The sequence below is a fragment of the Cajanus cajan genome, chromosome 1 (assembly GCF_000230855.2).
Source record: "Cajanus cajan strain Asha chromosome 1, NIPB_CcT2T_4, whole genome shotgun sequence".
Lineage (NCBI taxonomy): Eukaryota > Viridiplantae > Streptophyta > Magnoliopsida > Fabales > Fabaceae > Cajanus > Cajanus cajan.
In genome coordinates this window covers 77554300-77624565 of record NC_138517.1, presented here as the reverse complement: position 1 = coordinate 77624565, position 70266 = coordinate 77554300, and the positions used below count along the sequence as shown (strand labels likewise).

General features: G+C 33.5%; 7 protein-coding genes, 8 non-coding genes and 1 pseudogene across 17 annotated transcripts in view; 13 read left to right on the top strand and 3 right to left on the bottom strand.

The window, feature by feature from the left end:
• Window positions 1-952, top strand: part of LOC145955767 (uncharacterized) — a 3679-nt gene extending 2727 nt beyond the window's left edge. Inside the window, exons 2-3 of the mRNA XM_083070925.1 lie at window positions 1-896; window positions 947-952. The exon at window positions 1-896 is cut by the window's left edge and continues 737 nt beyond it. Of these exons, the coding sequence (XP_082927051.1) occupies window positions 1-896; window positions 947-952 (902 nt within the window). The remainder of the gene's footprint in view (window positions 897-946) is intronic.
• A 5798-nt stretch (window positions 953-6750) lies between these two features.
• On the bottom strand, window positions 6751-9501 carry ATOEP16-2 (Mitochondrial import inner membrane translocase subunit Tim17/Tim22/Tim23 family protein). The gene is made up of 7 exons (XM_083063251.1): window positions 9291-9501; window positions 9074-9125; window positions 8737-8814; window positions 8394-8425; window positions 8161-8194; window positions 7702-7769; window positions 6751-7053 (listed from the first exon to the last, which is right to left on the bottom strand). The coding sequence occupies exons 1-7, from the start codon at window positions 9426-9428 to the stop codon at window positions 6910-6912; spliced, it is 546 nt and encodes a 181-aa protein (XP_082919377.1). The 5' UTR covers window positions 9429-9501; the 3' UTR covers window positions 6751-6909.
• Window positions 9502-17330: 7829 nt separating this feature from the next.
• LOC109793044 (large ribosomal subunit protein eL29z) lies at window positions 17331-18056 on the top strand. Its single transcript, XM_020352515.3, has 3 exons — window positions 17331-17463; window positions 17541-17644; window positions 17782-18056. Exons 2-3 carry the CDS (start codon window positions 17543-17545, stop codon window positions 17863-17865), a joined length of 186 nt encoding a protein of 61 aa, XP_020208104.1. The 5' UTR covers window positions 17331-17463; window positions 17541-17542; the 3' UTR covers window positions 17866-18056.
• A 1402-nt stretch (window positions 18057-19458) lies between these two features.
• LOC109793046 (dihydrolipoyl dehydrogenase 2, chloroplastic) lies at window positions 19459-25223 on the bottom strand. Of its 2 annotated transcripts, none has more exons than XM_020352517.3 (15): window positions 24782-25223; window positions 24183-24329; window positions 23944-24078; window positions 23667-23775; window positions 23162-23286; window positions 22760-22885; window positions 22594-22674; window positions 21714-21776; window positions 21551-21625; window positions 21391-21469; window positions 21209-21309; window positions 20900-21013; window positions 20219-20332; window positions 19966-20037; window positions 19459-19861 (listed from the first exon to the last, which is right to left on the bottom strand). In XM_020352517.3, the coding sequence occupies exons 1-15, from the start codon at window positions 25064-25066 to the stop codon at window positions 19811-19813; spliced, it is 1677 nt and encodes a 558-aa protein (XP_020208106.1). In that variant the 5' UTR covers window positions 25067-25223; the 3' UTR covers window positions 19459-19810. The 2 variants fall into 2 exon arrangements, with proteins under 2 accessions (XP_020208106.1, XP_020208107.1); XM_020352518.3 differs by having other exon boundaries at window positions 19459-19858.
• Window positions 25224-33556: 8333 nt separating this feature from the next.
• LOC109793045 (small COPII coat GTPase SAR1A) lies at window positions 33557-38813 on the top strand. Its single transcript, XM_083063238.1, has 3 exons — window positions 33557-33721; window positions 33802-33933; window positions 38220-38813. Exons 1-3 carry the CDS (start codon window positions 33593-33595, stop codon window positions 38538-38540), a joined length of 582 nt encoding a protein of 193 aa, XP_082919364.1. The 5' UTR covers window positions 33557-33592; the 3' UTR covers window positions 38541-38813.
• LOC145954037 (small nucleolar RNA snoR83) lies at window positions 34543-34666 on the top strand. The gene has a single exon (XR_014431247.1). It is a non-coding gene; the product is annotated as a small nucleolar RNA snoR83 (small nucleolar RNA).
• On the top strand, window positions 34967-35090 carry LOC145954036 (small nucleolar RNA snoR83). Its single transcript, XR_014431246.1, has one exon. It is a non-coding gene; the product is annotated as a small nucleolar RNA snoR83 (small nucleolar RNA).
• On the top strand, window positions 35391-35516 carry LOC145954034 (small nucleolar RNA snoR83). The gene has a single exon (XR_014431244.1). It is a non-coding gene; the product is annotated as a small nucleolar RNA snoR83 (small nucleolar RNA).
• On the top strand, window positions 35816-35940 carry LOC145954033 (small nucleolar RNA snoR83). Its single transcript, XR_014431243.1, has one exon. It is a non-coding gene; the product is annotated as a small nucleolar RNA snoR83 (small nucleolar RNA).
• LOC145954031 (small nucleolar RNA snoR83) lies at window positions 36241-36366 on the top strand. Its single transcript, XR_014431241.1, has one exon. It is a non-coding gene; the product is annotated as a small nucleolar RNA snoR83 (small nucleolar RNA).
• Window positions 36664-36788, top strand: LOC145954032 (small nucleolar RNA snoR83). Its single transcript, XR_014431242.1, has one exon. It is a non-coding gene; the product is annotated as a small nucleolar RNA snoR83 (small nucleolar RNA).
• Window positions 37088-37212, top strand: LOC145954035 (small nucleolar RNA snoR83). Its single transcript, XR_014431245.1, has one exon. It is a non-coding gene; the product is annotated as a small nucleolar RNA snoR83 (small nucleolar RNA).
• LOC145954038 (small nucleolar RNA snoR83) lies at window positions 37512-37635 on the top strand. Its single transcript, XR_014431248.1, has one exon. It is a non-coding gene; the product is annotated as a small nucleolar RNA snoR83 (small nucleolar RNA).
• Window positions 38814-40236: 1423 nt separating the features above from the next.
• Window positions 40237-42214, top strand: LOC109814974 (pentatricopeptide repeat-containing protein At2g36730 pseudogene; annotated as a pseudogene).
• A 1629-nt stretch (window positions 42215-43843) lies between these two features.
• Window positions 43844-47706, top strand: LOC109814975 (small COPII coat GTPase SAR1A). The gene is made up of 3 exons (XM_020379521.3): window positions 43844-45011; window positions 46063-46194; window positions 47096-47706. Exons 1-3 carry the CDS (start codon window positions 44820-44822, stop codon window positions 47414-47416), a joined length of 645 nt encoding a protein of 214 aa, XP_020235110.2. The 5' UTR covers window positions 43844-44819; the 3' UTR covers window positions 47417-47706.
• A 498-nt stretch (window positions 47707-48204) lies between these two features.
• LOC109814972 (calmodulin-binding transcription activator 5) lies at window positions 48205-58637 on the bottom strand. 2 transcript variants are annotated; one of them, XM_083063218.1, is made up of 14 exons: window positions 58478-58637; window positions 58249-58391; window positions 56682-56807; window positions 56079-56194; window positions 54377-54465; window positions 54158-54203; window positions 53331-53454; window positions 52802-52918; window positions 52660-52718; window positions 51231-51614; window positions 50189-50886; window positions 49404-49950; window positions 48702-49001; window positions 48205-48619 (listed from the first exon to the last, which is right to left on the bottom strand). In XM_083063218.1, the coding sequence occupies exons 2-14, from the start codon at window positions 58310-58312 to the stop codon at window positions 48560-48562; spliced, it is 2730 nt and encodes a 909-aa protein (XP_082919344.1). In that variant the 5' UTR covers window positions 58313-58391; window positions 58478-58637; the 3' UTR covers window positions 48205-48559. The 2 variants fall into 2 exon arrangements, with proteins under 2 accessions (XP_082919344.1, XP_082919354.1); XM_083063228.1 differs by lacking the exons at window positions 56079-56194; window positions 56682-56807; window positions 58249-58391; window positions 58478-58637 and having other exon boundaries at window positions 53331-53473.
• Between the last annotated feature and the right edge of the window lie 11629 nt (window positions 58638-70266).

Genomic DNA, 70266 nt, shown 5'->3' with positions numbered 1-70266 from the left:
GTCAAGACTTTGTGCAAAAGAACCAAGCTAGCCAACTTTCTGGAAGTGGGAGTGTGAACATTGTTCCACACAAAAACTGCTATAACTGTGGAAAACCAGGGCATAGGGCATTTGATTGTCGATTACCAAAAGCAATAATATGCTACAAATGTCAACAGAAAGGACACAAGGCTAGTGAATGTCCTCAGAATAAGAAAGAAACAACAGAGAATGGAGGCAACGCTAGCAAACCTCGAACCACAGGAAGAGTATTTGCCTTGAGTGGTGTCGAAGCTACTCAATCCGAAGACTTAATTCAGGGTATGTGTTTCATTAATGGAACTCCTTTAACCGTTTTATATGATTCTGGTGCGACTCACTCTTTTATATCACATGCATGTGTGTCTAAGTTAAAATTACCTGTCTCTTCCTTATCTTTTGAGTTAATTGTCGAAACACCCACTAATGGCTCTGTAATTACTTCTAATGTCTGTCCAAAATGTCCTCTGATTATTGAAGGTAGAGATTTCCTGGTTGACTTAATTTGTTTACCTCTAAGTCAACTAGATGTTATTCTGGGTATGGACTGGTTATCTTCCAATCATGTCCTTTTGAACTGTGCTTGTAAATCTATTGTTTTTGGTGAACCTGTTGAAAAAGTGAGTAAGGATTATTTGACTGCCAACCAAGTTAAGGTATCTATGCAAGAGGATGCCCAAGTATACATGTTGTTAGCTTCTTTAAATTCTGAGAAAAATGTTCTGATAAATGAACTGCCTGTTGTGTGTGACTTTTCGGATGTCTTTTCTGAAGTGTTTAGTTTACCACCTAGAAGAGAGGTAGAATTTTCCATAGATTTAGTTCCAGGAGCAGGACCTATTTCTATTGCACCTTATAGGATGTCACCCATAGAATTAGTGGAATTGAAAAAGCAAATAGAAGACTTGTTGGAGAAGGGGTTTGTGAGACCTAGTGTATCACCTTGGGGAGCACCCGTACTCTTAGTCAAAAAGAAGGATGGTAGCATGAGATTGTGTGTGGATTATCGCCAGTTGAACAAAGTGACCATTAAGAACAAATATCCATTGCCTAGGATAGATGATCTTATGGATCAGTTGGTAGGTGCTTGTGTGTTTAGTAAGATTGATCTTAGATCAGGGTACCACCAGATTAGAGTTAAGAAAGATGATGTACCTAAGACAGCCTTTAGAACTCGCTATGGACACTATGAGTATCTAGTAATGCCTTTTGGTGTGACAAACGCTCCTGCAATTTTTATGGACTACATGAATCGAATTCTTCATCCGTACTTGGATAAATTTGTAGTTGTCTTCATAGATGACATACTAGTTTATTCCAAGACTAAAGAGGAGCATGAGGAACACTTAAGGGTAGTACTACAAACTCTCAGGGAGAATCAACTTTATGCAAAGTTGCCCAAGTGTGACTTTTGGTTGGAGGAGGTGAGTTTCTTAGGACATGTAATTTCGAGTAAGGGTATAGCAGTAGATCCATCTAAGGTTGAGGCTGTGTTGAATTGGGAGACACCTAAGTCAGTTAGTGAGATTAGGAGTTTCCTTGGTTTAGCTGGATACTATAGGAGATTCATAGAGGGATTCTCTAAGCTAGCATTACCTTTGACAAATTTGACTAGGAAAGGGGTTGTGTTTGTTTGGGATAGTAAATGTGAAGATAGTTTTCGAACCCTTAAGGAAAAATTGACCAGTGCACCTGTTTTAGTATTGCCTGATCTTAGTAAGACTTTTGTGGTTTACTGTGACGCTTCTAAGATGGGTTTGGGTGGAGTGTTAATGCAAGAAGGAAAGGTTGTATCTTATGCATCCAGACAATTGAAGGTACATGAGAGGAATTACCTCACCCATGATCTTGAATTAGCAGCTGTAGTATTCACACTTAAGATTTGGAGACATTATTTGTATGGTTCTAAATTTGAAGTGTTTAGTGATCATAAGAGTCTTAAGTATTTATTTGATCAAAAAGAATTAAATATGAGACAAAGGAGATGGTTGGAGTTCCTTAAGGACTATGATTTTGATCTTAATTATCATCCAGGAAAAGCTAATGTGGTAGCTGATGCCTTGAGTAGGAAATCTTTGCATTTGTCTTCTCTTATGATTAGGGAGATGGATCTTTTGACCCAATTTAGAGACTTAAGTTTGACTTGTGAAGTGACTCATAATAGTGTGAGATTAGGTATGACTCGGGTGACTAGTGAGTTGTTGAGGGAAATTGGAGAAGCTCAGTTAGTGGATTCATTTCTAGAGGCTAGACGTAAGGCTATAGGACAAGGGATTGGAGGAGAATTTACCTTGGGTGTAGATGGAGTGGTAAGATTTAAAGACCGAGTATGTGTGCCTAGTGACCCTACACTTAAACGACTGATACTAGAGGAAGGTCATAAGAGCAAGCTTAGTTTTCATCCAGGAGCAACGAAGATGTATCAAGATCTCAGGAAGATATTCTGGTGGCCTAGGATGAAGAAAGACATAGCTGAATTTGTGAGTGCCTGCTTAGTATGTCAGAAGGCTAAGATAGAACATCAAAAACCTTCAGGACTGCTTCAGCCTTTGAGTATACCCGAGTGGAAGTGGGATAGCATTTCCATGGATTTTGTAGTTGCTTTGCCTAGGACTAGGCGAGGACATGATTCCATTTGGGTTATAGTTGATAGGTTGACCAAGAGTGCACATTTCCTACCTATTAACATTAGGTTTTCTCTGGAGAGATTGGCTAGATTGTATATTGATGAAATCGTGAGATTACATGGGATACCATCTAGCATAATTTCAGACAGAGACCCTAGATTCACCTCTAGATTTTGGGAGAGCCTACAACAAGCTTTGGGAACCCAACTGAGACTTAGTTCAGCTTACCACCCTCAAACTGATGGTCAAACTGAGAGGACTATTCAGTCTTTGGAGGACTTGCTTAGAGCTTGTGTGTTGGATCAAGGGGGTAGTTGGGATAGCCTTTTACCTTTGATAGAGTTTACCTATAATAATAGTTACCACTCTAGCATAGGTATGGCACCCTATGAAGCCTTGTATGGTAGGAGGTGTAGGACTCCTTTGTGTTGGAGTGAGCCTGGAGACAATGTCATCTTAGGACCTGAAATTGTGCAGCAAACCACTGAAAAAGTTAAATTGATACAGGATAGGATGAGGATAGCTCAGAGTAGACAGAAAAGTTATGCTGACAGGAGAAGAAAAGATTTAGAATTTCAAGAAGGTGATCATGTATTCTTGAAAGTCACTCCGTGGACTGGGGTTGGTAGGGCATTAAAATCCAGAAAACTTACTCCTCGATTTATTGGTCCTTTTCAAATTCTTAAAAGAGTCGGTAATGTTGCCTACCAAATTGCTTTGCCTCCTAATCTGTCAAATCTTCATGATGTTTTTCATATTTCACAACTTCGAAAATACATCCATGATCCTTCGCATGTGATTGAGTCGGATCATATTGAGGTTAAGGAGAACTTGACGGTGGAAGCTACCCCGGTGAGAGTCGAGGATCGAATGGTAAAGCAACTTAGGGGTAAAGAAATTCCTTTGGTAAAGGTTATTTGGGGAGGAGCTATACCAGAAAGCGCTACTTGGGAATTAGAGGAGAAGATGAAAGCTTCATATCCATTTTTATTTGCATCAGGTAATTTCGGGGACGAAATTTCTAAAAGGAGGGAAGTAGTGTAACATTCCAAAATTTTATTTTTTTTATGTATTGGAATTAATAGAAGAGTTACCATATTTTTATACGTATTTTACTATTTACATATACGTATTTTACTATTTACGTATATGTATTTTACTATTTACGTATATGTATTTTACTATTCATGTATACGTATGTATGAATAGTATTCTACTATGCATGCATAGTGAATGGCTGCGCGGGGCGGCTACGAGGGGCTGCGGAATTCAGAATTCTAAAAATTTAATTAATTCTAATATTTTAATGAATAGTGCATAGTAACTTTAATATTATAATAATGAAATAATATTATTTTAATGAATAGTGCATAGTGCATAGTAATTTCAAAATTTCTATAAATAGGGGCCTAGGGTTTTGAAAATTCATAATTCTAGAGAGAAGGAAATTCTAGAGAGATAGAAAGGGAGAAAGAAAGAGAGGAGATTCTGCCCTAGTTCCGGTTCCGATTTAAGAGGAGGAGGTTCTGCCCAAGTTACTATTTATCCAGGTACGGGAGAAAAGAGGGTTATTTATATGTAGAGTACATGAGGGTATTGGGTAGAATTTCTCAGAAGCATGTTTAATTTATCTGAATGGAAGGCTGAGCCTCCTATTAATTTATAATTTAAACGTTTTTGATAAAAGACTAAAATGTACATCTTTGTTATATTTTTATTACATGATTTGGAAAATATAAATGGATTCCTAACTAGGAGGCACTGCCACCTTTACTGGAATTAATTTATATTTCTTTATTATTATCTGCATATATATAATTTATAATTTAGAATAATTATTCTATTGAAGATATAAATTGATTCCTAACCAGGAGGCACTGCCACCTTTACTGGAGTTAATTTATATTTTCTCTATTATCATCTGTATATATATTATAACTAAGCGACCCATGAACGGTTGGACCATTGAAATATTAAACATTGAATTATTGACCCTTGGAATATTGAACTTTTGGATTATTGGACTAATGAACTGCATTAATGGACAATTTAGATTATAATTAAGGGAATATAATGTGATGTATTAAGTATGTAATAAGTCGAGTGTTGAATCAATAAATATATGACATGTATCATTAATAATCTTGCTATATTTTGTTGGAATTATTAAGAATGATTGAGGGGTATGAAAACTCTATTTTGTTGTCTTAATTGTTATGCATATGAAATTGCATATGTGATAGAAATTGAATTATGAGTTGAAATGTTGTATGGTTGTGATATAGATGTGATTGTGATGTTTCACATCAATGACTAGGATGGCACGGTCCTGTATAAGTGGTGCTACAGGGAAGGCGTGACCTAGCATGGTGTGTGATGAGTAAGACAGTTAACACCACCACTTATGTCATTTATGGCTGCCCTGACATAGGGTTAATTGCAAGAGATTGTATTGATTGTAATGTGATTGTGGATACTCACACTAAAGGATTAAGGATGATACGAACCCTGGGTGGTGGATACTTTAGGGATGAGCGTATTCCTCGTAAGATCAGGGATGATACGAACCTTGGGTAGGTGATGCTTCAGGGACGAGCGTACCCCTGGTATGGTGTGAGTTGAGTGAGGCAATTAACCCGTATCACTTGTGTCAGATATGGCGAGATCTGGGCATAATGTTAACTGTGATATTGACGTGTTTGATGGATTATGAAAATGTTGAATAATTGATATTTAAACTCTATATATGCTTGTAGATATTATACTGTGATGTGTTTGTATGTACTTTGCATATAGATATTTTCTTTTCTCACCGTATAAATTGTGGATATTTTAGGTGGAGAGGATCCAGCTGCAAGTGGCATATAAGATGCTAACATTTTATTTTGGGAAATGCTCTGATATTGTGACATCGGGGCAGAGGATTTTTAGGACGAAATATTTATATGCATTTGGTATTGTAATATTATTTTGAAAACAATTTGTAAAACTCTTAAGTTTTATGTTTTATATTTATATTATTGTGATGTGAACCCTGTTACCATAATTGAAATATTTATTACAATATAAGTTGGGGTAGTAAGGGTGTCACACAATGTTAATTACATTTATAGTTATTAATTTGTTACAATGCAATGTTAATTACATTTATAATTAGTTATTTATTTTAATAAATAATGTAATGATACTAATATTGTTGAAGATATATATTATAAATATATTGTTAGAAATTGGTAATCCAATCGCATTTTCATTATTTTCATTTCCTAAAATTAGAAAATAAAAAAATTAAATCAAACATGTTTTCTAAATTTCAAATTTTGAAAATAAAAATTATTTTAAAAAATAGAAAACAGAAAACATTTTCTAAAACCAACAAACACCTAAACAAGTCCGTTCGATTAAACTTATTAGAAAATATCCAAAAGGGTACTTTCTTAAAATTATATATATATATATATATATATATATATATATATATATATATATATATATATATGTGTGTGTATGTATATAACCACTTATTTTATTAAAAAATCACTTTTATAAAAAAGATATCAATGACCATAATTACTAAATAAATAGTTAAATTTCTTAAACAGGGAAGTTCAATTCTCTAGCCAATATGTATGGGGGAAGACTTTATAAAGAGAGACCTTAATGATATCCTTAATTATATATATATATATATATATATATATATATATATATATATATATATATATATATATATTGAGAGTCACAGAGGATTCAACAATCATGATGGAAGAGAAAAGGAGCGTGTACGATCAAGAACCAATGATAATAAGAGAAAATAGTTAAGGCACGTGAGGATTTAAAACCATTATTAAGTAAATTTAATCTAAAATAGATGGATGAAATTTAGTGTAAAAGTTTAAATCGACACGTCGTATTTGATCCTGCCCTGTCTAGATATCCTATTAAACAATACTTAGGACATCTATATCCTTATTATAGTAGTACTTTAGTAGTTACATTCGTGGACAAAAAACCATGACTTGTCTAGTTTGATTAGTTTGATTATTCTTGGAGATGAAGAGTTATTAAGGAGAAAAAAAGTTGCCATAGAAAAGAAAGGTAGAAATTAAAATCCTGACAAGAAATTTATCACTGATAACTAAAAATTCGAAAGGAAGTGCTGGCAAGTCCATCTTAGATATTTATAACTGACATAATTGAGAAGAAAAAAAAAAAAAAAAAAAGAGTAACTATTCTCAAAAAGAAATCCAAACAGAGGAAGCATTTAGAAAATCCCAGTGAGAAGATTTGCAGCAGTGGAGATAGCAGCTCCAGTGATGGCACATTGCACGATCTGTTCATGAGTGGAGTCATCCAATGTAAGTGCAAGGGTCGCCCCAGTGATTGCTCCCGCAACCGCACTGTTTTTCTGCATCAAACATATACACATGGATTATCATGCTATGGTTGTTGTTAACATAATAGATGGTGGTGTTATTATGTTGTGAAAACCAGATAGATGATATAGGGCACTATGCAGAGCACAACAAAAATCCCTTAAAAAGAGGGAGTCCATTTTATTTTATTGTTCACAGAAAATGAGGAGAGAATGAATTTTATAGAGGTAAAAAAGGTCCAAAAGAAGGGATCAAAATATCCTAGTATTGTTGTTTCGATCCATCTATTTAAAAGTGCAGCATGAGACAGATGTGTTGTCCTGCCGCATAAGTTCAAATATTTAAGGCAAGCCTGAAAGGTATAAAGGTTTTTTTTATTAAAAAAACCAAGATATTCCTACCCAAAAACTAAGGACTAATCCCTTAAGTTACTAAAATCTATTTAAAGAATAAACTCTGCTTTTCTCCATACAAAGAGTTAAACTCTTTCTGACAAATGTTTTTTTCATACGCAGAGTTAAACTCTTTCTAGAGAATTTTTTTCTATATACAAAGTGTCCGAACCCTAACCACATGTTTAAGGTACAAAATAATCATGCCACATTTGTTGGGGGAAGGTATTAAGGTTGAGATATTAAATTTAATCCCATTAGATAAACAGAGGAAAAACAAAATAATACCCAGTCATGAGCTCCGCGAGCTTCCTTCAATCCATATGTGAGACCTGAATATATTCCTGCTGCCACTCCTGCATTCAAAAGAATCTTTTAAGATTCCTACATCCACATAGGGAAATTTGCCTTTGAAATTGTGCAATAATGGAATTTCATTGGAAAAAACCTAAACCCATTTATCAAATATTACCTCCGGTCCTTTTAATAAAAATCATTTGTATTAAAAAAAAGTTATAGTGTATTTTACATTATAACTTCTTTTTTTTTTTTTATAAAATGGACAAAAAGTAGTAGAATAAAGACAGACATGAGCAAGAGGAAAGTAGAAATATTGATACCCAAATGGGCCCTGAAACGTGGCAAATCGAAGTTATTACACAACTAAAAACAATCTCAAGAAAAATGACATTTTTAAATAACAGAAGCAAATGTTGTCCTAGCTAGGTAGAGGGAATGTTTCATTACCCCATTGCAAGGCCTCTTTGCCGGTGTTCTTCACCTGAGGATGAGACAAGAAAAAAGAAAACAATTAACAGTTAAAGGATATATAGTATGATTACAACGACTCGCCTATCTTATCTCAAGATTGATATTGCTGGTTCACTTGAGCACCATCAATGCCAGATATAACGAACGGAAGGCATTAAAGGATTCTTCTAGCAGGAAAGGTATATGTAACATTATAATTATAAACTCACCATGGCCTCGAGAGATTTGTTACTGGACTCTCCTAAATGCACAAAAACAAAAAGAATGAAATATCAATACTCTGCCAACTTGAAGCTTTCCACCCCCAGAAATAAATTCAGTACAACAACGAAGAGATTGGCATAAAACACAATTTCTTTTTTATTTTTTTTATTTTTTTGTTTTTGGGTGTTACTATATTTGCAAATCCAATGTATCCTTTAAATATTCATAATCAAAAGGACCCACACCTCATTTGAGGAAGAAACAAGAGCAAAATCAGGATATAGTAATGCAATACAGTTATTAGAATTAAGATGCAATGATACAAAATCAATTGAGCATGGCATGTACCTCTAAGACCCGGCAAATGATTTTTCTTGGCACTTGAAAGGTCTGGTGGCAAAGCTCCACTCTTATCAGCCCCGGTACCTATGAATACATATGTGTTATTAGTATCAAGCACAACAATGCGCCATCATTACATAATTCTCTCTCCTTTTCAAATTCCACTCATTTAATAAACTTTTACAGAAAATAAATTAAGATTGATTTATTATGATCAAGACACCAGAAAAACATACATAACATTTCCGATCAAATCTTAATTAAATCCAATTCATGCATATTATTAAGTTATTTATATAATAATGATCATTTAATTAGAACAGGAAGTGGAGGAATATTGCACCTTCAACAGCTGTGAAATAAGCCTCACGGGACACAGCTTGAACCGCTCCTATCTGGAAGAGATGAATAGTGATGGAAAGACACGATCCAACAAGCCATAACACAGAGAGAGAATTAAAATAAAATAAAATAAAAAATAGAAATGAAAGGTTCCAGATGCGCATGCAGCATGCAGCATGCAGCATGCAAAGGAGAAAAATTAAGGTAGTGTGAGATACCCCAGCAGCTTTGACAAAACTCTCAACGACGCGGTTGAGAAGAGGGTGTCCAAGGTCGAAGAGTCCCTTCTTGTCGAAGTTACAAAGCTCATCAAGAAGAGAGCGAGTCTCCAAGTTACTGCTGGTGTTAAGGTTCATCTTAGTTGATACCACTGATTCTGATTATTCACTTGAGGAATAAGATGATAATAGCAACTGGAGAGGTGAGAGAGTAGGAAGAGATATAAGAAAGCAAAGAGGATGGATTAGAGAACACGTGTAAGGGACAGCCACACGTGGCTTTTGGAACAACCACAATGCGACGTTCGTGGCAACCCATTTGCAACAATAACAAATTTCACTCTTCACTCATTCTGCCTACTAATCAGGGGTTTAACCCTTCGACCCAGTCCTCGTCTAAGGATTTTAATTACCAAATCAACTCCCTAAATTCATTCTACTATACCTAAGGTTTAATTCTGTGACTTCATCTCCAATGTTTAATTTTTCCATATATTGGATTCTTGACAAGCACATGCATGCACCAAATTCAGAGTCTAAGCTAGATACAAAGATCATGTTCGAATGGGCGTAATTTAGGATCCTTTACAAATTCATAAAGTATTTTAAAAATACTCAATAACATAGTAAATATTATAATCTTAAGCTCAAATTGATCTAAAACGGACAAGATTGCATGCAATATTTGATTATGTTTCAGACGTATACGTAACTATTGTTGGGGGCAAGTTCAGCGCTTAAGGGGGCTAACCTTCTAAGTTTACGACCAAGAATTCCAAAGTGGTAGTAAATTCATATTGAATTAAATTTTTACATCATATGGTTGTTATAAATAATTTATTAAGATTTTTATTTTATTTTAGATAAATTTATTATTACATTTACAACTTAAAAAATTAATGTAATTGTTATAATTAAATATTAATTCAATTAAACATAATAATTAATATTTTAATATATAAAATTTACACAATAATTTAATGCATATAAAAAATTAAATATTAAAAACAAAAAATAACATACTCATAAGAAATATATAACAATGATGGATGATTATGTAATATTACTTATTTAAAAATCTTTACTTATTTTTAAGTGAATTTTCTATGTCATATCATTATACTCCAATAAAAAAAAATACTAATTAACAGAATTGTTTATTAGTAAGATAAATCACAATAATTCTTCATTAGAGAAATTAAATGAAAATCGTAAATTTATTTGCTACAATCAATAATTTAATGCGAGTTGAAATTAAGAAATGCCACCAACATGGAGGCAATTAAAATGCTCACGTAGGTAGTGAAGCATTCATGCTCACATTGCATCAACTGTTGGTAGATTAAGGCAAAATGACGTTTCAACGGCATACATATAAGCACGATAGCTTGCAAATATAATCAAAAAGTTCAAGAACAGCAGAATTGAGCAGATTGTAGCGATTGCCATCAGCAACAAAGGCATCTACAATTGGTTTGAGAAGGTTACTTCTAACAAAATGATTTATCAGATGCTCATCCTGCAGGGCAACACTCCAGACTGTTACATGTACTGCATGAGACACAATTCCTCATATATTCACAGGGAACGTGATATAAAGAGATTAAAAATAATAGAATCAAACAGTTATAGCTTAAAACAATAATTAGTTACACAGAAAAAGACTCAACGACCATGTAATAGGTTTCGAGTTTACAAAAGAATATAGAGACAACAGACTACATTAAACACTACCAACATAAACAACTCAAAACTGTAATAACAAAGTGATCTAAGTTGCCCAAAAGTTACATTCTGGCTAACTAATACCTTCATCCATCCCTCTTAAAAATGAAAGGTCAGAGAAGAACTTTACTAAAAAGAAAAAATTACAGCCATCTTTTAATAGATATCAGGAAAGGTGCTCCATAACTGACGAGATTCATACTAAAAGGTCCTCATACCTAGTTAGTTACCTTCTCAATAAAATTTAGTGCATTGAGATCCAAAATGGCAAAATGTACATCTTACTAAGTTATAATAGGATTTTGCAAGAAAGAAATTGCAGCAGACCAGAGAACTTAAAACAAAAATGTGGTTCATATAGTCGTTGGCAGAAGGAAATAACAGACATAATAAAATGAGTTACAGGTTTCATACACGAAACATTGCCAATATTCCATTCATAAGGTGATGAAATGAAAAAATAAAATAAACTTTATATTTATTAACTTCGGACCATCTTCAAGCTTAAATCACTAGCAAAACCAGTCAATAATGCCTTACCCTAAAAAAGAAACAAATCAGTAAAGACACCTCTTTAAATATATATACTCAGGACCAAGGTTGTATAAGGGTGTAAGACCCACAAGTGCCCTAAAATTGCAAGCACATGGGTGAATATGTTAAGATTGGGTTGATACATAAGAGAGTTGGGGAACAGGGGCAGGTCTTCACTATGGCAGTTGCCAAATACAAACAGACAGTATCTGCACAAATGTTTAAACATACATGACGTGAGAGAATGGTACGAACAAACCGAACAGCACCAACAACTACGTATTTTTCTCTTCTCTGTGTAAGTAACAAAATTTTATCAATCACTTTATTGAGAAGAAAGCTGCACCTGCAAAGAGTAAAGAGAGACACATGTTCACTATCACATTTAATGATCAGCAACATAAAGTCATTCTAATTACTGCCTAGCAAGCAGAAAATACTTTATCCTGTATGGGTGGTGTAGGACACAAAAGCATAGCAATTCAGATATGTTTGATAGTATCTCTGGCTTTGCACCACTCTGATACTTGACTACTTGGCCACAGTCTATTGTTTTGCTGCTCACATTTGCAACATTTTCTGAAGGACATGATGAAGTTATCACTTCAATAAGTTGACCCAGATGTTTCTCATAGAAAATGTCAATAATAGTATCCTTCTGTCAAGTGAAACTGAAAAGTTACTAGAATAAACTACAGTAATAACCATCTAACAAGGCAAGAATGAGATACATTATGCATTAACAGAAAAAAAATTTCAAAAAAAGTTCGGCAGATATTGTCAAACACAGCTCAATTTTTAAAATTAACACCTGCACTAACAAACTCGAACGCAGCGACTCCAAATGATAAGAGAAGGAACTCCAATCCTACAACGAATTTCAACAAACTAGCTTGTCCAACAACTCACTGGATATGTATCTATAAAACGCTACATTCGAAATATGAACCAGCATGTGCAACCATAGATTGACACCAAATGTAAAGCTATCACAGGCAAACATGGTAAAAACCAAGTTTTATCATGACCTACATCACCCAACAAAGGCTTTCAAGTTTCAACTGCTTCATCACTTTTCAAAAAACTATCAGAAACAAGTCAAAACAAACTTGTTTAATTAGGTTAATGGAAATGCTTGTCCTTTTCCATGAGCAAAGAAAAATTCTTGCAATTCCACTGTTATAATAGATTTCCATTTTCCAATCAATTACAAATGATGTAGCACAAGGTCCCATTCCATTGTCATTCATTACAAATTCTACAAATAAGAACTGTTTCAAAATCTACAAAGCTGTATTGTTCCTTTGCATTAGAGGCATCAGCTATGGGCAGAACAATATGCTTACAACCTGATGCATCGACATGTTCCAACGTGTCTAATCTCTACAAGTGTAATCACTATGTCAACCACCTAGTCCACAAATAAGAGATGTCATCCATAACAGCTGTGGTTTTGAGAACAGAAACAAGAGCCCTTCTATTTGAATCCACAAGCTACTTCTCCTTGGAGTTCCTCTCAAGCTATTATAAGTAATGAATCACCAACGCATGTGAGACCAGCACCAAAGATATGCCACAACACTGGGTCATGAATCATTGTAGTGAGCACACCATTAGAGAAGACCAAACATGGTTAGTACATCCAGCCATTCTTCATTCAAGGGAGGGAAATCATCATCTTCACCACATCAACAGCAGAGTTGTACCCAACTAAATTGATGGTTATTATCTCCTCCCCATAGTTTGGCTCCTATCCCTTCCTGATACGCTTTCTAGCTCCCTATATCACCATGATAAACAATAGTGCTCAGTGTCATCACTGAATTGTCCCCTCCAACCTCACCTAGGTTATACCGCAGTGTATATTGCAGTATTATCTAAAGGTTAGGTTACCCTTGGTTTGTTTTTCTACTTTTCAGTCACAGTGGCTCCTTCCCCGTAGGTCATGTTAAAGATGTCTGACAAGACCCTTGGGTCCAATAATTCCAGGGATAAGGAAATATTACCAGTTCAGCTGGTAAACTATGAGACTATTAAAAGTACGTTCTAGGAGGGGAAAAGATGGGACATGTGGCAAAGGATCCACCAGTTAGTTATGATGATTGGGCAAGTTTAAAAATCTATACATGTATCTTCACTTAATAACTAAGTTTTTTGGATAGTTGATTCATGACATAGCATTACACATTTACACATTATTCATTCCAATACGGGCCCAAAGAAGCCAGTTATTTCTAATAAAGTGTATGTGACCAAGGTGCAATGCACCTGATCATAACCAAAAGGGAGAAAGGAGCAACTAACTACTCAGCACTAGTGCACAGGAATGGGTGGCGATGAGAGGGAAAACTTGATAAGAAAATAGTGGTACAGGTGGAGAGGGAGGGGAGGAGGCAAGTTAGGCTAACCAAGTGAATTTGGATCAAGTGCCTAAGGAGAGTTTATCGTATTGTTTTCTTCCTCATTTATACCGTAAAGAGTGGTATATAAGTATCTGGTTAATCCATACTTTCATTCATAGTTATCAGAATCTTATGATTCATAATTCCAATCTAACGATTTGATACAATTTGACAACCTAATAAGTATCTTATGATGAATCTAAAATGACTTTGTATCCTACGATCCATGAATGTATCTATACAATTTCGTATCCTTGATACATATTATATTATACGATTCAACAATTCATTTTTTTTCTTTTTTTTACCTTTCACCAATTCTCATAAAAAATTGAAAATTCATATAAGCTTAAATTATTAAATGAAAAGTAATTGAAAGAACATTTCTTGACTCAATTTGTCACTCGCTCATTCAATGTATAAACTCTATTTAGCTATTTACTTGCTTATTTTCATTCTTCTAAAATAAGTGTTTCACAAAGACTTCTGCTTAAGTTACTTTATCTATTTCTAGTACAATTTTTTTACATTGAGCATTATATATCATTTATATGAAGTAATTTTTCTGTCTCTGAATCTTGCGATTCGATACAAATTTTTGTTATGGTTCACGATTTCTGTACTACTGAAATAGTGTGGCAGCAGCAGCCACTGATAGCTGAGTTTAAGCATGAACTACTCCGATTATTTTTTTTGGGTGGCTTTACTTATGAATTTGTGCAACAGCAAAAGGCCACTGTTATATGCATTTATGCAGCAACAACACTAGTTTTTTTGGAGGCTCTGCTGCTGAAGTGTGTAGACAGCCACTTCTTTTGGCCTTGCCACTTCCGCCATCATGGCAAAGGTGGTGGTAGCAGTGATGGTGGTGATGTGGTCCTTGAACCTAACAACCAACTACAATAAAAAAATTTACATTTTCTAACATTCAATCATTTTGTAGAAATACCCTTAACTTGAAGCACCACTTAAAAAATAAATATGCATAGAGTAAAATAAAAGTTGAGTTATGATTTGCTATGAAACCATATTTATTCCTAAATCCTACTCCAGCTACCCTGTTGATATACATTTTCTAAGGGTATTATTTGTATACACAGAGAGTAACTATTAATATTTGATTTTATTGTTTAACCCAATAGTGTAGGGACTTCACAAGACTTGAGAAAGCTAAATTTACATGTCCAACACCGAAATTTTACATGCTTAACATTTACATGTTTATTCGGGTTATTGTCTTACATATCTCTATTACTCTCTTCGGGTTATTGTCTTACATATCTCTATTAGTCTTATTATAGGAATATAAATAAAAAAGGCAATTAATATTATGCTCAAAAATTAATATGACACTTTTTTTTAATGCGAAACTTATAATAGGATGAAGGGATACTGACCATTTCTTAATTAAATTGGTTATGAAATTATATATATAATGAAAAAATATATCCAATACAAATAATTCTTTCAAAAGATATACAACTATTTTCACCTATTACTTTTAAATGATTTTATATTTAATATAATAAGCATTATTTAAATTTTAAACACATTGAAATTTTATATATTAGAATTAGTTAATACTCGTGTAATGCAAGTAGGCAAGGATATAATTTATCTCCATTTATTCAAATCAATATTCTCATTTTTTTTTTTAAATCTTATAGCAAACAACTATTTAAATAAGATGATAAGTTTGAATTTGATAGAATTTTTCTATTTGAATTTTCTCACTCTTTTTTAATAACTTAAATAATATTATAGTCTTGATGTGAAAAAATAATTTGATCAAATAAGTATGTTTATGCATAAAAATGAGAGTAATCCGTAAACGAGAATCATGCTAGTTTATCTTTAGAAAAAAAAAAATGAATCAAATTAAATCATAGACACATTTTACAACTAGTTTGGACAATCATTTTTTAAAATTCTTAAGAACTTGTTTTTCTACAAGAACAAGTTTTTACAACTGAAAGTTAAGATCGACTTAATAATTAGAAATTAAAGTAATATATACATGATTTATTATTCAAATCTCAATGTCGACAATTGTCATGATTAAAAGAAAATGACTCATCCTCCTCTAATATTGAAACACAACAAAGTTTGGTATGTACTTTAATAATTTAAAAAAAAAAAAAAACATTCTCCAAGATGTAATTATAAAATACTAGAGTTAACTTATAAAAGTATTCGGACCCTCTCAACTATAAGAAAGTCTTAATCACACATATATATATATATATATATATATATATATATATATATATATATATATAAATGAATTATTTAGAGCTCTCCAAGTTTCTTTAGCATATTTTGAATTCCACACCACCCTTTCTTTTTACTCATCCTTAAGATAATCCTAACTTTTTCCCGAAATCCCCTCCTTCCTTCCTTCTTTCTTCCACCAAAATTTAGTCTATATACCATGATCATAATTTTTTTTAGAATCTAATAACCACGTACATATCATAAAAAAAAATTAAAATTAATATAAATTAAAATAACCTAAAATAAAAATTACAATTATTATGATTATTTTCATGTGTTCTAAGCCACATATATTTGTGATTTGTAAATAAAATAATGATACCACATGTATATAGAAAGCAAGAGCATGAGAATTATCATTCCATGTGTCTTTATGAGTTAACTTGTGTTTGCATTAGATACTACCCAACTTTTCTATCTATATTAAAAATATTTTTGAGACGTGTTCTCATTTTTTTTGTTTCTTTTTGCGTTGTTGTTTATCGTATTTTGGATTGAATACCATCTACGAATGTGATTCAACCAAATATACATTATGAGAGTGTTTGAGGAAAAACTTAGGCTTCTGGATTATTTTTTCTTTATGTTGGGTTATACTATGATAAATGCGACATTGGAGTTTTGAGAATAAGATGTAACTGCTTAATCAATTTAATTTTGAGTATTGTTTAATTTAATTATTGATTTACTTTATAACTTTAAAAAATCTATGTAAAAGCCTTTGAAGTGCCTATTTGATTTTTTTTATTTATGTTCTTATTGTATGTAATTTTTGTTTAGAAATGAGATTAATGTGATATTTTTTCAAATTAAATTATTTGGGTTCTTATTTTAATTTTGACAATTTAAATAAATAAATAAATAAGAAAATTGATTTTGAGATATAAAGTGTCACAATTTTCAATATCATTATTTAAAGAGAGTCAACTGAGAGCGAATAAGGAAGAAGGAGGTGAGACATGGGTGAAAAAATAGTTCTGAAATGCCTAATAAGATTGAAAATAAAATAGAAGTATAATAAGAAAAAAGTTATTAATAAAAAAAAAAGTAAATGAGAGTGTAGTTATAAATTATGGGAGGTGTAATTATAAAATCCTTTTTGAATGAATATACAATTATGTTTGGAGCATTTGGTGGACCTTTTGTTATGGGCCTCATTACTGAATCAAAGGTGATATATATAGATCCATCTACAGAGAAACCCTAGCCTGGCGGAACTGCACTTCACTTTCTCTTCGGTTAGTATCTTCAATTTCTGTCGCAATTCTTCAAAGTTTGCGCTTTGTTCTCACCATTCTCTAATTTTGCGTTGCAGAGATGGCAAAGTCGAAGAACCACACAGCTCACAACCAGTCCTACAAGGCCCACAAAAATGGCATTAAGAAACCCAAGAGGCATCGCCACACTTCCACCAAAGGGGTAATTTTTTTTTGTTTTATGCTTTTGGGTTCTCTTATTTATGGATGATTATGTTTATTTATTTTCGGGTAATTAAATTGCGTCGTTTTATTTTTAAAAAAAATGTTTTTTTTTTTTGTTGTTGGCGATTGGTGCAGATGGATCCCAAGTTTCTGAGGAATCAGAGGTATGCGAGGAAGCACAACAAGAAGAGTGGGGAAACTGCCACCGAGGAAGAGTAAAGTGGCACTATCTAACGGAACTATTATTAGAGTTTTTTTTTATTTAATTGGAATCTTTGTTTGATGTCTATCTTCAGTAGTATAATTAATTTGTTCACAGAGAACTCTGTACTCTTATAGATATTTTTCTGGTTTTGTTGAAGACTCTTGATTTTTTTTTTTTCTTTCAATGGAATGTTTAGTTTGTTATAGCTGTGCTTATGGAGAGTTGAATCTTGACTTTACTGTTTTTAATACTGGGAATAAAAGGGAGGTAGCTTTTGCTTCTAATGGGTAGCACTGCATCATACTTTTGGATATGGTTTTAATTGAGGAGAAGTTTGGGTTTTCATTACTTAACATCTAACCAAAAGAGTGAAAGGGTTTGGGAGATTCGCCTGGCTGATTTTAGTCTTTCAGAAGGGGGTTGGAGAAGGAAGAGAGATTGCTCTAAATTAAGCCAGATCCTTTTCATAATACTTTTGTTACATAAGTTATTTGTGCAATGTTCATCATAGCCTACAGAATTCTCCTTTTCAGTTTTAGCTGGTGGAAATAAGTGTATAGATTCTTCTGTTTTCTTAAGAATGGGATTGAATCGGAGATTATAATGTATGAATGGATATATTAATTTTATGGCTACTTTTGGCGATCCTCTTCCCCCCTTATTTTGATTGTTTAAGTGAAAAATAATGTTAATCAGATCCATTTACTAACACGTTATTGGTAAGCCAAGATGCACTTGAGATAATGTCTCAGCTCCTTTCAGCTGAGCTGCCTTAGGGTTACATGATGCGCATTGCAGGAAGTTTGCCGGTAAGCACTAAATCTAAAATCTTGTAGATAATTTGCAAGCGCAAAGGTAAACTGTGCCTTAACGTGATTCATCCATGGTTCTAAAGCTCTCAATCTTTTAGATAATTGTCTGTAAAGTATCGCATGTTCTATGTCAGTTCATCCATGGTTCTAAAGCTGTAAAGCAACAAATGTAGAATTGTCATGTGGTTTATTAAAACTACCTAGTGTCCCAAGCCCAACATTAATTGCATACTACTAGTGGCTTGGGCAGCAACTATAAATTGGTTGATGTTGGGAGTTGATGAATGTGTCTCCTATATTTTTGAGCGGCCAATATATATGAAAAATATGGATGATAAAAGATGAACCTATATTGTATTTATAGGGTTTATTTGCTTTGGATTTTAATAAAATTAATAAATGTTAATTGAATTGATATTAAAATAATCATATTTGAAATGACATTCAAAGCGACTTTATAAAGTTAGGTTTTTATGTGGATGGTGAAAAAAAAAATTGTTACCAAATTATTATTATTTTTATCTGGTAGAAAAGCTAAGAAATGTTGGTTGTATAGGTGATTGGAGTATTGATGAAAGATATCTCAAGGGATCATTTGTGCAAGTTGTTTCCCACGTGATCCAATCTTGTACGATAAAGCAGAATTTATGAAAAATAATCTTGTTTTTATCATGTTATAAAAAAAAAATACATGTACATACCGAGAACCAAATTGGAAAATAGATGACTGCATAACCATCTTGATCAGGAGGGACTCGTGGTTCTTGAACGTCATCTTGCCAAACCATAATCCGATTGTAAAGAAAAAAAAAATTGCTTTTAACTAGTGGATTGCGTTATTGTCAGCAAGGTTGAAAAATAGGGCACTCTCAGGCCACCGAACATGAAACATCTAGACCACAACTTAGAGGAAACGAGTTTCTAAAGAGCAAAAATGACGAATATAATCTTCTCTTAACACTAACAATATGCCTAGAAAATAATATATCGGCACTCATCCATTCTGAGACCACTGGCGAGACTCCTCCAAACGGTTGCCCTCAGTTACCAGATTTTGGATGTGTTGGAGTATTCCGCCGGAAGATGTGAAATGCATTGAAACTCCGTTTGTACAGGAAACTCTTGTAAAGCATATACTTTGGATAGATTAAACAGTTACTGGTTCATTCACTGGGCCAGAAGCATGTTCTTTAACCTGCTTTAGTAATTGAAAAGTGGGAAGCACGGGTTAAAGCACCAGGCACTTCAAACTATTTGTGTGTACGCATGTGCAAGTCTGGAAGTAAATTATGGATAACTCACTTTTGCTGATTTAAACAGTTCATCAAGCACCTCAGACAAAGTTGGATGAGCATGAACCGCAAATTTTATATCCTGTATTGTAGCACAACAATGTTGGAAGTTAACAGGGATAACGAGATTCTCGTGGATATTAAAAGGTATGTTTATCAACAAAAAAATGGACGAAAAGAACCCTATTTGTCAGTGTAGTACATGCAAATAAATAACTAAATCCCAAGCTCTCACATTTGACAGATTTGGTAGGAAAATTTACCTGAATACGTGTTCCTAATGCTATTGCATTGGATGCCTCATGGATGAGATCAGCTGCATGCAACCCAAAAATATGAACTCCTAATATATCTCCATTGTCGGGTCTATATATCAACTGCACAAAAACAGTTTAAAGACAGTTGGTAAACAATGAAGCTGGTATAGAACAGCGCATCAAGAAGTAAACCAGGACTCCCTGCTCCCGAGCCAAATAACATTGATATCACCAGAATAATAATTCAATTTGTTTATATTATTTTTTGGGTATTGGGATCCAAGGGTCCAATGGGGAAATGGTATGCAGAGGAATCAAATCCATCAGGTTAGCAGCTTCCTGATCTTAAATACCAATTGAGCTAAGTAAGGCCCACTGGTTGTTTAGATTTTGGAGGGTCCATAATCATGCTTAGTTTGACAAATTCAATTCTCACATTTTTTCAAGGTTGCAAAATGGTCACAAGATCAAGAATATGAAATCAATTTTAGCAAGGGGGGCTCAGTAATTTTTCAAAAAAAAGTCCCTATAATCATCATACTTAAAAAATCATTGCACTTTACGACAACCAAACAAATTTAAAAAACCAAATCTTTTAGCACCATTTCCTTCACAATCTAACCCAAACAAGAACTTTATAAGCTTTTGTACAAGAATAGTATGAAGGGCAAGATACAGGAATATAACCTTGGCAAGACCCTCGCCTTCGTTTTCTGCTAAGGCCTTTGTGTTAGCTTTAAAACTTGTTTTGGCAACACTTACTTCAAAACCCTCCTTTTCACCTTTCTCCCTTGCTTGAGGCTGGATATAGATATTTGATCATAATACATGAGTTCAGCTTAGTGAAGGACAATGAGCAGTAATTCTATTATATAAATTCTACAAGGGGAGAGGGAGGACAAAACAGAAGAACAGAGAAGGGGACAGTTAGCCATGTGTATGAAAGAATGAAACGCTGGAGCATGAAACATAAGCCAAAAGAAGAATGTGATATACCTCTGTCAATCCAACCATGCTGATTTCAGGATGAGTGAAACAAGCAGCTGGTATGCTTAAATGATTGATCACATGATCTCTTCCAGTGACTTGTTCGACCACTGTAAAACAATCTTTTCGTCAAGTAAAAAGAAACAAATGACTCAAATATTAGGGGTGAAACTACATTACTTGCTTCATACCTGAAATTCCTTGTGCGCTGGCAGCATGAGCAAGCATCATTTTGCCATTTGCATCACCAATACAAAATAAATGAGGGACCTATCATTCCATACCCTAAATGAGTAACACTGGGTCAGACCAAGAGAAAAATAATGCGTGCATGAAAAATTCGAAACAAACCAGGTTTCCATTTGAATCAATTACTCGCATGCGCTCATCCACAGGAACGAAACCACGCTGTGTTACAACATCAATCTGCCGGAATATGTAAAGAAACACGTCTAATCACTTCCTCTGGGGGAAAACATTTTATCCAAAAGACATTTCAGTTAGAAAGGCATACATTCTCCAATCCAAGACCTTGTGTGAATGGAGCCCTTCCAGTTGCTATTAGTGCAGCATCCACCTATATCAAAAAGTGGCAGATTGTTAAATTCAGTAATTTAATATGCAGGTAAAAAGATGCATGCTTGCATACATACTTGGATGGATGGATAGATATGTAAAATACTAAAATGTGATCTATAATTGAGATTTTATAGACAATTGCAATGGTACACCACTGGTAATTTCTATCTTTAACAGTACATATGATCAATGATTTCAGCTTGTACTAGTAAATTCAATGGAGATACGGATGCCACTAGCCCCTAAAGCTAAGCAGTCAAATGTAAATTTAGACAAGCAGGAAGGACAAATCCTGGAACATTAACCATTTCTGCCCCAGTTATGGATAAGTCACAGAATTTTCCACCTCAGTGCAGATACATGCACTTGTACAGCTCTCACTAAGCTATATTAAAGGGGAGTATGTTAATCACTTCTGGATTTTGAAAATGTGATCCAAGTTCATTACAAGGTTTCATACCATGAGAGCATGCTGCATTAAGAGTGGCCTAGGACAAAAGATAGCTAAGCTACTAAGGGTGTGTTTGGGAAATAGTTGAGTTGAACTGAACTGCAGTTGAAAAAAAAATTATACTCACAAGCTTTTACTTTTTTTACATTGGAACATGTGTTTTTTCGTTGAACATGGTTTTAAACTGGTATTCAAACATACACTAAATTGTCTAAACTGTCTGACTAGTTCTGTATGAGTTTGTTCCCTGGTGACATGTCCTCCAAATCCAATCAACATTTGCCAATTATTATTTCCGTGGGAGAAATTCTAACAGTTAATAGCAAAGTAATTAACTAAAAGCCTTTAGGGAAAAATAAGGTACCTCTAAAGTGTCTTTTGGTTCCTTGGTCTTTGCATCAATGAGCTCAATTGTGACAGGTTTTCCATCTCTTGCAGGAGTGATCTGTATAGAGAACAAGATGACTATAAAAATTCAAAGTAGCAATTCAAAAAAAAAATTATAGGAACAATTACCAGATGTAAATTACCTTGGATGCAAAAACACCAGTATGGTAGTCAATATTCCGGGGGTTAATGAGAACCCTCTGAGCCAACTTGCTAATTTCAGGATCAAATCCAGGCATGAGCTGATCTAAAGCTTCAACAAAAGTAACCTGCAAAGTACCATTATTACCAAGTATATCTATTCTGCAATCCTCACTAATTTGGTTTCTAAATTTTACAAATAATGAAATAATATAAAGTAAATGTTTTTTTTACTTTTCTGTGCCATAAAAACAAAAGCATTAAAAGATAAACGAGCACTCAATATAAAAATAACATTAAGATTTCAGACATCGTAAAAGGATTAAAAAAAATGGCAAACTATTGCCAATTCTTCTCATGAACAAAATATAATGGAGAAAAAGAAAGTATCAGGAAAGTGTTACCTCACTTCCAAGAGCTGTATATACGTCACTGAATTCAAGGCCTATATAACCACTTCCTACAATTGCTATCCAATCTGGAACAGTCTCCAGTTTGAGTGCATGGTCACTGGTAATCACAGTCTTCCCTGAATGCATTTACTTGATGAGTCTTCATTAATGATACCAAGTAAAACTTGAAAGAACAAAGAAAAGGAAAACAGAGGGACAGTATCAGTATTCTAATATCCTATCCTATATACTATCGATAAAACATCTCTATAATACTAAATTGATCACTTCTTTATCCATTGCATGCTTACTACTTTTATATTCAACAGCATTCTACTTTCAAAGCCACTAGGGGTTGGACATGATGTTTATCATAGACAGTATGATATATCCCAGTTTCTGGTAGCAGGAAGACATGTCTATAACTAAGTCCTTTTCATTGAGTAAAATTAGAGGTGTTAACATAAAACAATAATGTCATGAAGAGAAAAGATAAAACATGCAGGCTATGGTGTACCATCAACTTCAATGCCCTTGGGAACAAAAGGAACGGAACCAGTGGCAATGATGATGTCTTTTGCAGTCACCACTTTGTTGGAAGAGCCAACTTTCGCCTTTTGAGGACCCTGCACAGATTTACACACAAGGGAGCAAACAAAAAAGTTAAAATCTCATCTGCATCTCTGTGGTCCAAATCCAAACCTTGGCTGACGAACAAAACAAATAACTCAATTTCCAAAGGCAATCACAATACCATTTATCTCCCACATCACTAAGCGCGACAACTCACTTACCAAAATAGTTCCAAAACCAGTGAGTATGTCCACTCCAAGTGCTTTCATGGAGTTGGTCAAGTTGCCACGGATTTTCGAAGCAAGATTATTAGCATGGTCAGCAACAGCCTGTCTGTCATACCCAGCAGCAGAAACCTAAAACATTAAAAAAAAAAAAAAAATCATAACACAACCAAGCTCTCTGCCATGAAGCACGCTACATTCTAAAGTTCTAAACACATTTCACACGATACTTTAACCTGCAAACCCAGCGACTTCAAGTGATGATCATTCCGCAGCTCCCGCATACGACCACTCACAGCCAAAAGAGCCTTAGAAGGAACACAGCCTCTGTTCACACACGTCCCTCCAACCACGTCTCCCTCAACAATCGCCGTTTTCAAACCCTGCAAAATTTCTCCGAAGAATATATAACTTCAGCAACACGTAATTTCATCGTTAATTAACGAGAAACGCTGGCAAGTAGCATTCACGCTCTTCTAAACACACTCCTTGTTATTAGCTAAAATTCATCGAAAATCACAATACGTATGTCTCACTTCTTATTTAATGCAATACCTATAATTAATGAGAAACGCTAGCAAGCAGCGACCACACTCTTTCAAATCCACTCTCTGTTATTAGCTAAACTTCATCAAAAATCATAATATGTGGATCTCACTTCTTATTCAGTACCTATAATATTCTAGCTTATAATAAATTTTAACCAATAATAACAGAGAGTATTGCTACTTGCTAGCATAGCATTAGCACCTGTCTTAAATCTTAATTAAATTAACTTTCTAAATTCATTTCCAACGTACTAGAGAGACAGAGAGAGTAAGCGCGTCGAGTGTACCTTCTCGACGGCGTGGAGCGCGGCGCCGTGGCCGCCAACGCCGGCGCCGATGATGAGCAAGTCGTAGTCGAAGGATTTGGGAGCGGTGCCGTTGTCGGAAAGCGCGGCGGACACTGCGGCGGAGTGTGCGCGGCGGCGGGTGTGGCGGTGGACGATAGAAGAGGGAGTGAATGCCTGGCGCCTGAGAGCGCAGAAGCGGAGATTTGAAGGCGCGAGAGTGGCGACGGAGAAGGGAAAAGAAACGGTGGGAGCGTATGAGGAAGAGAGCGAAATGGATGATTGCATTTTGAAGGAAGAGAAGTGTCTGTGTGTGAGAGAGAATTATGAGTTATGAGGGTAGTTTGTTGGTTTGGAACTTGGAAGTTGGGGACAGAGAACGGAGATATCCGAGTGGAGGCGATAAACCCACCTTTTCTTTGTCTTCCAGAATTCATAATACAATATTTTCCACTTACAAGTATTGTTTTAAAGTTAGACCACTAATTAACACAGTCAAAGATACTGGATCATGATTGAATCAATAAGTGAATAGTATAATCACTATTGATGTATTATTTTATGTATTAAAAGTACAATATAAATTTTATATTTCTTATATAATCTACAAAATGTGTTGGTAAAGTGATCCTTTTATTTTTAAGCAATCTCGTAGATATGGGTTATATTCTTCACTCAACAAAAACAAAAATCTCTCATATTAAAAAGAAATTGTGATTTCAACTTTCAAATATTTTGTTCCTAAAATAATTACATGATCCAAGTTATAATTTATTAATTCATTCATTCAAAAAATAAACTAAGTTAATTTTTAGTGAGTTGATGATATTTTCAATCAAATAAAAGGCTTAAATCAATTAATCATTGATTCTCAATTCAATTAGTCATTCTAAACTAGTTTTTTAAAATATTAATTTTAATTATCAAAATTATTATTTACGATAATTTTTATCGATTAAATCATAAATTTGAAACCAATTTAAAAACTTAATTTGATGTGGTTTTGGTCATTTTAAGTGTAGAATAAGTATTAATAAGATTATTCTCAACTACAACAAAGATTCAATAGTACTCAATTATAATTTCTTGATCACATCAAGATACTCTTTTATCAATATATTGAATATTCCAAATTGCAAAAACTCTCAAAACCAAAATAGATGATCATAAAAAACTTCACAATCAAATTCACCACCATTCTTCTAAACAACATAATGCATGTGATGCATGAACTCACACAATTACATATCACATATTATATTACTAATAACAACATAATTAAGTAGTAGCTTAGACTTCTTAAAGCACATGCGTAAACAAATTACTCACTTAAGAATAAAGTCTCAAATGTTAAACTCTTATTTTAATATGTTTTAATTATTCTATAATTCTCTATTAAACTCTCATTTTTTTAATAAATCCTTATAAAATTCATTTGTTTGTATCCTAATGCAATCAACCACATATTTGAAATCTAGCATGATTGTATTATACATTAGCATAATTGTGTTAGGCAAGATGAGGGCAAGCACATATGTGCTATCTCCCCATCAAGATCATGCTTAATCTGTCACATCTTTTCCATGATTTCATTAAAATATGTTTTTATAAAATTAATTTTATCTTTTTTCATTAATTTCTTAGATGCACCTTTGTTTAAAAAAAAAAAACTTCCTTAAATTATTATTTTATTTTTATTTACAAATTAAATACTATTCATGTTTTTTTAACACATGTTAAAAGTATTGTATAAGAATGTGCCCATGTACCCATTATTTTCAGATGCTTTAGTCACTTGAAAATAACATAAAACCTAATAAGGATAATTAACACTAAACTCACGCAAACTAAAATGTTATTAATAGTGTTAATATTAATTGAGAGCTTAGAATGATAATCTTATGCATCCTTTTACAAGAAGCAAATTAATGTATGAATCTATAAGCTTGTCAAGTCATGTAGGATATATATATATATATATATATATATATATATATATATATATATATATATATATATATATATATATATATATATATATATATATATATATATATGAGGAGGAATCTTTTTACTTCAGGAGTAAGTCTACTTAGACTTATTCCATTTAATAACTCATGTTCTACCATCAAATTTCAATTATCTAACCGTTCAATTTAAAGTTCTTAATGCATAGATCAAATCTGCAAATTTTTAGAATTTTTGAAAATCATTTAATACTTCATTTCATTGATTCAAATCGACGGATAATCATAAACTCATTTTATACATTGATTCGAATTAATGAAACAAAGTGTTAAATGATTTTCAAATTTTCTAAAAATTTGCTTGATCTATGAATTAAGAATTTTTAATTGAACGGTTGGATTGTTAAAATTTGATGTAGAACATGAGTTATTGAATAGAGTAAGTCTAAGTAACTTACTCCTAGAGTAAATGGATATCTCCTCTCTCTATATATATATAATGATGTATAAAATCCGGTGTGTTTCAAAATCAATGACTTAGGCTCCCTCTTGGTTAATTTTAGTTTCAATTTTTTAAAAGCCAACTTTTAGTTTTGAGCTTAGTTTCTTTTTTTGTTTTATTTTTTAATATTATAAGATTATTATTAATCATATAAATTTTTTAATGGAATGAAAGTACAACATAACATAATATATGAGAAAAATCCAAGGGGCTATTTGGTTGTCCATTTTCTATTTCATTTCGCGTAAAAATAGACAATAGTACCGGAAATATGTATGTTTTATGTGAAAATATTTTCAGAAATAAGTGAAAAATTAAGAATAAAAAAATGTTGTTTTTCAACTTTTTCTCAAAAAAAAAAATGAAAAGTCTTATTTTGCCAAAAATATTTTAAAACCCAGTTCATTATTTCTTTGCAGTGTTTTCTTTTGTATTTTCAATTTCTAAGTAGCTTGAGATCATGTTATTAGGTTAACTTTGAACTATTTATAAATTTTCAAATTGGACCTTATATTAAAAAAAATGCAACTAGAATTAAGAATATCCTATCTAACTTTGGTGTAACCCTACTCGTACTTCATTTGGACGAGAAATGATATATTGTAATAAGAAATAGAGTATAAAAATTGGGCTGAGTTTTAAGCAAAAAGGAAGTTATTTTTATTTTTCTTTGGGTGAATAGAATTAAGAAGTAATTGGATGAAATGATTTCTTTTTAATTGTTTTATTATATTGAAAAGTAAAAAGGGCAAAAAGAATGAGAGATGTTTAAACATTATTTTTCCCTTCATAGTTGACAACACAACAAAAGGTCAACATTTAAATGCAAAATATTGGAAGTTTTAAATACTATATTTATGCCCAAAACATGACATAACGAGTTTGATAACAAAAATTATAAATAAAAGAGAAATGTGAACAATATATTTTTTAATAATGTTTTTAAATGCATAAATTATTTGATAAAATTTACTAAAATACATACAAATTTGTGACTTATATCTCTTATTTAATAAATTTAACTTGTATTTTTTTTAGTATATAATAATTATTAAAAAAGTGCACTGTTAACATCCTTTGTATATGAAAGTCCAATAAAAAGTGTAACCAAATTGTTGGAATTAAAATTAATGCTCGAGTCAGAGGAAGAATAAATTTGGTAGGTCCATGGAAATGATTCATTTCTCCTTTTTCCTTAAGATCTAGTTATTTATATAATTTTCTTGTGCTTTATATATTTTTCATTTCATTTTTCTTATGTTTTTTTATATTATTTCATGTATATTTACGACAAAAATGTGATAGACAATTTATAATCCTTCATTCACAAATTATCTTCTCTTGCTCCAATCCTTCATGAATTACTTAGAACAACAATCAAAGCATAATTATGAACAATTTATAAGTTTAGAAACTCAATTAAAAAAATTTCTAAATGCATTAATTTATTAAAAACATCAAACAATTCAAAAAATTTACTAATTAAATTAACCTATAATAAAATATTCATTATTATTAAAGTATTTTTACCCACTATAATCGAATTAAAAAGATTGAAATAATATGTATGAAATTTTAAATTTTAACTTTTATTTGCCATTCATTTAATAAAAATATTTATTATTTGTATTTATAATTTTTCTTAAATATAAAAATACTTATACAAGAAAACTTGCCATTTTTTTAAACCTGGATCTGATATAATTATAAAAAATTACATCGTTCCTCGACTCTTGATAATCAATCGACACATTAAAATAAATAAAAAATAATAATTTGTGTCAATCCACAAAATAAATCCAAAAACCTTAAAAAAAAGTGTCGGTAAGAGATTCTCTAACATTATTTTCTTTTACGTATTTTTAATTATTAATTAAAATTTATTAAAAGTTATAAAGTTAGGAATCAAACTCATTAAATAACAACTGAAATTCATTAAATGTGACTACAAGTGGACAACTCACAAGTTTTTTTTAAAAATAATCTTATTATTGTATCTAAAGAAATACATTAAAGAAGATATTTCGTTTATTATGATGTAGACTTGTGCTATAATAAAAGATATATATATAATTTTCTTAGATTAATTTTAATATTGGAAAATTTTACGGTACCCATTATAATAGTGGGGTACTGGTACAGTCGTTTAATTTTATTTTTCTTTTTATAATTATTTGTTTTATTTTTATTTTAATTTAATATTTTAATAATTTATCTTTATAAAGTTTTCTATATCTTTATATTATTTTTATATTTTTTAAATTTTATCTTAATATAACATCTATTATAATTAAATAGTTTAATATTAATATTTTGTTAAAATGTTTTAATTTTTTTTTTGTTAATTTTTTGAATTTATAATATAAAATAGTTTTTCAGTTGTATTATTAATTATTTTTATTTTTTATTTTAATATTTTTATAATGTTATTATACTTTATGTTTTAAATTTTTAATTGTATCACATATAAATAAAATTTATTATAAAAATTGACCTTTCAATTTTTTTGTTTGAATTAGTCTTTTTGATAGATTCATCTTCTACAAATTTTTAATCTAAAATTTATGTTATTTTAAATTTATTTTTTTAAAATTTATTTATTTACATAATTTGAAGTACCAAAACCTTTCAATTATCATGAGTACCAAAACTCTTCAATTATTTTGAATTTATTTCTTTATTATGATGTAGACTTGTGCTATAATAAGAAAAATATATATAATTTTCTTAGATCATTATTAATATTTATGCATGATCAATTTAAACCGTGAATCACTCCCAAATTATGATTAATATGATTTTAAAAATAATTAATATAAAATTGAATAAATTATATTATCCTTTCTTAATAAAAATATTATTCAGTTATTTTTTTATATTAAAATATATAATTAAGTTTATTTAATTTAATGTTCTTAATGTAAATTAAACTTCATTATCTTAAAAGATGTAAATATCACATTATTCACTTTTCACATATTAAAATATTAATTAATTTACACATTTATTTCTTAGAGACGCAAGCACTATACTATTACTCTTCTATTATATTAATTTAACATCATTAAATAATAATTATTATAAGATTTTAAAAGATACTTTTAATTTAATTATTAACAAAAAAATATAATTTTAATTAAAATATATTTTAAAATATTTTAGCTCGTTGTCATTTATTTACTTAATTAAAAAATTGTAAAATATATAATTAAATTTAAATTAATTTATTAAATAATAAATAAAATAAATTTATAATATAAATTATATATGTATACTTTTATATATAAGTAAAAAAAATATAATATAAAATAACATATATATAAATATTAAATTTATTAAAAAAATATAGTGATAAGTTTTTTTAAAATATAAAAGTTAAAATATATTTTTAGTCTCTCTAGTTTCACTTATTTTACTTTTCAATTCTTATAATTTTAAATACACATTTTTAGTCCTTGTATTTATTTTTTAATACTTTTCAATCCATGTAATTTCATATGGATTTTTTAGTCTCCATACTTATAATCTTATAATCTTTTTAATCTATGTTATTAATTTTTTTTAACATTGTCTCTTTTGTGTTGATGTTCAAACAATATTAATTCAACTTTATGTATAAAATTATTCTAAGGGGGGTGTATTGGTTTAGGATTTCGTAGGATTTTAAAAGACTTTTTTTGAGTAAAAAAGTCCATTGGTATTCAATCAGGATTTTATGTCACTTAAAAACAATCCAGTGGTATTCAATCTGGATTTTGAAGATTTTTTAAAGAGTCCATTAAAATCCACTGGTATTCATTTGAGATTTTTTACAACTTAAAAACAATCCATTGGTATTCAAAAATATAAGGATTTTAAAGGATTGTTGTGTGAGAGGGATTTTGAAGGACTTTCTAGTGTTATCTATAAATACCAGATTCATAAAACAATCTCATCCAAACCCAACGGATTTTGAAGGATTGTTTGAAGTGATTTTTCAAGTGTTTCAATAATTTTCAAGTGAGTTTTTCATCTTTTTTTTTCTATGCTCCTGTCTTCTCCATTTTTTCTCTATTAATAATACTATACTATTATTCACTGCTCATATATAATATTGTAGTATTGTTCTCATCCCATTCTCCTATTTTGTGAAACTCTGATATGTAAATGATAGTGTCATTGACTTGCTCGATTTTTCTGTTCGTTCTCTTTAATTGACTTGTTTTATTTTATTCTATGTAGTCGAATTTGTTCCTTTATATAACAAAAAAAATGCTTGAAATTTCAACTTTTAAGTGGTAATTTTTTTATAACACACGTCAAGAAAAGAAAAAGGATAAAGATGAAATTGATATCATAATCTCTAAATATATATATATATATATATATATATATATAAAAGATGAATTTGTTAGGGTTTCTGTGAGTAGAATGAGATGAAAATGGATCTTTAGTTGGGGGAAGAACCCTCTCAGCATAAAAACTGCGAACTCTCTCATTCCCTTGAATTTGTTACTTTTATCCCTCCTTTTATGACTCAACAATTATTTTATTATTTTTTACTATGAATTTTTCTTTATATATATATATATATATATATATATATATATATATTCTCTATATCTAAATACTTCCGTTTATATAAAAAGATTATATATCTAAATATTTTCTCAGTATTGAATATACTAATTTTTTTATATAAAAAATTATCTTTTGTTTCTATATTTTCGATTTTACATTTTTTTTATAATGATTGAGAAATTTGATCTATTTGGATAGCCAAGATATATTCAATCTTGTATAATTGGTGTGCTTCTAAAAATAATAATATAATTTTATTGATTTTGTCTCTTATCCATAATTATTTATATAACTGATTTTCATCATATATTATTTTAGTAATTCAAATTGGAGATTCACATGGAAATAATAAAGAAAAAGGAAAAGAGAAAGAAAACTATGAAGCTTGGACCAAGGAGGATTCCGATGAATTGTTACAATTGATAGTGGATGCTATAAAAAGATGATAGAATATTATGGAGAATTATTATTATTATTTATTTAGACATTATTGTTTTTTTTAATTATTTATCTTTGACTCTTTTTAAATTTGAATGTTTGAATTTTTTTTTAAATCTTATCAAATGTCAAAACTTCACAAAATCCCACATAATCCATTAAAATCCTGATTTAAAAGTATTGTAGAATCCATTAAAATCCTGATTTTAAATCTTGTAAAATCTTGCAAAATCTTAAAAGTCATGAAAATCCTGCAAAGTCTTTTAAAATCCGCAGGATTTTTTTCACTAAAAAAGTCCTTTAAAATCCTAATCCAATACACCCCCTAAATTAACTTTCTCGATCCTCCATGTTTCTTTTGTACTATTACATATGATTCTCATTATTGAGACTTTTTTTTTTTAATTTTGCAAAATTGAAAATTTCTACTAAGTCAATACAAAACACACAATAATATAAAAAAAAATTAACAATAAAAACTAAAAAATTACTATCCAAATGAATTTAAAAAATTAAAAAAGATAAAAAATATGTCGTTCAACGCTCAAAATTGAAAGACCCTTTTCTATCCTCACAAAAAGAATGCTACAAAAAGAATTATCGAGAATTAAAAGAATTAACATGAATTACAAGTATAATTTTTTTACAAAAAAAACTATTTTATACTATTTTTTTAAAAAAAATAAAATAAGTTATATTTTAATTAAATATAAATAACTGTATCTCTTTTTTTTAATCAATAAATATTTCGATAATATCAACCAAATTCAATCTTAAAACTTAAAATACTTGTTAGTACATCATAAAGAAGGGTTTTGAATGAAAATCACAACTACTCCTCAGCAGCAGTCACAAGTAGGCAGCCACCTACCCACCATGGTCCTCCAGTTTCCTGTCAGATGTTGAAAAATTAAATTAAAATAAAAAAGAAGAAAAAACAGAGTTGCATTACATTAGAGCATTCCCACCACATGCGCAGACACGTGATTCAGGATCTCTCTCTATCTGTTTCTCAATTCCCATTCATATTCAGAAGTGAAAAATTCATTACCCATTTTCTCTCTATATTTCATTTAAAAATTTATAAATTAAATTAAAGAATCAAAATTAAATTATAAAATAAATAATTAATAATTTAAAGACTTGAGTGATTAGAAATAATTAATTTATTTGAATAATAAAACTATAATAAATTTTAGTATTATTTATTTTTAATTTGAAAATTTAAAAATAAAATTGTTTAAAAAATTATAACGAGTAAAAATGGTTCCAAACCTAAGTATGGGCTATATATAGGTAGATATTCTTGCGATCTGTGAGTCTCTTTCTCTTTCCCCTCAACACAACATGTTCCTCTTCGACTGGTTCTATGGCATTCTCGCTTCCCTCGGTCTCTGGCAGAAAGAAGCCAAGATTCTCTTCCTCGGTCTCGATAATGCCGGCAAGACCACCCTTCTTCACATGCTCAAAGACGAGGTTCCCCTTCTCTTCTCTTTTTTCTTTATTCCTTTCAAGGTTTCATTTTTTATTTTTCTAATTTTGAAATTCCCTTGCAGAGATTAGTTCAGCACCAGCCCACCCAGCACCCCACTTCCGAAGAATTGAGCATTGGGAAAATCAAGTTCAAGGCTTTCGATTTGGGTGGCCATCAAGTTGCTCGTAGGGTTTGGAAAGACTACTATGCCAAGGTTTCTTTTTTTTTTTTTTTTTTGGCTTCAGCCTCTTGATCTTTATGTTGGATGACAATCTGTGATTTTTCTTTCTGACTTTAGGGTTTCTCAATGTGGGGTTTGTTTCATACTTGGATGGGGTGGAACTTGTAGCTGATGATAGTTTTCTGGGGTTTGAAAGGTTTTATTGTTTCATTGTTGGCTCAACTGCTTTTGACAAGGTTGTGGTGCAACCAACATGTTCATAATAACCTGGTTGTTGTATTTGTAGTTCTTTTTGAATCTTTACTTTGTTGGGTTTTATTTAATTGGTATAGTATTTCTGAAATATGTTGGTTGGATACGACTTCTTCACTGACACTATAAGTATAAACCCAGCACCTTTACTTCTGTGCTGGCTTGTTCAATATGGTTTGCAAGATTTTATAATGAGGTGTTTGTAACTGAGAATTTTGTTGATGTATTATTGTTTCTGCTTCTGTAAATCTTTGAATATTCTCAGCATCTATATTTTAGATTCTGTCTTTGTGCAGTTGTTTTCACTCTTTTGGTTAATAGTTTAGTATAACACAACTATTGGCTTGACTTTCGTATGTGCTCACCGATCCAGCAATCTATGCCTTCATGAACTCAGACGAAGCTCTTTGTATTTATCTGACGCATGGGAGGCAAATATTGACACTGGAAATTTTGCTTATAGCATCTCTTTAAACTTTTCCGGAGGTGTTTACTAGTTGATTTCCGAACATCCTGTTTTTCCCCCTATGAATGAGAAAGAAAGAACATAAAGAAGAGTACAGGAACAAATAACAGATGCCTAGATCTGTGTGCCGGGATAGTTATTAGCCTTTCTAATGAATTGAATCATCCTTTTTAAGAATTAGTAGACAGTCAAGACTCAGGGCACAATTGTAAATTGATGCATTTTTTTTCTCTTTTGGCTTTGTGCAGTCGTTTTCTGATTCACTCTTTTGGTTAGTAGTTTAGTATAACACAACTACTGGCTTGACTTTCGTATGTGCTCACCGATCCAGCAATCTATGCCTTCAAGAACTCAGATGAAGCTCTTTGTATTTATCTGACGCATGGGAGGCAAATATTGACACTGGAAATTTTGCTTATAACATCTCTTTAAACTTTTCCGGAGGTGTTTACTAGTTGATTTCCGAACATCCTGTTTTTCCCCCTATGAATGAGAAAGAAAGAACATACAGAAGAGTACAGGAACAAATAACAGATGCCTAGATCTGTGTGCCGGGATAGTTATTAGCCTTTCTAATGAATTGAATCATCCTTTTTAAGAATTAGTAGACAGTCAAGACTCAAGGCACAATTGTAAATTGATGCATTTTTTTTCTCTTTTGGCTTTGTGCAGTTGTTTTCTGATTCACTCTTTTGGTTAGTAGTTTAGTATAACACAACTACTGGCTTGACTTTCGTATGTGCTCACCGATCCAGCAATCTATGCCTTCAAGAACTCGGATGAAGCTCTTTGTATTTATCTGACGCATGGGAGGCAAATATTGACACTGGAAATTTTGCTTATAGCATCTCTTTAAACTTTTCCGGGGAGGTGTTTACTAGTTGATTTCCGAACATCCTGTTTTTCCCCCTATGAATGAGAAAGAAAGAACATACAGAAGAGTACAGGAACAAATAACAGATGCCTAGATCTGTGTGCCGGGATAGTTATTAGCCTTTCTAATGAATTGAATCATCCTTTTTAAGAATTAGTAGACAGTCAAGACTCAAGGCACATTTGTAAATTGATGCATTTTTTTCTCTTTTGGCTTTGTGCAGTTGTTTTCTGATTCACTCTTTTGGTTAGTAGTTTAGTATAACACAACTATTGGCTTGACTTTCGTATGTGCTCACCGATCCAGCAATCTATGCCTTCAAAAACTCAGACGAAGCCTTTGTATTTATCTGACGCATGGGAGGCAAATATTGACACTGGAAATTTTGCTTATAGCATCTCTTTAAACTTTTCCGGGGAGGTGTTTACTAGTTGATTTCCGAACATCCTGTTTTCCCCCCTATGAATGAGAAAGAAAGAACATACAGAAGAGTACAGGAACAAATAACAGATGCCTAGATCTGTGTGCCGGGATAGTTATTAGCCTTTCTAATGAATTGAATCATCCTTTTTAAGAATTAGTAGACAGTCAAGACTCAAGGCACAATTGTAAATTGATGCATTTTTTTTCTCTTTTGGCTTTGTGCAGTTGTTTTCTGATTCACTCTTTTGGTTAGTAGTTTAGTATAACACAACTATTGGCTTGACTTTCGTATGTGCTCAACGATCCAGCAATCTATGCCTTCAAGAACTCAGACGAAGCTCTTTGTATTTATCTGACGCATGGGAGGCAAATATTGACACTGGAAATTTTGCTTATAGCATCTCTTTAAACTTTTCCGGGGAGGTGTTTACTAGTTGATTTCCAAACATCCTGTTTTTCCCCCTATGAATGAGAAAGAAAGAACATACAGAAGAGTACAGGAACAAATAACAGATGCCTAGATCTGTGTGCCGGGATAGTTATTAGCCTTTCTAATGAATTGAATCATCCTTTTTAAGAATTAGTACAGTCAAGACTCAAGGCACAATTGTAAATTGATGCATTTTTTTCTCTTTTGGCTTTCTGCAGTTGTTTTCTGATTCACTCTTTTGGTTAGTAGTTTAGTATAACACAACTACTGGCTTGACTTTCGTATGTGCTCACCGATCCAGCAATCTATGCCTTCAAAAACTCAGACGAAGCCTTTGTATTTATCTGACGCATGGGAGGCAAATATTGACACTGGAAATTTTGCTTATAGCATCTCTTTAAACTTTTCCGGGGAGGTGTTTACTAGTTGATTTCCGAACATCCTGTTTTCCCCCCTATGAATGAGAAAGAAAGAACATACAGAAGAGTACAGGAACAAATAACAGATGCCTAGATCTGTGTGCCGGGATAGTTATTAGCCTTTCTAATGAATTGAATCATCCTTTTTAAGAATTAGTAGACAGTCAAGACTCAAGGCACAATTGTAAATTGATGCATTTTTTTCTCTTTTGGCTTTGTGCAGTTGTTTTCTGATTCACTCTTTTGGTTAGTAGTTTAGTATAACACAACTATTGGCTTGACTTTCGTATGTGCTCACCGATCCAGCAATCAATGCCTTCAAAAACTCAGACGAAGCCTTTGTATTTATCTGACGCATGGGAGGCAAATATTGACCCTGGAAATTTTGCTTATAGCATCTCTTTAAACTTTTCCGGGGAGGTGTTTACTAGTTGATTTCCGAACATCCTGTTTTCCCCCCTATGAATGAGAAAGAAAGAACATACAGAAGAGTACAGGAACAAATAACAGATGCCTAGATCTGTGTGCTAGGATAGTTATTAGCCTTTCTAATGAATTGAATCATCCTTTTTAAGAATTAGTAGACAGTCAAGACTCAAGGCACAATTGTAAATTGATGCATTTTTTTCTCTTTTGGCTTTGTGCAGTTGTTTTCTGATTCACTCTTTTGGTTAGTAGTTTAGTATAACACAACTATTGGCTTGACTTTCGTATGTGCTCACCGATCCAGCAATCTATGCCTTCAAAAACTCAGACGAAGCTCTTTGTATTTATCTGACGCATGGGAGGCAAATATTGACACTGGAAATTTTGCTTATAGCATCTCTTTAAACTTTTCCTGAGGTGTTTACTAGTTGATTTCCGAACATCCTGTTTTTCCCCCTATGAATGAGAAAGAAAGAACATACAGAAGAGTACAGGAACAAATAACAGATGCCTAGATCTGTGTGCTAGGATAGTTATTAGCCTTTCTAATCACTTGAATCATCCTTTTTAAGCGTTAGAAGAAAGTCAAGACTCAAGACACAATTGTAAATTGATGCATTTTTCACCTTGGGGGAGAAGATTTATCTTGAAACTAAATTTTGAAGTTCGTATGATCTTTGTTGTTTATTATCTGAATGCATTACATTTCCTATTCACCAATTTCTCAATATGTTTGCATTTTTTTTATTTGTAAAAATTACAATGACGATAATAGAGTTTAAATCTAGGATCATGTGAATATTATCCTAACTCTCCACTAATAATCCGACCCTAGTGTAGTAGTGTCTATTCTTATCAGTTTAATATGTTTGGCTTACCTTTCCAGTATTTATAACATCTTGAGGGGTGTTGGTTTCTTTAGCAAAAACAAGCTTTTCACTCATCATTGCCTATGCTTCAATTCAATGACTCTGATGCTGCTTAGTGTTGTTGGGTACTTTAGTATTCTCACCTGTGTTGTCTTTCCAGGTGGATGCTGTGGTGTACCTGGTTGACGCTTACGACAAAGAGAGGTTTGCGGAATCTAAGAAGGAGCTTGATGCCTTGCTTTCGGATGAAGGCTTGGCAGGTGTTCCATTTCTTGTGTTAGGCAACAAGATTGACATTCCTTATGCAGCTTCGGAAGATGAGCTACGGTATCATCTAGGCCTCACCAATTTCACCACTGGCAAAGGAAAGATCAACCTCACAGACTCGAACCTTCGACCCCTTGAAGTGTTCATGTGCAGCATTGTGCGCAAGATGGGGTATGGTGATGGCTTCCAGTGGCTTTCCCAATACATCAAGTAGACTCCTTATTCATTCTTAGTTCCCCTTTCTCTTGTCAACTAGCACCGTCTGCAGTTACATCAGAAGATATTTTACCCTTGTTTTTGCTCTTGATGATTTTTGATTGGATTTTGATAGAACTGCAGTGATAATATTACATGATAAAATTTGTATCTTCAAAGATTTTTTTTGGGGGAATATTCTCCTTTGAAATACTCAATTCTGTTGTAGGGTGGTATGACTTGGCAGGAACTCTAATAAATCTGGAATGTTAGTACATTTTCTTCCCTGTTACTTAAGAATGGTAGCTGAGTTTTTTTTTTTTTTCCCTTCTCATTTCTGGCTTGTTCTGATTATGTTTTTACAACTAAGAATGGAGAGGAATGTGCTATTCGATAAAAAAAAATATTTTAATGCATTGTGTGTTGCAGTTTTTTTTTGTCTAAGACCGGATGTTTTAAAGCAATATTGGACTCTCTGATTAATTTATGATGACCTGGGAGGACTTACTGAAGGAGATAAAGTTCTTTAAATGTTTCTTTTTCTTTTTCATTTCTTTAAATGATGGCCCATGAGGCTTCTTCTTTTCTTGAGTGAAATCATGTTTTATTATTAAAAAAAAAAAAAAAGCAAAGTGTTATTTTCCCCCCTCTAGTTTTTCATTTCCTTAAAAGGGGAAGGTGGACTGAACACATTTCAGTAGATTATAATATTTTTTTTTTACAAAATAAAAAGGGAGGAAGTAGTTTTAGAAAAGAAATTAACTAAGGTAACTTTTAAAAACAAGTTGCACACAATGAATTAATTGATATGAGATCAAACGATAAAACTTTTAGTCTTAAAAGACATTTAAGCTAAATTGATTCGCAACTTTTATATTTTTAAAATTTTTATCTTATGTTTTAACTTTAAAGTAATTGTAAGTTGTAAAATATTGGGGACAAATATAGCCAGACTAAATTCGATATCTTTTAGATCGGCATTGAATATATTGTGATTTAAATGAGTCCTAATGTCGTTAAATTTATTAAATCATATGATGATTATTTTTTTAAAAATTATTTTAGAGTATAGGTTTGAGTTTTTATTTTCAAAACTATGTAGTCATAATATTTTATTGTAACTATTTTATCAGTTTTTTTAGAGAAATTTTAATGAACTTTTAACTTTTCATATAAAATTAAACCAATATTTATTTAATTATTCAACCAAATTAGATTTTTAGTTTTTTTAATCTGAAATCGCACTCACCTATGTTTTCAGTATTTTTAGTTATATATATATATATATATAAATATATATATATATATTTATTAAAATGTTCAAATAATATTTTATTAACTATTATACTGCTTAATAATTTTTAATTAAATGTAATTTTTTTAAAATTTATTATTAGATTGAAAGTTCTCACTCCTAAATTACATTTACAAAATTTTTTATTAATTCAAAATAATTTAATATTTCATTTATATATATATATATATATATATATATATATTCAAAATTATTAAAATATAAACATTTTAATAATCTTCAATTTTAACATAATTAAATATAAAGATAAAATATAATATAAAATTATAATTAATGATTAGATTGACAGAATTTACATTTAATATAACATGATATAAAACTAAAATTCACATTTATTAAATTTGATTTAAAAATGTTACTTATATATTGTATTGAGATATTTATTATTTTAAATACGTACGTGATGTTATGGGTCTCTCTACTATTCACTTTCGAATTATTTTCCCCAACTCACGCACAGGTTCTTCATCAGACCCACCACTAGCAGTGAACACAATGCTCCCTCTCTTTCTCGGAACCATTATCTTAGCGGCGTAAAAACAACTGAACACGTTCACCTTAAAAACGCTCTTCAACTCACCAGGGTCATAACCACTTTTCAAGTACCCCACGATCTTGCTTCGACCAACCTATATGCTAGCTACGTAGTTGCTTCTCTATTCCACCACAGCCAATTCTAAATCCATATACGTCACTTTTCACATGCAAATGACCTGTTGTTATGTATTCAGGAGCAGCATAGCCGTGAGTCCCCATAACCTGGTCCGGCTCCCAGTACCGAAAACACAGTCCCTCTTGAAGAAGCAACAATGTCTCTCTCTCTTAAACACGTGTCGTTCAATGGACCAACTCCGCCAAATCCAGGCACAAATCCACGTCTCTGGTCTCTACCAAGACACCCACATTCTCTCCCAACTCGTCTACTTCTGCTCCCTCTCTCCCTCCAACAACCTCTGCCATGCGCGCACCCTCCTTCACCACTCTGCCACCCCATCACCCATTTCCTGGAACCTCCTCATCCGAGGCTACGCCGTCAACGGTTCCCCCATTCAAGCCTTCTGGGTATTTCGGAAAATGAGAGAACGCGGCGTTATGCCCAACAAACTCACCTTTCCTTTCCTCATCAAGTGTTGCGCTGCTTCTTGTGCTCTTAATGAGGGCAAGCAGGCGCACGCGGACGCTGTTAAGTGTGGGTTGGACTCCGACGTTTACGTGGGTAACAATTTGATTAACTTTTATGGGTGTTGTAAGAAGATTGTGCATGCGTGTAAGGTGTTCGAGGAAATGCCTGACAGAACTGTTGTTTCTTGGAACTCTGTTATGACTGCTTGTGTTGAGAGTCTGAGGTTGGATGATGGGATTGGGTATTTTTTCAGAATGAGGGGTTATGGGTTTGAGCCTGATGAGACTTCCATGGTGGTGGTGTTGTCTGCTTGTGCTAAGTTGGGGTACTTGAGCCTGGGAAGGTGGGTTCATTCGCTATTGGTTTTGAGAGGGGTGGTTCTAAGTGTTCAGTTAGGCACTGCTCTTGTTGACATGTATGGAAAGTCTGGGGCTTTGGGTAATGCAAGGGCCATTTTTGAGAGAATGGGAAAGAGGAATGTGTGGACGTGGAGTGCAATGATATTAGGGTTGGCTCAACATGGGTTTGCTGAGGAAGCCCTTGCATTATTTGCAATGATGAGTAATGGTAACCGTGATATATGCCCAAATTATGTGACTTATCTTGGGGTTCTTTGTGCTTGTAGCCATGCTGGGATGGTGGATGAGGGTTACCGGTATTTTCATGAAATGGAACGTGTCCATGGGATCAAGCCCCTGATGACGCATTATGGAGCCATGGTTGACGTCTTGGGCCGTGCTGGTCGTCTTAGAGAAGCTTATGAGTTTGTAGAGAGCATGCCTGAGCTTGACCCGGTCGTGTGGAGGACGTTACTTAGTGCATGCACCGTTCATGATGTGCATGACCATACAGGGATTGGGGAAAGAGTGAGGAAGAGGTTGCTAGAGATGGAGCCAAGGAGGGGAGGGAACTTGGTTATTGTTGCTAATATATATGCTGAAGTGGGGAAGTGGGAGGAAGCGGCAAATGTGAGGAGGGTCATGAGAGATGGAGGGGTGAAGAAGATTGCTGGTGAGAGTTGTGTTGACTTAGGTGGGTCCATGCGTAGGTTCTTCGCGGGGTATGATCCCTGCTCTGATTTGATGCCTGTCTATCATGTGCTCCACGGATTGAACCTGCATTTGAAGATGGTTGACTAATACTTGTAATAGTAGTGGATTTCAATGAAGACTAATTGGTATTGAAATTAAAGAAGGGCAAATGATAAGTTCTTTTGACATTCATTTTTATAAATTAGCCATTTATTTTTATATTATTTCCAAGAATGTTTTGTGGCTATTTTCTGTTTAAATCATTTCTGAAATTTGTTCATTTTCACATGGTTAATCATTTTTTTTCTTACCAGTTCTCAGAAAAAAATTTCAAAATAGAAAATAATTTATTCATAAAGTTGTGCATAATCTTCCAACTGCTGGATACATGAATGTCATCAAAACCCGTGAGTGGCAACGCCAAGGTAAGCTGGTTAGATGCACAATGTCGTAATGGAACAGCCTAACGCTTGGAATTTTCTGTACAAAAACAAAAGGATCTAGGATGCCAATTTCACTATCATTCACTAATGATTTTTTGGTATCCTCCTGCAGAGATAATTTTATATGAGGTATTATCATAAATTAAATCCAAATACCTCTTCTAGTCGAAATTCAAATATTTGTTTTTTCGTTTTTTGGGTTCAATTATATGAAGAAGCCTTCTAATGCTCCTTGGGCCTTTTGATTTTGGGCTGTCTCATTACCACTTGGATTTCTGATTGGGCTTACATCAGCCTTTTACGGAATTTCCCTTTCTAATTTAATCCATTACCTATGTTGGACTTCCGAAGGCAGAGAGCAGTGTCATATTCCAACTTTCATCAAGTAGAGGCTTGTTATATGACTAGTTATGAATTTTCACAAATCACTTGTTATCATGGTTGGGAACTCAGCAAGCTAAAAATTGAGGATAAAGATTTCAAAGAAAAATGGAAATGTTGGTAAATACTCCAAAAAACACTCCATATCATGCTTAAGCTTGTGAGCTATGGAATTCTTTGTAATATTTAATTCAAATGATATATATATAATTCAACCCCCTCCAAATTTATAAAATCATAGGCTTTTTTAAAACTAATCTTCAAAATCATTCATTCATTTGAGGATGTTTTAGTCATGTCTATACTAACTCATTAATAACCAGAACAATATCTAGAATTTGCTTCCCAAGCAGGAAAGCAAATTAAAAAGGATATAATAATAATAATAATAATAATAATAATAATAATAATAATAATAATAATAATAATAATAAACTCATCCGACTTTAGCGTAGAAGGTAATATCCTGAAAATATTTTTCGTAGATATAGTTATGTTAATAGTCTACCTAATGGAAACTTGGAACATAATTAACCAACAATTAAGCAATAAAATATTTGTTTGGAGGAAAAAAAGTCTTACTCAGAAAAGTGAGGGTAATATATTCTAATTGTTGAATATGAATTAATATATATATATATATATATATATATATATATAGGGTTTATTGTAAAATATCGTATTAAAAAATCCATTTTTTGGGGTAAAATAATTACTACGTAATCTCGCAGTAGCTGTGTTGGGAAAATAAGAATATAAATGAATTACTTAAAGATTAAACTTAAAAATATAATCAATGGAAAGGGTACAAATTTAAGTTTCATTTATGTTAAATAATCATGTACCTGTGTATGTTAATTGAAGGAACAATTTTTTTCTATTAATTTTGGAAGAAAATTAGCAATAATTTTTTATTTAATAACTTTTAGGTGAGTTTCACAAATAAATAAATAAATAAAAGTAGATGGAGTTTTTTTAATAGGAATGCGTAAATTTTACCAAATAATGAAAAGTATATTAAAAAAATGATAAAGTATTTTAATTTCTAAACATAAAAAACTATACACCCAAAAACAAGTACATGTTTATAAGGAAATTGTTTTAAATGAAAATATAAAATCTTTTCCATACTCGAGCGCCTCCAGTTAATTGTCTGTTGTAATTGTAAGTGAAAAAAATTGGAAGCAACCCAATAAAATTTGTGAGCTTCGTTCAGTCTCTGGAAAAAGCCATGTCAAATCATATCCACTGGTTTTAACACCTTTCAGCATAAGTCAGCACATAACATGAACACAATTTTATTAGGTGGCAACATTTGAACCTAGGATTCACCACCCAAAATTTTGGCACATAAGAGCATTTATAACGGGAGTTGCTTATAAGCAACCTCCAGTATCACATTACTGTCATATTAATTCTGGCTCACTTTATGAGTTGTTTAAATTTTAATAAAGTTATTTCTACAGGAAGTTGCTTATAAACAACCCTCCATTGGAGATGCTCTAACATAATACCTTTACAAATTATTCAACTTTCAAGTCACACCTTTCGTGCTCACAAGGTGACTCACCTCATTAAAATCACATGTAAATTTGTCATTGGTTTACAAACAAGATGTCAATCTGTCATTGGTTTACAAACAAGAGCATCAAAACCCCTTCAAATAAAATGCAATTATTATACAACAATTCTTCCCCAATGACGCGTACCAGCCAATCAAAATGCAGTGCACACTCTGTCAACAACACCCAACACTTATTTATTTATTGTTCTTTCTATGCATATTTATTAAACTCTTTAACAACTATTTTTTAAAACAATTTTTTACGGCTCAATAATTATATCTCTCCTAAAATATGGAAATTAGTTTTAAAATAAGGGGTATTGCATTAAGCAAAGTATAGAGGAGTATATGAAAAATGTGATAGTAAGAGTGATTTGACATTTAATTTATTCACACGTTACCAATGCCATTATAAAAGCGCGCGCATTCCTTTAGTTTTCTATGTGTCTTCTGATTCTTGTCATTGTTTTCATAATCCCATCAAAAGTTTCGAAGAAAAAAGAAATGTTTCTTCTTGATTGGTTGTACGGAATTCTTGCAACCTTGGGTCTGTCACAAAAGGAGGCTAAGATCTTGTTCCTTGGTTTAGATAACGCTGGCAAGACCACTTTGCTTCAAATGCTCAAAGATGAGGTCATTTTTACAATACTTTATTTGATAAACATTCTAGTTACATTCTAAGTTCAATCATTCAAAACAGTTTTACTAAACTCTAATATATGGGTATGTTCTATAGTTAATTTCATTATTTTTAAAATGATCGAACTATATTTATAGCAAAATCAATTTTTAAATTCACAGCTGTCACTACTAGATTTTAACTCTTTAATAACATTTTCTTTCTTACATTTGTTAAAATGTTACTATATATTAAATAAATAGATTATTTTATAATATTTTTCTAAAAAATGTCATTATAGATAGAGTAATATTTTTTATTTTAATATTATTCTTTCTAATTATTTTCAAAAAAATTAAAGTTTCATATCGAGTAAAAAAATATCACATAAGTTATTTTGCAACATTTTATTTTGAAAAATATTGCTATAATTGTTTCTAAAATCAAAGTTTCACACTGAATAAAAAAAATATATTTCTCTCATCTCTAATTATTACCCATAATTAAAGTTTCACATTGAATAGACGAATGACTCATATAAACTATATATAATTATATAGTTATACTTAAGATAAATGAACTTTGATATTTTATATATAATTAGTGGTGACTAATTCAGAATGTCTTTCCTTAAAATCTCAACATCATTAAAACGTTACAAAAATATTATTTTGATAATATTTGAAAAATGTTGCCTAATTATGTAAAAATATTATTAAAAGTTTTTAGCAACATAAATTATATACAACATTTAATAATATGTTGCTAAAGTAAATTAGTAACATTTATACACAATTAAGTAACATTTTCTAAATGTTACTAAAAGTTATTTGTGTTATAGTGTGTTAGGAGCTTTTTTATTAAATAAAATTCAGTTTTAGAATTTTATTTGCCTAGATAGATTTATAATTATGCATTCAAGATTTTTTTTTTCAAATAACATTCAATACAAAAATCACGTTATTTTTGAATTCACTTTTATTTAAAATTAATTCCACAAATTCACGTTAATTTAAAATTAAATATATGAATACATATTAACATTGAGAAGTTGAAATTGTGCAGAGACTAGTTCAGCATCAACCCACTCAATTCCCAACTTCAGAGGAGTTGAATATTGGGAATATTAAATTCAAAGTCTTCGATTTGGGTGGCCACCAGATTGCTCGTAGAGTCTGGAGGGACTATTATGCTAAGGTTTCTTTCTGCTACAATTTTTTTTTTTAATTTTTATTTGTAGAGATCCTATGTAGATTAGTAATATAGTTAAATTAGTGTATATTAGTGTTTTCATCTTATAAGTTAATTTTGTAATGTTAAGTTGGAATTCAAATTTACTTTCTAAACCTTATAAATAAATAAATTATACATTTTCAAAGCAATATAGGACATTTTAAGCTGATTTTTATTTTTTTATTTATTTGAGTGATGTATTTGTCGGTTCTTCTTTAAATAATATATGCGTGATTAATTTCTTGAGGAGATAAATTTGCACGAACAATTTAGACTACAATTTTAGAAAGTAAGCATTTTCTAGTATAGCTTCAATAAAGAATAAATTGATTTTCATTCGTTTCGTTTAATAGTTTATATACTCTCCATTTTAAAAAAAATGTTTTATAAATTGAAGTAAATATGTAATTAGTGTCAATTAATTATTAGAAAATTCTTGGGTATTCTAAGACTGATAGTTTAATACCCTGGTTGGTGATTGGTTGAGATTTTATCTAAATATTATTATGAAATATTTTGAGTTTAATTCAACAATATATACATTGTTGTGGGTATAAGTTAATAACTATATACATATTATACTTTTAAGCAAATGATCCATGTTATTACTAACACGATGTTGTATAATTGACTGATAATTGTATTCTTTATGTGGTGAAGTTCAATTTCTAGATTCATGTGTACAAGAGTATTGTCTAGAGGGATTAGTTCCTTCAAGATTTTAATAATTCGAAAGATTAGTCTCTAATTCTTTGTAGAAGATACTTGACAACCAAAAAATAAATTGATAGTTATTAAATATAAGAAATTCTCCTAAATTTGCACTTTTGATGCATCTGGCATAATTGAACGTTGCATGACGTAGGTTGATGCAGTGGTGTACGTGGTGGATGCACATGACAAGGAGAGGTTCCCAGAATCAAAAAAGGAGTTGAATGCTCTTCTATCTGATGACTCATTAGAAAATGTACCTGTTCTTGTACTAGGAAACAAGATTGACATAGTTGATGCTGCATCAGAAGAGGAGTTAAGGTATCATTTGGGCCTCACCAACTTCACTACAGGAAAAGGCATGGTCAATCTTAAGGACTCCAATATTCGGCCTCTAGAAGTGTTCATGTGCACTATTGCTCGCAAGATGGGGTTTGGAGAAGGCTTCAAGTGGCTCTCTCAGTACATCAAATAGAGAACATGGTGTGCTCCTACATGTTGATCATTGTCACCATGTTCATGCAATACCAGCACAAGTATTTGTTGTATTCAGCCATGTAACTTGGAAACTTCTCTGGTGGTTTTGATTTTTTACTGTCATGAGGCTTGCTTGTTTCTATTTATTTTTTTAAACTTTGCTGTATATATTGGTTGTTGCAAGAAGCAAAATAACAATTCTTCTAGCTTCCTTACACTTATATTTATGATTGTTTTGAAGCTTCAAATTAGTTTTTAATTATAAAATGTAAAGGCGTTAAATATTTTTTTATTAAGAGGTTTTAACAATTTTTAATGATACAATGACTAACCACAAACAATATTAAAAAATATGATATCAAAATTGAAAATCATTTACAATAAATGAAATTATAAAGAATAAAAGAGAAGTAAATAAAATTATAGAAACTAAAAATATTTTTTTAAAAAAATAACATAAAAAATGTTGCACTTGCCACATTATAAAATGCAAATAACATAAATAAAAAATAAACAACAATAACTAAAAGGGAAAATAATATATATATATATATATACATACACACACATATAAATAAGAAACTAAAAATAGATATTTTAAACTATAAAAACTAAATCAAAAAAATAAAATAAAACTATAGGAAAAAAACGTAATTATATATAAAAGATAAGAATTGAAAGTAACTCTAAAGAATTACTCGTCTTTCGAATAAATAGATCATTTATCTCTCTCTATATAATAATATATTATATATTATAATAAACGAAATAACTAAATTCAGTATCTAAAAGAATACTATCGTGCTATACATCAATCATCAGATAGTGAACTCGTAAATATTACATAGAAGAGTTCTGACAACAATTACGTTTGTTCAAATAAGAATGCTTGTTACTAAGTTACAAACTTGGTCTTGCATCATAAGCATCCACCATAGAGAGCTTAATTAATAATTACACATAAACGACCCATTCAAGGTACTTAAGCAATATGAAAGGGTCACGGGTACAGATCTACACTAGGGAATTTACAGGATCTAAGTGCTATACAAAAGAAGACACCAAGCTATCACTAGTTTGTTACACTAGTTGGCTACCTCCCAGTTATGGGAAACACACCTTGTTTTTGGAAGAGACCAAGCTATGTATTGGATAACATGTCATCTTCAGCATTGAGGAATTCTTCTAATTCCAATTCCAGCTGCACAAAGCAGTTCAACAAAGTAAACAAACACGTGAAATCAAATCAAAACATGACAAAAACATTTGCATATATTAGTCACCTTTGCTTGATCATGTGCCAGCTTCATCCTTCTGTATTCTTCCTGTGCTTTCTTAGAACGGAACATGGCCTGCACGCGTATGACAGACCTCTCAACACGTTCTTCGGCTTGTTTCCGGCCAGTCCGGAAGAACTCCTCCTCCACATCACTTTCCTGCAACTCCTCCTCGGCAGCATTAACCTGGAGACCGCGGAAACCTTTTCTCTTTAAACGCCATCGCAGGATTGCTTTCTCTAGCACCCCAACAGACCATATGATTTTATGGTATTGTTTCCGCGCTTGAAAGCCCCTGAAAGCAGCCTGCGTTCAAAACATGTGCCATTAATCTTCTACAGGGTGTAAATTGTTGTAAAGAGAGGATTGATCTTTTGCAGACTAGAAAGAGTTTTGAGAGATTCTCTACTAAAAATAAGGGTAAACTTTTTTTTTTCCATGATGGTGGTCATTCAGCTAGATTCTATTCAAACTAGTAAAAATTATTAAAAGTCAAGAACAAAAATAGTTCACTTGTCAAGTTCAAATATGTGGTCTGTTATAGTACTAGGATGATCCTGGGTTGCGTCATAACTTGTGGAACAGGACACATTAAGATCTGAGCCAATTGACATGAATTCAAATTGACTCCAAAAATAACATCAATTTTCAATATGACATGTTAACTCAGGACAATCAACAATAACAGACGGGAAGAGTAGCTCTTACTTGAATTTTAATAGCCTGACGCCGCATGTTGAGAAATTCTCTACGGTGCTTCCATGTACGGAATCTAAGCTGAATCTGAGAAGCGGCTGCCATCTTTTTCTTTGACTTGTAGTTGCGATAGCCATGTTGGATCCTCATTGCTGCTACTATTTGACGTGCTTCATCCTCTGGGCTGATAGATTCAACTGCCTGAAATCGTAATTTTAACGAATGCTCCCTAAATGCTGCTTGAATGCGCGCTGCTGCCTCAGCAGCTGTACGATAAGCTTCCAACGTGTCCTTTAGGTAGAGTTGGTCCTCAGAAAGGTTCTCAGAATTCACTGGATCAGTTGATCTAGTTTCCAGTGAGCCACTCATATTTCCAGCTAAGCTCATGTCATTGAACTGCTCAACCAGAGACTTTTCAGAAAGGTAAGCTGCCAAGCCATCACACCCCTTCATATAAGCAAGATCAGCAGCAGTACATCCACCAGGATTTTGTGGAGTTGGATCTGTGACCAAGTTTGGCTTTGCCCCGGAAGACAACAGGGTTGCAACCATTTTCTCCCTGCAAACACAAATTTTAAATCAAATAAATAATGAAAAGTTAGTTCATGCTCATTACTGGAAACTGAAAACATCATATAGTGCCTAATTTCATGATAAGATCGTATAGATTATGTTGTCTGATTATCTTTACAGTGAAAGGAACTTGAACAGTGAAGTCAAGACAGAAAAGTTTTTCAGGCCAATTTGGTTGCAGCTAGGCAAATTGTTCAGACAAGTAAGGTATCCGTGTATCATACATTCCATAATATGCTGCCCAATGAAGAGCTGTCCATCCAAATTTGTCGCGGAAATCCAGTGACAAGCCTGACCAACTAAATAACGAAATTGCCCAATTATATCCCAGCATTGCGCACAAATGAATTACACCTTGGCCTTGCGCATCATATTCAGAAGTCTTGTAGCCTAGGACAATTCGTTCCAAAAGCCATTCCTTTAATTTGTTTTTCAACGCAACCTCAAACAAGGCATCTTTTACTTGTGAAAATGGAATTGTTTGGTCATCAATTGACTTAATAAAATATTGCCAACTTTTGGAGATAAAAGATGTTTTGGAGGAAAAACTTCTAGCCTGTTTCAATGCATTAGGTGATACTTTACTTGAGAAAATGTTAAGGCTTTTATCTGTAGCAAAGAGCAAATAAGCAAGCCTTATCTGAAGTCGAAACTTATTCCAGTTGTATTTGTCTTCCATTGCAGCAGTTGGATCATGCAAAATAGGAGTACGATACTCAAAATTAACAACTTGGCTAATAGGCTTATGGCCATCGAAGCTCAAATAGAGATTCACCAATCCAGGAGAATGTGGTGATACCCAGCACCGGTAAACTCCAATCTGAACAATTTCTACAGGAACACTTACATCACCACAGACACACAGTAGGTTGGACTTTGCAAGGTGTTGATAGTTATTATGAAAATATCCAGTCACCAAGATCTGCAAGAAGTAAAGAGACATGAAATGTTTACTTATTATTGCCAAAAAAAAAATGATAAGAAATGTAGGAATTGGATGCTTGTATTGTAGCCAGAGTGCTAGTGGTGCCTACTGAAAATGCATTTTTTTACATTGAAAAAGAATTGACAGCAAGTACTCCTCATGGAGTTTTAGGTTTTGTAGTTTATAGCTTTGAAATTCCACAGCCATATTATATTGTCTAAATGCTGCATGAAAATGCTGAGAAATCAACTAAGAAACCAAATATTACAGTTGGTGATAAAGGGTACGATCATAACAAAAAATTACTAGATATTAGACATCAGAGAAAAGCAAAAGGAAACCTTTGTTTTCTCTGTGGAAGATGCCCATGCAGGGGACACCTCAGTGAGATTAAATACTTGTTCTGGCAGAGCATGTTGCTGATTATCAGCCTCCAGTGACAAATATGGTTCATGAACAGATGAAGAAATTGGTGCTTCGAGAGCTGACTCATCTATAGAACATGGTGTATCCGGTATGATGTTCATCCACATTCCAAAGCTGTCCTGACTTTGCAAACCTTCATTGACCAAAGTGCCCAAGGTATCGACACCACCAGGAGATATAGAACTATCTTTCAGAACATTACCACTTTCTAGGAAACTGCAAGTAACACTATTGCTCCCAGAAACTGGCTGAGATAAATTACCAAAAGAAGGAATTCCTGCTGAAGTATTACTGGATACCTGGTAACAAAAGCCCTATATAGGTTACAACAGTAGCTATCATAAAGCAAGTATCACTAGAGAAAGACAGGAAGAAGGAAGCAGACAAACATGAGAATATATTTAAGAGATGCACAATTTTATCTATATAAACAATTACCTTTTTGTTTTTTCTATTGATAAGACAGCTTTTACTGTCAATTTAAGTAATATGTAAAATATATTTATATTGTAGTTATATAAGTGTAAAAGATATATTAAACACCAAGTTCCTTGGTCCTTAGTAAATGGGACAGCTGAGTTAAGTCTAAGCCCAAGAGAACACCATGAAAACAAGTAAAAAATGCAAAAAATAATAAAAACACGCCACACTTTCAAGATCATTTCTGGGATTTTGCTTTCAAATGACTGGTTTTTTATGTGATTACTGGTGATTTTAAAAATTTATAGAAAAAACGAAAAATTTAACTTTCTATAATCAACAAAAGAACAATAATTTCAAGAGCAAGACATGTGCAATGCTGGATACTGAATGCTGAATGATCGAGTATCTACTGAACCCTTTGTCGAACAAATAATATAAAGCTCTCTTTTGACAGCATTACATGTACTTTAAAAGGATTAGCCAAAAGTAATGATAGAGGACCAACAACAAGGGATGAAACTTTTTTTTGGCTGTGTGCAGCTTGCTCTTTGGTATGTCTGGTTGGAACAGAATGCCTGAATTGCCTTCTAGCCCTAGATTAGCTTTGAATAGGTTGGTGTTATTGGACTTTGGCATTCTGCTCAAGGCTGTTTCAAGGGAGTTTCCATTTCCAATGCACAAAGATTGGTTGACCTTGCTGCATTCTTTAATCTTTCTTTTTCCTCTTTTATTTCAAAGAATGTCTTACCCTCCCTGTAGTAGCCCTTTATGTCTTTCCTCTCCAATTAAACTTATTTTTCTATCTAAGCAAATTCAAAGGACTAATGGTCCCATAAAAACTTCCACAAAACAATTAAATGAAAAGGCACAAAACAAAGCTCAATAAAGAACACAAATGAAAGAAAGATAGTATCATCTTACATTGCCAAAGCTTCCATTCAGTAAATTTTGATTTTGTTGATATGAAGATGGAATATTGCCTGCCAAAAGTAAATGTAAGATATAAAATAAAAAAGGTTCTTTCACAGCAAGCAACTAGTTCTGTTAAAGCACAAACAATTACCTTCATTAGATGTAGTAGAAGTGCTAACATTTGAAACCACTAGGTCATCCCATTCAAGTGTATTAATCTCATGAAGCTTCTGCTCATGACTTTTGACTGTTGAATTGCCATTAAGCTCTGTTTATGTCCAAAAAAGAAAAAAGGGTTGAGGATATATATACCTAGACAAGGAAAGAAGCAACACTATGTATGACAGCAATAATAGTAACCATATATAGGATCATTATATCATAACCAATTAATAAAAAGGCTCTTATCTATGGTTTCCTTTGGGAAAATGGGCATAAGACAGAAATGGTGGGAGTGAAAGGAATAAAAATTTTGCAATGTAAAAAAGAAATCTATGTTGTGCATATTATTTTATCTTAACTAATTATCCAACTTATTTTTTTCCCTAACAAACACTTAACATCTTCTGAATATAAGATCCCAATATTGCAAAGAAATGTAATAAGCCTTTCATATTAATAGCCTCAAGAGTATAACTTGTAAGAATATAGACTGAAATCATCTAAAAGTTAGTTCTCACCAATGGCATAAGCAGTTTTTGTCCCAGAATCTAAGTCTTCTGATGGAATCCAAGAAGCAGCTGGATCAGAGGCAGAACTTGAATTTGAATTTACAGGTGTAACAGGAGAACCTTGCAATTGCAACTGTATCATAAACGACCACCTAACAAAGGTTAGAAAGCCAAATTTTATTCAATAACTAGTTGAAATGGTAAAGCATAAATGGTGCATATCAAACATTGGGAGTCAAGGAAAGGCTCCTCTAAAGTGAGTAAGGGTGTATCCACCCTTGATTTAATTTAACTTAAGTGGGATTTTAACTCACTAAAATTTAAGGGTGGATACACCCATTGCTCACTTTAGAGGAGCTTTTTCTGCTCCACAAACGATGAGGCCCACTTTAAGTGGGCTCTAATACCAACTTGAAACAAAGACAAGGGACCAATTTTTGACTGAAAAACTTGCTTAGGAGAGAGTCTGCCAGGCCTATCACATATATAGAAATTGTTACAAAGTGGTTTGCATTAACTAGGGAACAAATATTACAAGATATTCAGCCTAACTAGTAACTACCCTAATTAAGTATAGCTAATAAAAGGAAATAGTCACAAAGAAACCAATAAAATATTCTGACACAATTTCAGCCTATATCTCATAAAATTTCAATAATCTTATCGCAATTTCAACAATACAACCTTATCATAATCTCTACGATACACTAAAAATATAAGGTTTTTCTATCAGGCAAGCAACATGCACATATAAAACCATAGTCACAACTTGGACATGAAGTTAAATTTTGTAAAGGAAAAAGGAAGGAAGAAAATGGTTAACAAAAGTACACAACCTCTTGTGTTTCACGATAATGAACAAGGACTATGTGCTCCAGACTCCTGAAAAGAAAATCATAACAATTATAAGCCACATAACTATTGGCAAACTTCTTTTTATTCTGTTTGACAAAAACGATTGCAAGAAATACATAACCCCCATTATTAACTCAGTTCACAAATACAGATATGCATGATATATTGGAAATGGGATCTTGAAGTCAAGCAAAACATACTTATCAAGCAACCAATAACATCTACGAACAAAGGTTGGTTTATCTTGGCCATGTGCATAATATACGTGGATCCTTTCTTCATTGCCAACCTGATTGATGACAGAAAAAAAAAAAGAACAAAATGAATGTAAAAAATCAGACACATACATCATTAGTGACTCAATCGAACATTAGAATTGCATATAACAAAAACTGTAGGAAGAGAAGTTGGTCATAGAAAATATAAAGTGTAATACGGTGACAAGATTCTAGAGAAAACATAATTTATTCATCAAATGTCACCAAGAAATAATGATAAAACTATGACTAAATATTTTACAACTGTAGATGCACAAACCACAGAGAATGTGTGATATAAATCTAGCAGTACCCACCCAGTTAGTTAATTAATACTCCTAAATCTAACAGAAATGATGTCTAAATCTAGCAAATGTCAAAACTCCCAAGTCCCAACAACAAACCACCATTCGTGGCTCAAGGAAGAAAACACATTGAATTGAAGATAATGTCAATGCACAACTGAGCTTTAGAAATCTCCCAGTGTTTTAAGGTTTTAGTATCAAGGTGGCAGGTCGTCCAAACCTATGATCCCATGAAAACTATACAAATCTCTCACCACTAACGCAATTCTAGTGGCTTATTTAAATATTTAACCTAAATACTCATAAGGCTACTTGATATACTCCATCATACTCATCTCAATATTTTATTCCCTTCACAATCCATACTAATAGAAAAAGGGAAGTATTTTGATCACCAATATATTATAATAACTACTCATTATCATAAACATGATAAATTATCCCCTCTAGATATAAGAGACAACAACCACAGAGCCATATATCATTTGTAGTTAGCCACAGGTTTGTTTGACAAATCAAATAAATAAGCTAGCTAAAAGCTGATAGGCAAGTGAATTGAATTAAATGCGTTAGGTAAAACTAGCCATTGAACTAACTAGAATTATAAAATGACAGTTAATTACTGGTGGTAACTATGTAAATTTTTAAAATAAAAAAAAATTATCACTTTCCAAATTTTAATTTAATTCAAATAATTTATCATTTTAAAAATTTGGATAATAATTTTTTAATTTTATTATCATTTTTAAATATTTTCTATTAAATGAAATCAGATGATATAAATGAATTTATATTATAATTATGATGATTTTGTATTATAAAGAAATGATATTTTATGAGAGTGACAGTAACAAAGCTAATGAAATAATTCTAATAAGATAGAGAGGGTAAAAAAAAAGAACAGTTCAAACACTATACAAAGTAGTGTTTAAAAAAATGCTACAAGCTACTGAAATAAACTCATTTACCAAACAATTCTACTTTGGCCAAACAAGCTTTTAAGCTAGGCAAATAAGCTAAAAGCTAGCTTATCTTGCTAAACTAAACACTACATTGATCAACTGGTGCCATTGGCCACTCTAAACCAAAGATTTTGTGAAACTATTTAGACAGTCCAATCAATTGGGATCAAGGAAAGGCATAACAAGTCATTGTAGACTATTAAAAAAGACCAATTTTACTAAAGTAGGCAAAAGTGCAAAACCATTAAAAAGATCAAATTCAATATAGGAGAAACCATTAAAAAACCCCTCTGGATACATGTTCAAGAATCTATATTCAATGGGGTACTTGCTAATACAAAACTTCAAATAAACACCCAATTAAATGAAAACCCTCACTTTCAAGTGTTCATGGGCTTCTTTAACAGTTTTCCCATCACTTTTCTTTTTCCAATTGTGCCCATCTTTTCTGAAATTCCTAAGCATCTTGCGGTCAAATAGTACAATAGTACCACCTGTTTTACAAACAAAATTATAATATAACATTAGCATTGATGATTGGAATCCTGTTGGACATCATATAATTCTCAATACTGCAAACACTTTGTCAGTTAGATGCAAAAATACTACTTAAATTAAAATCCCATTTCATAGATCTATGAAGGAAGAATGCTAGGAATCAATTATAGAGGTTTTATATTGCTTTATAGTCATAATATTCACAACATATACACTTGAAAAATGCATATAAACTTTTCTTCTTTTACATATTTTAATTTTAGTTAAGACATGCTTCAACAAGAACTGAAGGATCTACATGTTTACAATATTTATAACAGTCTACAAAACATGAAATGCTCAGTAGCAAGAAAACCAAAATGTTTCATGGAAATTAAGAAATATAAGTTGACAAAGACAAGAACAAATATGAGAAACAATCTATACGATAATGCATATCTAATTAAAAATGTAAAGTTGCTGTTATTAGCTGCATATGATTACTTTCGGGCAAATTCACCGGCTTGGCATGGATCTTGAAATATTTGTGATTATAGAGTATGGCATGAATCTCATTGGGACGAAGCCATCTGCTTTTTGCTTCCTCCATAGTATTACTAACGTCCAAATCTGGGCCACATATAAGAAATTACTTTAGAAAAACAAATCAACAGTGGTGATTAATATGAATTGACCATTGACCACACAATTGGTAGCAGTGACAGTGATAATATCTGCAGTTGGAAGCAAACAGCAAAAGAAACACATAGCAAATATGTATTTTGTCAGATTCCTTTAAAGACCATCTTGAAAAGTACAATTTTCTATACCATATTGAACCAAAAATTAAAGCCACACTTTCACATCTTGAATTTTTAATCTTTTGCTTCCTTTAATTAGTTCAGTTCCTAACAAAAGCTAATATTGATATGTAAGTTTGACGTCTCAGCTGGTTTAGTGAGTCTTGGGACCAGTCCTTGTTAAGTCAGAAACCTTCTAAATATATGTTGCAACATTTTGTTTGAACATATTGCAGAGTTCAAAAAATTAATATATTCTGCAGTCACAACTGCATAAGACACTAGCAAGTAACAATTACTAAATCTTATGCATGTTAGCTTAATACAGAAAACAGTTTTACTCATAGTCATAGCAAACACAATACATAGAATTTATTGTTAATAACAATATTTCCGAGAATTTCAGTTTAGTGAAGTCAGTAATCAGTACTCTATTTCAAACATATGATAAAAGAACGTTCTGGTATTTAAGCACTGTTTGGATAAACTTCATAAACACTTATAAAAGAAGAAAATATGAAGGTAAAATGAATTGAATTTCTCCCATAAGTCAAAATCAACTAATGCACCTTAGCTTTTTGGAGAAGTTAGATGAAAGAGATTATATAAAAATAAAAGTTAAGTGCATAAGTTGATTTTAACATATGAGAGAAACTCAATTCATTTTACCTTTTAAAAAAAAATTCTATAAGTGCTTAAAGAGGAATTTATCCAAACAATACCTACGTCTGTTGCCAAACAAGGAAAAACAGTTTCTAATACTAGGAAGCAACACAAAAAAATTGGGGAGTTGTCATGGTACCCTGATTTTTTAACCTTAGTACCAATACCCTTAATTTAAGTTCTCAAAGAATGATTTCTAGTTAGTTCTCCCAAAAAAGTTTCAACTTCAACAAGTTTAAACGACAACCAATACCTCCAAAACCCGGTATTTCCTTGTTTTTCTCCCAGAAAGGAACACAACAGAAGTTCACACTTGATAAGGAGAAATAATCCACTACCAAACCAACCACACTTTCTTCACTCCAAGGTTGCTTTGAAAATCACACACTAGCATCTTTAGGAGGCAAAAACTAGCTATAAGTGAGACCAAACACCAATTATACACTAAATTTAAACTTCACCCCCGTCCCCCCCAAAAGAAAAACTATGATAGAATGATACAGAAAAGAAGAGGGAAATTCTCAAAATTGAAACTTAGTGAAAGTTGAGGTTCAACCAAACACGAGCACAATCCAAATAGAGAGGTAAGAGGGTAAGAATGCATGTACCCTCCAAGGTGTGAAAGCCATGTATCTCTGCACCCACAAGCTGCCCCGTTAAGTTGTGTGCCATCACAACAAAATAAATTTAGCCCCCAACACACCTTCTTTCTCACCACAAAACCAACGACTATTGCATCACCGACAACAACCTTGAAGAAGACAAGAACAAGTCAGCACACACATGATCAGACAAAAGGTAACAATAAACGTAGAGAGATAATATAGAATCCCAGACCTTGAACAAAAGACTTAAATGGTCAAAAGTCAAAGTGCAGAGAGAAAAAAAAAGCAGAAAAGATGAAATTTTTGCCAAATTGCGGAGATGGGTGTGTCAGAATCGGAAGAAAGAGAACAGGGAGTAGTCCGAGCTCTATAAATGAATGACACTCTGTTGATTTTACATTTTCTGAATTATTATTTTTACCAGTTATTTTCTTTTTTAATGAAAAATATTCCAGACTTGTAAAGTGGTACAACGATTGCATTAAAAACCGAAAGTGAAAGAAAATAAAAACATATTTTTAGGTTTTTTAATAGAAGAAAATAAATTAATTCTTATAGTGTAAAAAGTAAAAATAAAGAAAAACATGTGTGTCAAATAATATAAATAAAAATAAAATGTGACATAAATATTTTTTTTATTCTGCGAAATATTAACTCATTCTTCTTTTTATCTAATCTTGGAATCAACATTATATATATTGAAAATTAGTTGTAAGAAAGAAAGGATTAAAATTCCCATCTTCAAGATATCTTTCATAACAGTAATAATAGTATCAAAATGTTAATTCCGTGCAAGGAAATTATTATAAGTGTTCATTTATTTTGTAGTTTTTTTAGAAAAGTAATTTCAGTTAAAAATTATAATATAAAATATAAGATAATTAGATAAAGTTTTTTGCACCGCGTAGGAAAAGAAGAAAGCTAAAAAGGTTTGCATTTAAATAAGGATGTAAGATTTGGACAGTGAGAAACTTGCCCCACTACTATTTAATATATATAATTTTTTATCTAAAAAATAATATATTTTAAAAATAAAAATTATATTTTAATAAAATAAATATATATGTTTAAATTATTATATGTATAAAATATTGATTCTGGAAAATATTTATTTATTTAATATTTATTAAATTTTTGAAAGAGATTAAATCTTTTATGAAATAAAGAATATTCCTTAATAATGAATTAATTGTTTTAAAAAATTAATTATAATATATATATATATATATATCTTAATATTCATATATATAATATAATATATTAAATAAATAAATTTTTTATAAAATAAAATTTGCAATATACATGTTTACTTTTTGTGTTTTCTATTTATTGTATATGTTGATTAAAAAAATCAAAATAGTAAAGTTGTATACGTTGATTAAAAAAATCAAAATAAGAAAAATCAAAAAATTTAAATTTCATTTAGAATTGTTATTATAAAATATATTTTAAAATAAATTATTATCTAAAAATATATATTAGATATTAAAAACATGTTTATATCATAAATAAATTATTGATTTTTATAAAATTTAACATATTTATTTTTATAATTTTAATAGTGCTAAATTATTATAAAATAAGTCTTTATGATTGTAATTCTACCCAAACATTTAAAAAATATCTATAATAGATAAATAAGTCATACTTAGGATATATATTTTTTAAAGAAAGTTAGATTCAAACCTACTAAATTATAATAAAATTTAGTGTAAGCTAATTTATTTTCATTTTTAATTGTAATCGTAGATATAAAAAGCTTGTGAAAATTAATTGATATATATTTATACCTTTAAAAGTTATACATAAATTTTTAATACTACAAATATATAAATAAATAGTGCCCCCACTATCTAAAATTTCTAGATCCGTCACTATATACATCAGGAAGGATCATTTTACTCCAGGAGTAAATCTACCTAGACTTACTCCATTCAATAACTCATGTTTTATATCAAATTTCAACGATCCAACCACTCAATTTAAAGTTCTTAATGCATAGATCAAATTTGCAAATTTTTTAAAAATTTGAAAATCAGTTGATACTTCATTTCATTAATTCAAATTGATAGATAATCATAAAATTGTAATGTAGCAAGTTATTTTAAAAAGCCCAATATAGGTGATTTACTAGCCTAGAATGGGTCGTTCCCAATTTGGAACGGGCCGTTCCCAATTTGGAACGGGCCGTTCCAAGCTATTAAATTGACCTGTAACTTGTAGTTGAGAACAGGCCGTTCTGGAGGGAGACGCTTGAAACGCTTGATTCGGTAGGGTTTATGCCACCTAGACTGCTCAACTGAAGTTGTTGGAGATCTCCCAGTTGTATATGCGTGACGACGCATTAAATATTAAGTTGTATATTGTGGTTGTTGTTGTTGTATTAAAGTTGCTTCTAAGTTGTATGAATGAGTTGTGTTCTTACTGGAAATCTGCTGTAGAGATGATCCTCCGAGTAAGATTGGTTAGCCTCCTTCGCTGGTACGCTTGATGCTCCAAGATGGGGGTGGTACCTACAAAAGAGACTCTGATGCTAAAGTTAGGGTTTGTATGAGTATGAGTCTCGTATAAGTAATGCACGTACCTTGGTGTGAATTAGGGTTGCTTTGGGCCCTGGGCCTGAGATGAGATGTGATAAGATTAGATAATGGGTCTCGTCTGGAGCGAGATTCCCTGAGATTAGTTATGATCTACTTAAATGCCGAGCTGACGTCGCGTAGCGCGTGCCCGAGGTCATCTTGCGCTGTGATGCCGAGCTCGGAGCTCGGCTTCGCAGTACGGATAATACACTATCCCCCCGAGCTCCGAAGACCGTAGGTCGAGGAGTTAAGACCGAGCTGCTGGAGGGAAGTGACCTTTCGCGTACGTTGGCCTGTCAAGGTGCCATGTGTCGTAACTGTCGCTTCTCATTTCGATAACCGAGGTTGGCGCGTTAATGGGCGCGACGGTTATGTAATGATGGCCTCATTTAGTGCGTGATCAGGTGTGTCCCCTGGCTGACACGTGTTGTGGCCGTTTGAATTTTGGAAAACCCCTTTTTCTCTTACTCGCGCCCCTTCCTCTTCCACTTTACTCTTTTCATTCTCTTTCTCCTTTAGTTTCTTGCGCAAGCTGCTTCTTGCACCTTCGCTTCCGTTCGTTCTCTGTCTCCATTTTCGCGAACCTCGTCGTCGTTTTCGGTAACCCAGTCATTGTTAGGGTTATTTTCTGAGGAAGAGTACCAGGTACTTTCTTTCTACAGTTTTCTTTTTCTTTCTTCCCCATTCTTCTTTGGGTCTTTCTTGTCGTCTTTATGGCTGGAGGGAGTGGTGCTGGTTCCTCCGCGCCTGCCAAGGGCAAGGCACAGGGTAAGGCGTCGGTTGCCGGAGCGGCCGCCGCCACGAAAAAGAAGGAGATGGCTCCGCCATCGGACCTCGCTCCAGGCATTCCTGGGTACGACTGGGTTCGGCGCGAGATGGCGGAGCCCCAAAGCGTTTTCCGATCCTTTCTTGAAGTCAATGCGGTTTTGAGATCACTCAGAATCTGTGACCCTTCTGTGTCCCGAATGATCCGTCTTGAACCGTGTCAGGCCGGAGAGGGCGTGTATATGGGGAAGTCCACTGACTCTCCCCATTTCTATATATACCATTGTTTTTTTAGGGATTTAGGTGTCTGCCTTCCCTTCACCCAATTTGAGTGTGATTTTTTGAATTTTGTCAACTCGGCCCCCTACTAGTTGCACCCCAATAGTTGGGGTTTTTTGAGGGCTTTTCAAGTCCTCTATTCAGTGCTAGGGGTAGAGGTGTCTCTTCCCGTTTTTCTTCATTTTTATCAGTTGAAGATAGGTGTTCCGCCTTATGGCATACTGTTCCTGAGCGGGAGTAGGGATGGGGGTTTGTTTACCCTCTACGCCCACTCATACAAGAATTTCAAGCAAGAGTTTTTCCGGGTTACTCTTGTGGGTGTCGACCCATTGGAGGATGGGGCATTTTACTTCGGCGGGCTGCCGAAGTTCCCTTTCTATTGGTGCTCCGAACCGTCCAGGTTTCATGGGGTTGGCCAATTGAAACTGACGGCTTCGGAGGCGTCCGCCGTTGAGAATCTCGCAGCGCTTCCTCGTCCGCTGGATTGCAAGCTCGTTTTGTCGCTTGCGAACTCAACATACAGGGAGAGGGGTCTGGAGAGTGAGTATTTCGCCCTCTTTTTAGATTATTAGGGTTTGTGAAAATCCTTTTTTTGATGTGCTTCGGTATGCTGTGTTTGTAGGCATAATGGGCAGGAATAAGTGGCGCGAGCTGAAGTACCGCTACAACGTGACCGAGCTCGAGGTCCCTGAGCCTCCAGAGAAGGAGGTTTCCCCCCTGAAGGTCAACCGAAAAAGAAAGAGGGGCGGTAAAGAGGTCGGGGAAACCTCTGCCCCTCGCGGAATGGAGGAGGTGACCTCCAAGGCTGCATATGCCGATGCAGTCGATCTCACTGGGAGCCCTCTGCCTGGGGAGGTTCCCCAAGTGGCTGTTGCAGGGGCTTCTGAGCAAGCTGTTCCCTCTGCCGAGGTAGGTGTTTTGTGCATTAATTTATTTTCTATGTTGATTTGGCTTGGTTTGTTGAGGTGTTGTCTCTCTTTGCAGGCTGGGGTAGCTGCCGAGGTGGAGGTCCTGGTTGCTGAGCAGGTTGCCCAAGCTGCCAAGGTGAGTATCTCGCTTTTCGCTTTTCCCTCTATCCTGTATGTTAGATTCTTGTTTCTTGATATGAGGTTGGTTTTCCGAGGTCGGAGGTGCCAGACGTGGACCCCCTGTTGCCGAGCGGGGGACGTCGGCTTCTGCTTCTGTTACAGCTTGCGGCAAGGGGCCAAGTTCCGAGGTCCCTCCGACTACGCCTGTGGCCTCTGCACCATTGTCAAGGCCATCACAGGGGCTTCCTAGAGCCGATATATTGCTCACCGGTTCGGGAGGGTCGCTCTGATGTGCGCTTGGACCATGTGAGCGCCTCGGCCGTCATGAACTCGCTGTGGAGCGCTGGGGTGACTACCGAAAGATTCTTCCCCGAGGGCACGCTGAGCTCAGAGGATCAGGGGATGATCGAGGAGGTCGGGCCTATGGAAGGCTTTGACGCTGCTAAAGTCTTCCTTCAGAGGACTATGGCTATTGTGGATCACTGGAAGCACAAGTGGTCCAAGCAGCAGAAGGACCTGGCCAGGCTGAAGGGTCGAGTTAAGCCCTTGAAGGAAGAAGCCAAGGCCCTAAGGGATGGGAGCAAAGCTTTGAAGGACGAGAACCGGGCCTTGGCAGGTACTCTCGGGGAGGCTAAGCTGCGTAACGAAGCCGAGCTTCAAGCTACTCGGATGGAGGTGGAGAGGCTTAGGAAGTCTCTGGAGATTTCCCTGCGGTCGAACGAGACCTATGCTACTCAAGTTCGCGACTTGCAGGAGCTCTCCAGTTCCTCCCGAGCTCGTATGCGTGCCTTAGAGGATGAAGTCACTGCGCAAAAGGCCGAGCTGGTGGCGGCGGCCAAGAAACGTCTTTGCGACGAGGTGGTTCTTGGCGGCCAAGTGGAGGAGAATGTCGCTTTGAGGGTGGACCTCGCGAAGCTGGAGGAGGCCAAAGCGGGGCTGGAGAGGAAACTCGAGGAGACCGAGCGCTCTGTTGTGGTAGAGCATAAGAGGGGTTTCCTCAAGGCTGCTCACCAGGCCAGACTCCTTGCGCCGGGGTTTGACTTCTCCGCTATGCATGTGGAGAAGGTTGTCCGCTTTGGGAAGATGGTAAGGGAGGATGATGTCGAGGACAGCTCTAGCGAGAATGCCTCTACGTAGGCCAATTTTGTAATGGCTTAGCTAAATTTTTTCTGCTTCATCTTTCTGTTTCGAATTCGAGTGTAGAACTCTGGAAACATTACTTGTATATGTGTATTTTTGTCTTGTTGTTGCGTTTTCTTTCGCTTTTGCGTTTAAGCCTGATTTTTCTTTTTTTGCGTGTTTTGAGAGATATGCCCGGTGTCTATTGTATCTTTTGTGAAGGTTCGAACTCGACCTTCGATTTTTTGTTAACTAATTCTTCTGAGGGTTCGAATTTGACCTTAATTCGATCATGCCGAGGTCCTCAGAAATTGGAGTAAAATGATTTTATTAAGGTTCGAACTCGACCTCGGATAAGAGTATTGAGGTTCGTATTCGACCTCAAACTTTAACGAGGTTCGGGATTGACCTTGGGTAAGCGTGCTTAAGGTTCGTACTCGACCATAAATTGGAGTAAAATGATTTTATTAAGTTTCGAACTCGACCTTGGATAAGAGTATTGAGGTTCGTATTCGACCTCAAACTTTAATGAGGTTCGGGCTAGACCTCGGATAAGCGTGTTTAAGGTTCGTACTCGACCTTAAATTGGAGTAAAATGATTTTATTAAGGTTCGAACTCGACCTTGGATAAGAGTATTGAGGTTCGTATTCGACCTCAAACTTTAACGAGGTTCGGGCTCGACCTCGGATAAGCGTGCTTAAGGTTCGTACTCGATCTTAAATTGGAGTAAAATGATTTTATTAAGGTTCAAACTTGACCTTGGATAAGAGTATTGAGGTTCATATTCGACCTCAAACTTTAACGAGGTTCGGGCTCGACCTCGAATAAGCGTGCTTAAGGTTCGTACTCGACCTTAAATTGGAGTAAAATGATTTTATTAAGGTTCGAACTCGACCTTGGATAAGAATATTGAATAAGAATATGGATTGAACAGAATGAGTCATTTTATTGATTATGTCCGTGTGTCTCGTTAAAAACCCTCTCAGTAAAAAACAAAGACTGAGGTGGGAAAAGAGTGCACAACTCGTTCATACAAAATTAGTTGAAATGGAACTTAAGGTGCGTAGCGTTCCGAGTTCGCGGCATTGGCTCTTCGCCGTGTTCTTGTAGTCAGGGGGCTCCAGTTTCTTGAGCTTTGTCTCCGGGCTTGTTAGCAGGGCTCGATTTTTCACTACAGGGATCCGTCCTCAGGCCAAGGTCAGTGGCCTCCCTGCGGGTGATGTGAGCTACGGTGGGGGGATCTCTCTTGCTTTGCTTGCTGGACGAGGAGATCTTCAGACTCTCAGCGTAGCACTGCCGAGTCGTCTTCTGATTTGCTTTGACAGAGATGATTTTACCGTCGCTACCTGGGAACTTCATGGTGAGGTGCGGAGTGGACACCACTGCCCCAAGTTGGTTCCATGTCGGCCTCCCAATGATGATGTTATAGGAGGTGTTGGCCTCCACAAGAAGGTATCGAACCATGATTCTCCTTGTATCCGGGGAACTTTTGAAGGTGGTCAGTAGGTCCACGTATCCTCGAGTGTGCACTCGCTCCCCTGCGAAACCGACTAGGGGCTCTATGTGAGGTTGGATGAGAGAATGGGGGACGTCTAACCTGAGGAACGTCGGCCAGTACAGGACGTCGGCCGAACTCCCTTGGTCAATGAGTGCCTTCTGCACCTCCCAGTTGGCTACTTCTACGACGATGACCATGGGATCATCTTGGTTAGGGCTGACGCGTACGTAGTCCTCGTCAGAGAAAGAGATCGGCGGTGAGCTCTGGTGCGAAGCCGAGGTGGTAGAGTGGACGCAATTGATGTTCCGCAGGTGTCTCCTCCAGGCCGAGCTGCTGGCACCTCCCCCAGCGAAACCACCTGCAATTGTGTTGATTACTCCCCGTAAGGGAGCTGACCCTGTTTCCTGGCTTATCTCGGCTTGTACTGCGCCGCCGGCATTTTGTTGGGAGCCCGAGAGTTGGTCCGTGCGAGCTCCCGAACCACGACCTCTGCCCCGTCCTCGTCCACCATAGCCCCCTCAGTGACCCTGCTGTCGCTGGACGTACTGGCCGAGGTGACCTGCCTGGATGAGCTCTTCGATACGGTCCCAGAGCGTGCGGCACTCCTCCGTGGTGTGACCGTGGTTCCTGTGGTACCGACAGTGTTTGGACTTGTCGGCATTGTTGGGAGTGTGACCTGGTGGTGGAAGGGCGAGTAGGTTGTTGTTGCTGGCTTCCTCCAGGATGTGGACTCTCGGTGCGTTCAGGGGAGTGTATAAGTCATATCTCCCCCCTCTATTTGCCCTAGTCGACTTCTTGAACTGGTTGTCGTTATTGACTTTGATTTTATCCTTGTGTCCCTGTTCTGGCTTCGGTGGTCCTTTTCCGCGAACCTGGTCATGGAAAGCAGAGTGTTCCTCCATCCGGATATAGCCCGCCGCGCGAGCGCGAAGCTCGTCCATGTCGCGTGGGGACTCACGACATAGGCTGTCGACGAATGGTCCGAGCTTGAGTGCCATAAGCATGGCATGCAGGGCGACCTCGGGGTTCAGATTTCTGATCTTAACCGAGGTGGCGGCAAATCGCTCCATGAACGCCCGGAGTGGTTCGTCATCGTTTTGCCTGAGACTAGCCAGGGCGGCTGAAGTGACATGGTGAGGTCGGCTCGTCGCATACTGCGCTGTGAACCTTCTAACTAGGGTGTCGAAACTATCAATGGACTCGGTAGGCAGATGGGTATACGAGTTGAGCGCGGCCCCCTTGAGCGAGGTTGGAAAAACCCTACACAAGATAGCGTCATTGTTAGTGTAGAGGTTTATATGCGTCGTATATAGGTCGATGTGTTCATCTGGGTCCGTCGTTCCATCATAGCGATCGAGGTGGAGAGGCTTCCACCCATGAGGGAGTGGTGTCTCCATGATGCCATCCACAAAAGGGTGGCGGCGGAAGGTTGCCTGATCCCCTAGGACATGAGTAGGGGCCTTGCTGACTTCATGGGCCGACTTGTACGTCGGTGCATGAGACCGATGCGTGACAGGTCGTTGAGTCGGTGCCCTAGTCGCGGTCCAGGGTTGAGAGATTGAGTGCTCCTCCTCTTCATTGTGGTTGCTCGTATGATGAGGATGGTCAGAGTGCCGTCGAGGGAGTTGGGCGCGAATCCGCTCGTTTTCCGCGCGTAGCGCCGCTAGGTCAGCTTCATTGGCGGTCCGCATTGCGGCTAGGTCGATTTCATGCTTGGCACGCATGTTCTGCAGATCGGCGTCGTGTTGTTGCCACATCTGTTCGACCTGATCGATCAACCTCCTCAATGCTGCTTCGCTATGGCAGATGGATGATCTAGGTTGTCTGTTGCGCGTCTGCTATGGCTTCTGGTGCAAACCATAAGCGTGGCTGATAAGAGCTGTCTTGATCGGCCCCACGGTGGGCGCCAAATGTTCTTACTGGAAATCTGCTGTAGAGATGATCCTCCAAGTAAGATTGGTGAGCCTCCTTCGCTGGTACGCTTGATGCTCCAAGATGGGGGTGGTACCTGCAAAAGAGACTCTGATGCTAAAGTTAGGGTTTGTATGAGTATGAGTCTCGTATAAGTAATGCACGTACCTTGGTGTGAATTAGGGTTGCTTTGGGCCCTAGGCCTGAGATGAGATGTGATAAGATTAGATAATGGGTCTCGTCTGGAGTGAGATTCCCTGAGATCAGTTATGATCTACTTAAATGTCGAGCTGACGTCGCGTAGTGCGTGCCCGAGGTCATCTTGCGCTGTGATGCCGAGCTCGGAGCTCAGTTTCGCAGTACGGATAGTACAAGTTGTATTTTTATGTTGAACTGTATAGTCGTTTGTGATGATGATTGGATGAATGAGTAGTATAGTGTTTTCCCTATACTTGTATGGTTGTTTATCGAATTCTAGCTTACCCTTCTATTTCCATGTGGATGGACTGCTATGATCATACGGTGTATGGGAGCAGATCATGGCTAGGTTGGAGCTGTTGACTGAGTCTGCTGCTAGAAGTGGATTTTTGGTGCCTAGTGTCAGAGCTACCGCCTTGGGTAACAGTTTTGTGCTTGACCGGCACTAGGAGATAGTAGTTTTGGATAACTGTAGAAATATTAATACTTAATTATTCTTATATATATATATATATATATATTGTTCATGTTTTGTATTTATGAGTTATCCAATTTTATTATTTATCTTAGTTTACAAATTCTTAGTGCGATTCCACTAAGTGTAGGGACCACGGTGGGTCGTTACAAAAATTATTTTATACATTGATTCGAATTAATGAAATGAAGTATCAAATGATTTTCAAATTTTCTAAAAATTTGCAAATTTGATCTATGCATTGAGAATTTTAAATTGAACGGTTAGATCGTTGAAATTTGATGTAGAACATAAGTTGTTGAACAGAGTAAGTCTAGGTAAACTTACTCCGGGAGTAAAAGGATCTCTCCTCTCTCTCTCTCTCTCTCTCTCTCTATATATATATATATATATATATATATATATATATAGAGGAGAGTTCAAACAACACCGGTGTAACTTTTACTAAGTGTTATACCGCTCAATAACTTTATATTAAATGTGAAGTTTGTAAATCCAACCGTTAGATTGAAAGTTCATATCTCTTAGATTATATATATCAAATTTTATATTAATCTAAGATGATTTGATACTTCAATTTTATAAAACAAAATCGACGCAATATATTTATTTTAAAATATACTAAAATATGAACACTTTGATTACCATCAAGTTGTTCAATTTTAATAAAATTTGACATACATATATAAATTGATATGAACTTTCAATCTAACGGTTAGATTTACAAAATTCACATTTAATTTAAAGTTATTAAGCGGTGTAACACTTAGTAAAAGTTACACCGGTGTCGTTTGAACCCTTCTCATATATATATATATATATATATATATATATATATATATATATATATATATATATATATATATACACGAGGGATATACTCGTATATAATAATACTGGTGTAACTTTTACCAAGTATTACACCGCTTAATAATTTTATATTAAATATGAATTTGAAAATTCATCCGTTAGATTGAAAGTTCATATTTTTTAGATTATACATACAAAATTTTATATTAATCCAAAATGATTTAATACTTCATTCTTATAAAACAAAATTGGCGTAATATATTCATTTCAAAATATATTAAAATATGAACACTTTTTCAAGTTGTTGTTCAATTTTAACAAAATTTAATATACAGATATAAAATGATATGAACTTTTAATCTAACGATTGGATTTATAAAATTCACATTTAATATAAAGTTATTAAGCGGTGTAATACTTAGTAAAAATTATATTAATGTTATTATAACCATTATATATATATATATTTATTTATTTAAATTACACAGTGGACAGATGAGGCGTTATAAGTTGTTACTTGTTACGGTACAAATCCGAGAAAAAAAAAACTAGTTTGGTATCACGGTTTCTCATTAATTTTATAGTTTTGAGTGTATAAAAATGTTGATGATTTTTTTATTAATATTATTTATATACTCAAAATTATAAAAATAAAAATAAAAAAATAGAAAGAATTTCGATTCAAAAAGGTGGTGCTATTTTATGGTCATAATCATTGTGTCGCATGCAAATGCAATTTTTTATATATTTATATGAAGGTATGTATACAAGAAACAAATATATTCTCCCAATTTGTTGAGAAATTGCATAACATGTACCCGCGCAAATTTTGGTGAGTAAATGCCATGTTATAATTTTTAATTACTTTAGTATTTAATTTTATAAAATTTTCAGTTTAATTTTTTATTTTATAAAATATGTATTAATCATTTTTATCTTTTTATTGTATTTTATAAAAATACTGATATAAAAAAATATTTTGTAAAGTTAGACGTTAAAATGAGAATTTTATAAAATTAACTACTAAAGTGGTTGAAAGTTGTAATTTAAAAGAGTATATGATAAGTGTTGTTTTTAGTGAAAATAAAGACATTGATTCCTAAAAATTGTGTATTTTATTTTTGACTTAAAGACATTAATGAGCTGTGTTGTATAATAGAGATCATTTAGTAGTATAAGAGTTGAATGTTTCTTTTGATGACTATTTTTTAGATGATTTTATATATATTATAAAAGTTATTTTTACCAAAAATTTAAATTGTATAGTTTACAATTATAAGATTATTATATTTATATTCCGCATATTCTATAGTTACTTATATGTAATATAGTATATTTTTTGTGTATATATAGATCTA

Excerpts from the sequence above, each read along its gene's own strand:
- ATOEP16-2 (XM_083063251.1), bottom strand. The coding sequence starts at position 9,428 with ATGAACCTTAACACCAGCAGTAACTTGGAGACTCGCTCTCTTCTTGAT. Across the intron at positions 8,195-8,393 it reads ACAAATCTCTCGAGGCCATG|GTGAAGAACACCGGCAAAGA; the intron begins GTGAGTTTATAA and ends TCTCATCCTCAG. Across the intron at positions 7,054-7,701 it reads CTCGCGGAGCTCATGACTGG|AAAAACAGTGCGGTTGCGGG; the intron begins GTATTATTTTGT and ends TGTTTGATGCAG.
- LOC109793044 (XM_020352515.3), top strand. The coding sequence starts at position 17,543 with ATGGCAAAGTCGAAGAACCACACAGCTCACAACCAGTCCTACAAGGCC. Across the intron at positions 17,645-17,781 it reads GCCACACTTCCACCAAAGGG|ATGGATCCCAAGTTTCTGAG; the intron begins GTAATTTTTTTT and ends CGATTGGTGCAG.
- LOC109793046 (XM_020352517.3), bottom strand. The coding sequence starts at position 25,066 with ATGCAATCATCCATTTCGCTCTCTTCCTCATACGCTCCCACCGTTTCT. Across the intron at positions 23,287-23,666 it reads CAAGGGCATTGAAGTTGATG|GGAAGACTGTGATTACCAGT; the intron begins GTACACCATAGC and ends AAATGCATTCAG. Across the intron at positions 19,862-19,965 it reads AACTGTTTAAATCAGCAAAA|CAGGTTAAAGAACATGCTTC; the intron begins GTGAGTTATCCA and ends CAATTACTAAAG.
- LOC109793045 (XM_083063238.1), top strand. The coding sequence starts at position 33,593 with ATGTTCCTCTTCGACTGGTTCTATGGCATTCTCGCTTCCCTCGGTCTC. Across the intron at positions 33,722-33,801 it reads TTCACATGCTCAAAGACGAG|AGATTAGTTCAGCACCAGCC; the intron begins GTTCCCCTTCTC and ends ATTCCCTTGCAG. Across the intron at positions 33,934-38,219 it reads GGAAAGACTACTATGCCAAG|GTGGATGCTGTGGTGTACCT; the intron begins GTTTCTTTTTTT and ends TTGTCTTTCCAG.
- LOC109814975 (XM_020379521.3), top strand. The coding sequence starts at position 44,820 with ATGTGTCTTCTGATTCTTGTCATTGTTTTCATAATCCCATCAAAAGTT. Across the intron at positions 45,012-46,062 it reads TTCAAATGCTCAAAGATGAG|AGACTAGTTCAGCATCAACC; the intron begins GTCATTTTTACA and ends GAAATTGTGCAG. Across the intron at positions 46,195-47,095 it reads GGAGGGACTATTATGCTAAG|GTTGATGCAGTGGTGTACGT; the intron begins GTTTCTTTCTGC and ends TGCATGACGTAG.
- LOC109814972 (XM_083063218.1), bottom strand. The coding sequence starts at position 58,312 with ATGGCACACAACTTAACGGGGCAGCTTGTGGGTGCAGAGATACATGGC. Across the intron at positions 56,808-58,248 it reads TGGCTTTCACACCTTGGAGG|ATTTGGACGTTAGTAATACT; the intron begins GTACATGCATTC and ends TATGTGGCCCAG. Across the intron at positions 49,951-50,188 it reads TGGGCAGCATATTATGGAAT|GGAGAAAATGGTTGCAACCC; the intron begins GTATGATACACG and ends TTGTGTTTGCAG.